Below are 60000 nucleotides of genomic sequence, written 5' to 3' on the forward strand. Positions count from 1 at the left end.
ATACAAAACATTATTGAATTGATAGAGTAATATATATTTATTTATGTCTGTGATGCATATTTACAAACATAATAGTCAAACCATTTTTATTTATTTTTGATTTTATTAATCTGTGTGAATCTTTTTTTCACGCTTACCCTGTTGCTGCTTTGTACATCTGAATTTCCCCTCGGGGATTAATAAAGGTTCATCTTATCTTATCTTAAAATACTATAAGTATGTATGTTTTTGTTCATAAAATGTGGATTATTATTTATTATAACACAGATTTGTATTGATCCTTTGTCTCTTGTGTTTCTCTGCAGGGACGCGTCCTTTGGGAATTGCACCTTCAACCTCACAGTGCTGGACTGTCTGCAGGGCATCAGGAAGGTGAGCTGTGATTGGCTGCTGACAATAGGGCTGCACGATATTGGAAAAAACTGACATTGCGATATTTTCTTCCCCTGCGATATGAAAAAATACAGGAATTGAAGAAAAGATCATCCTTTCTTGAACTTTAATGATACAATTGGTATTTTTCTAACGATATTTAACCGGATGAAGGATTTGTACCCCTGACATGAGAGCCGTGCGAGTTTTCCTTTTGTAGCAAGCGGCAAAATAATTGTAACATGACGTGTTTGAGTTCATTTGCCTCCTTAATATCGCACGTCATAAAAAAAAAAAGTCTCACGTCCTGCGATGTAGGGCTGTACCCGAATATTCGTTCGTTGGAGTACTATTCGGGTTTTAATTTCGTTATTCGTTTTTTTGTTTTTTCCCCCCGTTTATTTTTCAAATTGAATTTATTGAAATCTCCAATATCAACGTAAGAGCTTGTGCCTCTTCGGGGGGTGCTAACACTTAAACATAAACGCTATCCTTTACTTTCTCCGTCTTTATACGTTGATATTACTTTTCTCCGTTAATCTCCGTCACGTTGTTTCCATAGCAACAAAAACTTCCTGTCAACAGCACTACCTCTCCTTCAAAATAAAAGCATGCCCACAAATAGGAAGCCAAGACAAATTACACTTGAGACACAACTGCAAAGTATCAATTGGAAGTTTTGTAAGTTATCTTTTGCCAATGAAATGCTAAATGAATCATGTCTCTGTTGTTTCAGGCTCTGCAACACGGCTTCTTCGACTTCGAGACCTTCGACGTGGACGAGTACGAACACTACGAGGTAAAAACATCACGTTAATGCACTGATACCCCCCTGCACCAGCTGCTCCAGCGGCTCTGTGTGAACCACCTGCAGAGCTGCGTACATAATTTAGTGAGAAGACAAAACGTCAAAAGGTCAGCGCTGCCTTTCAGGAGGTTTTGTTAGGACGAAAGTCACAGCAGACTGACTCGGAACCAGCAGGCCCAAACATTCAGTCAGGCTAAGAAACATATTAGATCATCTATCCTCCTAAATAGTGAACGATCAGAGCTCACATTTTAGTGCAGAAATACTAACTTCTGTCTTTTTTTGGAATGGCACTTCATATCAAAAAGGTTGCCGACCCCTGGTCTAAAAGCTACCGTCTAACTAAATGCTGCCGTGATGAAACTCCATATCATGGATTATCAAGGCTCTGAAACAGTCTGGAGCTCAAAGGCTTTCTCTCTTGCCGTTCCTTTCTACTTCCTGCTTCTTCACACACATGCTCTCCAGCACAGGTTAGCTCTGAGTGTTAGCATGCTAATGTAAACACAGACCATATTACGTCCAAAACAGTCGGGCATTGTTTCTGATAGTAACGTTTCTGATTGGCCCGTGGGTCCACATTTCAGATGTTACGTCATATCGAAGGCTAATCTGGATCAGCTCCGTTGTTCCCCGTTTTTAGAGATTTGGGTACGGAGGGAAAGAGAGAGGGTTTTATTCTCTGACGCTGCGTGAGTTCCCTATCATTTTGCATAAGATGTACTTTGTTAATCCGAATTTGGGAAAACATTGTTGTTGCAGCAGCGTAAAACAAAACAAGGCATTGCACATAATAACTAATTAAAAGATTAGAAATAAACAATACTAAAATATTAACATCTCAAAATAGAAATAAACCAGCATTAGAGGAAAGGATACAAATCTATAAACTGTCTGACCAATAAAAACACTATTGAAGGGGCTATTTTCTGTTAATACTATATACACAATAGAGCGGTGCAGGGATGACGGATGTTTGTAGTTCCACCCTGAAGGAAGCTGCTCGTTCCCTCGACTAACAGCAACTAGATTTCTCCATATCATTTTGGAATATTGTAAAAAATAAGATCTGTGGAAACCTGTTTGATAAATGTTTTGTTCAGCCGGATAATCTCCACACGTCTACTTTTATAACGTTCTAATCATAACTCTAATGTCCAGAAGCTAAATGCTAACGTGATGCTATAAAGGAGCTACAGCGAGTCCAGCCGCACGACTTCAACGTCACGCCGACTTCAGATCCAGATTCAAACACAGACTCTAGATGGAACGAGTTGAAGCGTTTGTCTGAACACTTTGCAGGAGGCAGGGACTGGCTTTCAAGCAGAACAGAAACTAACTCAGAGGAGTGTTCACGTGTTCGGCGTAATGACGTACGACGGCCTCCACGACTTCTGAAGTCCTGTTCAGCCGCTTGGTAACAACCATCGTTTCTCAGACACGTCCACTCCACTGATTTAATGTCCTAGAACAAAACGTGATCCGTCTCTTCGTCTCGACCTCAGACCTTAGTTCAGATAGTTTCTAAAAACATGTTCTAAAGTCCCGTTGGCTCTGAGCAGGGCCGAACTGGGACAAAGTCAGGCCGGGAATGAAACACCCAGCCAGGCCACTACCAGTTTTTTTTGTGCCATTTTGCTGGATTTATTTGTCAATATTTACAGCGTTGCTGCCCGTAGGGATAGCCCTCTGGTTTAAATCTACTACCCAAAAATAAACATATGGACAGGGGTCACTATTTAAAAAAAAAAATTAAAATCTATTTAGGAACCTAACCATGTGAACATTAAGTGGGGGTGGACCTCAAATCCTCTAGGGGGGTCCGGGGGCATGCTCCCCCGGTAAGATTTGTTTGTTAAATGCATCAATCTGGTGCACTTTGAGGGGGAAATAAAGAGACTACACCCATATGAAACAGAACTGTATACATTTAAATAATCATCAGAACATGGCCATAACCAATAACATCCCATATCCAATATGAAAAAACATTGAAACTTGTTTATTTGTTTTTGGTTCATTTATAGTTGTGAGTGTGTCTGTGCCCCCTCTCCCTCGTCTCCCCTGCTCCTCTTTGAGGCAGCAGCAAAGACTAGTTTTAGCTCTCAACAAGTTTATCTTACCTTTTTTTCACCTTTTTTTTTTATTATTCATGCATATTTCACTAATCACTCCCCCCTCAAATGGAAATATGTGTTTACATAAATGGTGACCAAACCGTTTGAGACCCACAGAGAACTTAGACTAAGTTAACTATCTCTGAGTCCTTTACCTCACCTGAGCTGTAGTTGTCTCTCAGTCTGGCTGCAGAGGATTCTCCTCCACATTGTTGTTGAAACAGCTCCTGATATCCATTAGCGCAGCTAGCTAGCACCAGATGCTAACAGCAATAATACACGTAACCGGTGCGCGCGCTTTCTCGCTCGGGCCACACATACACACACACCCTCCCGAGCTTGAATGACACACAGAGACCAATCGAGGGCATTAGAGTGATCTGTATGAAAGTGGCCATGTCGGCAGGCCACATCATGGAGGCAGCCAGTCGCCCTCTGTGAGGCAGAGGCAGACCCACATTTGCGCAGCGTTGCGTTCACAATACATTAAAAAAAAGATTCCTCAGGCCAGCAGGCGCCAGGCCATCTGGAACCTCCCGGTGCTCCCGGTGGCCAGTCCGGGCCTGGCTCTGAGACGAGGGAACAGGAAGTGGTGAAATGCTGACTCACTTCTTTTAGGACTCGTTCCTGCACCTCTCGATGTAGGCAGGATATTATCGACATCAAGTGTGCACGGAATGGATATTCAATTAAATATAAATAATACATGGACAGTGTGAATGCTATAAGTCCAGTTGACTCTGTTGTTCTTGACCCCGTGTCTCTGCAGCGGGTGGAGAACGGAGATCTGAACTGGATCGTCCCGGGGAAGTTCCTGGCCTTCAGCGGCCCGCATCCGAAAAGCAAAATAGAGAACGGTGAGTTCAAGGACCTGAAACGGGATCAGAGGATACTAAGGCGGCCACCTCTTCCTATCGATGTTCCTGAATGTGTTCTTCGTCAGATTCATGGCGTGTTCTTAAACCGCAGCTTCGTTCCTTCCCTTCCTCGTGTAATGATGAGTCCCTTTGTCTTCGGTCATTGAGGGCGGGTTCGTCTTAATTATCAGGTTTAACTCCCGACACATTAAAGTTCATGAGACTGCAGGGCCGTGTGCAGAAGCTGAACGGGTTGAGGAGGAAAGTCTGAAGAGGGTGGAGCATCGGACCGTGCACTCAAAATAAGTTCAGAAGTTGTGAAGCGGAGGACCTTCAGCAGGAAGTGGAGGACCTTCAGCAGGAAGCGGAGGACCTTCAGCAGGTAGTGGAGGACCTTCAGCAGGAAGTGGAGGACCTTCAGCAGGAAGTGGAGGACCTTCAGCAGGTAGTGGAGGACCTTCAGCAGGAAGCGGAGGACCTTCAGCAGGAAGCGGAGGACCTTCAGCAGGTAGTGGAGGACCTTCAGCAGGAAGTGGAGGACCTTCAGCAGGAAGTGGAGGACCTTCAGCAGGTAGTGGAGGACCTTCAGCAGGAAGCGGAGGACCTTCAGCAGGAAGCGGAGGACCTTCAGCAGGTAGTGGAGGACCTTCAGCAGGAAGTGGAGGACCTTCAGCAGGTAGTGGAGGACCTTCAGCAGGTAGTGGAGGACCTTCAGCAGGAAGCGGAGGACCTTCAGCAGGAAGTGGAGGACCTTCAGCAGGAAGTGGAGGACCTTCAGCAGGAAGTGGAGGACCTTCAGCAGGAAGTGGAACAGGCTCATCTTTAGTCGGGAGAGATTATACAGTAACACTCGGGATCTGAATGAAACGGCCATGTCGTTGCTGCTATCGATACTTCCTACCGTTTCTTCTGTTGCTGTTGTTGTTCTTTCTGTTGTTGCTATTCTTGTTGTTGTTACTTCTGTTTTAGCTTTTGTTCCTGTTGTTGTTGTTCCTGTGTAACCCCTGTGATTGTTGTTGTTGTTGTTGTTGTTGCTCGTGTTGAAGCTGCTGTGGTTCCTACTGTAGTTGTACTAGGGCTGCTCCATTATAGCAAAAATCATAATCACGATCATTTTGGTCAATAATTGATATCACTATTAATAATACGATTAGTTGCACAGCCCTAAGTTGTTCCTCTGTAACCCCCTTTATTGTTGGTTTGTTATTATTGTTGTTGTTGCTGTTTTTGTTGATGCTGTTATTGTTCCTGTTGCTATTGTGTTACCCCTTCAGTTGTTGTTACTTTTGACTGTTGTTGTTGTTGTTTCTGTTCCTGTGTAACCCTGTTGTTGCTCCGCCCCCTCAGGTTACCCTCTCCACGCCCCCGAGGCGTACTTCCCGTACTTCAGGAAGAACAACGTGTCCACGGTGGTGCGTCTGAACAAGAAGATCTACGACTCCAAGCGCTTCACGGACGCCGGCTTCGATCACACCGACATGTTCTTCTTGGACGGCAGCACGCCGAGCGACGCCATCACGCGCCGCTTCCTTCACGTCTGCGAGAGCACGGACGGCGCCGTGGCCGTCCACTGCAAGGGTGAGGACCACTAAAGGGTTTTAATGTCATATGCACCTGAGCTACAGGGTAGAAATCATATAACCCGAGCTGCTCCAACGAGGTATAATAAAATACAAATATACAAATAGTGCAAGAAGTCTATATACACGTAAATAGAATATGATATGTCCCATCTGTGAACATATTGGAAACAACACATGAGGGCAGTCTGATCAAGATCCACCGCTCTTAATAAGATATATATTTTAGGGCTGTCAAACGATTAACATTTTTAATCAGATTAATCACCATTCGAACTATGTCCAAAATATGCCATTTCTTTATGTATATTGTTGAATGGAAAGATAAATGAAAGAAGGCAGATATATCCATCTCCCTCCGCAGCCGGTTGGCGTAGTTTTGGCTCAGTTCCGTTGTACAGACCGACGTTAACAGCAGCCTGTCTGTGCTCACGGAGACCGACTCTGACGTCCGGGGATCGAACCGCCTTCTGGAAAAGCTTCACAAGTACGTCGGTACGCAAATGCGCTTTGTGACACAAGTGACGGGACGCATTTCAGATTACGCACATACCCTGCGTACCAGTTATGTGTTACCTGTACTACAGCAAAAGTATTCTCCGTCGGGACTTCCTGCAACAACACCACGCCGTTATCTTGATTCTGATTGGCCAGAAGACATTATCAAAGATGTTCTATTGAGAAGACGATCACTACCTGACAAAAGTTTTCAAAACCGTTTCTGGTCTTCGGTATTTCCAGACAAGCGGCTGAAATCAGTCTGACTAACTGCTGTCTGTGCAATTCTCCGCACGAGTTGGCAGACTTTATTTTGCTTACTTTAACATCATGTCTCATGGTGGGGCTAAGCCATTTCTTGGTATGGGTGCAGCCTACCCCAGCCATACCCTGGCGCTGCCACTGGTGGCACGTATGGGGCGGGCCATTCTGCACATGCGTTAAATGCGTTAAATATTTTAACGCAATTAATAAAAAAAAAAAATTACCGCCGTTAACGCGATAATTTTGACAGCACTAATATATATATATATATATATATATATATATATATAATGTTTGTTACATTACATCTCTCTCTCTCTTCCTGACAGCTGGTCTGGGCAGGACGGGCAGTCTGATTGGCTGTTACCTGATGAAGCATTACCGCTTCACAGCAGCTGAGGCCATCGCCTGGATCCGGGTCTGCAGACCGGGCTCTGTGATTGGACCTCAGCAGAACTTCCTGGAAGAGTGAGTCCATTGTTATTTATCCTCCTCTCACAGTCTTCAGAAAGACACAGAGATTTCACCACTTCCTGTCCCCTGGTCTGGAGGTCAATGGTTTTCCGAACGTGTTTTTTGACTGTTTGCCTGAATGAGACGACTAAACGTCATCACACCCAACATTAGCCTCCTTTACCTTAGCGGTGGTGACGTGAAGTCATGTGACCGTGCTGTAGTTCCTTTATAGCCCAACATTAGCCTCCTTTAGCTTAGCGGTGGTGACGTGAAGTCATGTGACCGTGCTGTAGTTCCTTTATAGCCCAACATTAGCCTCCTTTACCTTAGCGGTGGTGACGTGAAGTCATGTGACCGTGCTGTAGTTCCTTTATAGCCCAACATTAGCCTCCTTTAGCTTAGCGGTGGTGACGTGAAGTCATGTGACCGTGCTGTAGTTCCTTTATAGCCCAACATTAGCCTCCTTTAGCTTAGCGGTGGTGACGTGAAGTCATGTGACCGTGCTGTAGTTCCTTTATAGCCCAACATTAGCCTCCTTTAGCTTAGCGGTGGTGACGTGAAGTCATGTGACCGTGCTGTAGTTCCTTTATAGCCCAACATTAGCCTCCTTTAGCTTAGCGGTGGAGACGTGAAGTCATGTGACCGTAATGTAGTTCCTTTATAGCCCAAAATTAGCCTCCTTTAGCTTAGCGGTGGTGACGTGAAGTCATGTGACCGTGCTGTAGTTCCTTTATAGCCCAACATTAGCCTCCTTTAGCTTAGCGGTGGAGACGTGAAGTCATGTGACCGTGCTGTAGTTCCTTTATAGCCCAACATTAGCCTCCTTTAGCTTAGCGGTGGTGACGTGAAGTCATGTGACCGTGCTGTAGTTCCTTTATAGCCCAACATTAGCCTCCTTTAGCTTAGCGGTGGTGACGTGAAGTCATGTGACCGTGCTGTAGTTCCTTTATAGCCCAACATTAGCCTCCTTTAGCTTAGCGGTGGTGACGTGAAGTCATGTGACCGTGCTGTAGTTCCTTTATAGCCCAACATTAGCCTCCTTTAGCTTAGCGGTGGTGACGTGAAGTCATGTGACCGCGCTGTAGTTCCTTTATAGCCCAACATTAGCCTCCTTTAGCTTAGCGGTGGTGACGTGAAGTCATGTGACCGTGCTGTAGTTCCTTTATAGCCCAACATTAGCCTCCTTTAGCTTAGCGGTGGTGACGTGAAGTCATGTGACCGTGCTGTAGTTCCTTTATAGCCCAACATTAGCCTCCTTTAGCTTAGCGGTGGTGACGTGAAGTCATGTGACCGTGCTGTACTTCCTTTATAGCCCAACGTTAGCCTCCTTTAGCTTAGCGGTGGTGACGTGAAGTCATGTGACCAGGCTGTAGTTCCATTATTTATTCCAATAATCCTAACTCACATGTATAAATCCCAGGGCCAGGGAGATGCTGCCTTCAGGGACCAGCAGAGAAGTACGACATCCCTGCAGCGCTCTCAAGAGTAATAAATGAAGGAAAATGTAGCGTCGTGTAGCTTTTGTAAGATTTGTTTAATGAGCTTAAACAGTTGTTCCTCATTATAAGCCTGGGAAAGGTGAAGATGTGTGTGTGTGTGTGTGTGTGTGTGTGTGTGTGTGTGTGTGTGTGTGTGTGTGTGTGTGTGGTGTGTGTGTGTGTGTGTGTGTGTGTGTGTGTGTGTGTGTGTTGTGTGTGTGTGTGTGTGTGTGTGTGTGTGTGTGTGTGTGTGTGTGTGTGTGTGTGTGTGTGTGTGTGTGTGTGTGTGGTGTGTGTGTGTGTGTGTGTGTGTGTGTGTGTGTGTGTGTGTGTGTGTGTGTGTGTGTGTGTCGGCTGCGTCCGGCAGTCAACATGTGTTTGGACCTGGTTCCTTCAGCTCTACTGGGTCACATTATCTTCACCAGAACATTCCCACTGTAGTGCCAGTCCCCTCCATAAAACAAAAGGTTAACAAACAATCGTGTGCAGAGTTCACCCAGAAACCCTCAGTGTGCTGACACAAGAGTGTGTGTGCTGTGCGTGTGTGCGTGTGTGCTGGGTGTGTCTGCCAATCGGTGTGTTTGTGTTGGCCTCCAGGCCTCAGAGTGGGCAGATTCAATCTCAGATGTAAACACGTTTAACAGAAACCAGGCTGCTGGCTGCGAGTGTGTGAATGTGCTGACACACACACACACACACACACACACACACACACACACAGCTGCTGTGGTAAAAACCTGGGTACGTGTACTTTTATAATTAAGTAGTTTAGTATTTTTTAGGTGTTCAGAAGCAGAAGGATTACATTAGCGGTGTAAAGACTCAATAATACCGTTGTCTTTATATATTTATTTATTTACAGTTACGTTTTGTGTGTGTGTCTGCAGGAAGCAGGCATCAATGTGGTTGCTAGGTGACAGCCAGCGTTCCCAGAAGGCTAAACTGGAGGAGAGGGCGACGTCTCACCTCATCAGCAACATGGACGACCTCTCACTGAACCCCCCCCACAGCAACCTGCACGAGGTCAGACACACACACACACACACACACTACACACCTCTGTAATCTACATCATTTCTATGTCTGCTGTCGGTGGCTCATGGTGTGTTTTGTTTCGTCCTGCAGAGCGAGACGGTGGACGTGGGTCCGGGTCTGACTCAGGGAGACAAACTGAGAGCCTTAAAGAACCGCCGGTCCCCCCGACCCGCCACCGCCGGGGCCCTCAGGTACCAGAAGTGTGTGTGTGTGTGTGTGTGTGTGTGTGTGTGTGTGTGTGTGTGTGTGTGTGTGTTTGTGTGTGTGTGTGTGTGGTGGGGGGGGTAGTAACAGAGTGTTTTCTCTCAGGGTGGAAGAGGTGAAGATCCACAGCAGGCCGGCCTCGCAGCCTCTCAGGTAAATCCTGCGTGTTATTTAGCCCTCAGTCTGGACTGACAGGAGACACTGAACACGTTATGATGAACTGAGTTATACATTTATTATAAAAATGTTAAGATAAAACGTTCAGGCGTTTATAGCAGCAACAGGTCAGAGTTAAAAAAAACAGGATTCACACGAGGTACAAATACAGACAAAATATAAAATTACAATAATAATACAAAATGTTTTTAAAATAAAGTGATAAAGTAACTGAAACAAATATGACTAATTATGTATTGTAATGCTTCACCTTAATGAAAATAGTGGAGGTGAATCGTGTTGATGGTGGTGTGTGTGTGTGTGTGTGTGTAGACTGTCGATGGGCGGTGGTCAGGGACCTGCTTCCCCCCTCAAGTCCTCCAAGTTCCCATCATCCTCTACTTCTGCCGCCGCCAAGAGGATCGGGAGAAGTTCGTCCACTACGGTGTCCAACATCAGGAGGTCAGTGTCGCCCACTTCCTGTCTCACTCAGGATACGATGTAAATATATTTTAATGTATAACCGATCAAAGAGTAGCTGCCTGTCGCGAGTCAACACAGATTGAAATGGTGTGTGCCGGGTTCAGGTTGAAGACGGATACGTTTTTAATACGTGTTGAATCTGACATGAAATAAACGAGTCATGCTCTCAAGCGGGAAACTTCTCTCTTCAATAAAAGATTAGGGTATTTGGATATATAGAAGAACTCAGAGGAGCAGTTCGTCACTGCAGTGAGACTAAGAGCAGGCACACACACACACACACACACACACACAGCAGGCTGCAGCCTTTCCTCACACTGACAGTAACGTTAGCGACACAGACACAAACGCACACACACACATATACAGACACACACACGGACACACACACACACACACACATATATACACACACACACACACACAGACACACACACACAGACACACACATATACACAGACACACACACACACACACACACACACACACACACACACACACACACACACACACACACACACACACACAGACAGACAGCAGGCAACAGTAACGTTAGCAGCACACACACTTCTGACCCCACAGCTATACTAACGGATCCAGTGGAGACACTGTGTCCATGACAACGAGCATGCTGTGTGTGTGTGTAGGGTTACATTGTGTGTTGTGTTACATTGTGTGTGTGTGTGTGTGTTGCAGCTCTCGGTTGGCCTCCTCTCTCAGCGATCTTTACTCCGACCTGGATGACTCCTCCTCCCCTTCCTCCCCCTCTGTGTCTCTCGGCCCCTCCCCCTCCCATATGGCCCCTCCTCCCTCTCTGGGTCGCTTTGGTAACGGGGTTCGCGGTGCACATCTCGAGGTGAACAACAACGGCGGTGAAGGCCGGCCTCAGGACCCCTACAGGGTCTCCCACGGCGCTCTGCAGGGGCCGGCAGGACGCTACCTGAGCCGCTCCATACCTGTGAGTCAGCAGCAGCTCTCACTCTGACATCACGCACACACCTGGAACTCACACGGCAGGATGAGGACAATGTGAGGAGTAAAACTATTAGCAATGTACAACGAAAACAGAAACAAGCGTGTGGTAGGCAGTCCTCTAAATTATGTAAACAGTAGGGGTGTAACGGTTCACAGAAGTCACGGTGCGGTTCGTACCTCGGTTTGGGGGTCACGGTTCGGTACGACAAGAAAAAGCAAAAAAAAGTCCCAAATGCATCATTCCAGGTTTGTTGTTATTTATGTTTGAACAGTAGCGCAAGTTTCAGTCTCAAAATAAGGAACTCTGACATTTTGAATAATTAACTGTATTAAACAGTTAAAAACAAACCACACACACTCAGATGGCCAGAGTATCTATAATGGCTGATGTCAAACTAAAAGGTTTCATCAAGCTGTAAAACTAAAAAGAATGTCTTACATCATAAATAATAAGAAAGTGTTTCAAGAGCGCAAAGTCGTTGAAAAACATATGCCAAAAGCTTCCGTTATTTATTTTGGTCTCTCGGCTCTCACGTCTATTGGCTTCTTAAAAACAGCGGGGATCAGCTGTTATCTTCCGCCGGGCTCCGGTGATTGGCTAATCTGGGTGATGCCTTCTGATGTGATTTAGCATGTTTGGCGTGTGTTCCCATTAGCATAGCGCACCGCTATCGAACAACGCCGACACACCGTCCTCTTCCGATCCACCACTCGCACACTTCATCGTTATTGTAGTCCACAGGAAGTGTTCCCACACAGCTGATTTAAAAGAAGCAGGTGGGTTCTAGCTCCTGTGTGTTATCTGAAATCGCCATACTAACTTTAGTTCTTCTTGTATTTAGTTCGTTTTGTTGTTGTGTTTCTTCTTGTTCTTCATTTGTTGTTTAAGGGCGGCTGGCAAACAGCTTTTAGGCGCAATACCGCCCCCTGGATTATAAATAGTGTAATGGATACTGCCCTGAAGGACAGACCTTTTTCCCACTCGTAAAAATAAGACGTATTCGCCGTGTGACTGCATGTGCCGAACTGTGACGTCCGAACCGTGACGAATACGGATACCGTTACACCCCTAGTAAACAGGAAATAGTAAACACACAATAATAAGAAGGAATACATTTATTTATTTTAGGGACAGTTGAAAATAAGTTTCTGTTGCTTTTAACCCTTAGATGCACAGGTGGGTCTTCTTGGACCCGGTGAGGTGGTTTTCTTGAAGTATCTTTGTAATTAAACATTTTTTCTTATTTCATATTCCAGCGAAAAACATGTTTTGGATATCACGCCATCATTTACATTTTTAATTTTAAGAAATTGTAGTATTTCTACCCCGAGCTTCCAGAAGTGGGTCAAAAATGACCCGCATGCATTTCCTTTGGGATCCTCTGATTCTAATCACCTGTTGCTGTCAGGAATACATTCACTGTGGACCACACAGACGACATCACACGTGACACCTCTCAGGGAGATTATTTTACACAGCGAGATCTGAAACCTGTCAGTATAATAATAATAATAATACATTATATTTGTATAGGGCTTTTCAAGGACTCAAAATCACTTTACAATATAAGGGAAGGTTAGGGTGGGGAGTGTAGGACTATCAGACTTGATCAACCGGCATGGATTGATGGGGGGGGGGGGGGCTTTGAGTAGACCAGAGGAGAGGAGATGAGTTTTGAAAAGGGACTGGAACACCGTGAGGGTCTCAGAAAAGCGGAGATCTTTGCATCGATATCTTCAAAACGTTTTTTTTCAAAATGTAATTTTTTTTCCTAAAATTATAAATACTGAAAAGTTAAATATAAAATATTTCTAATGTGAACCAAAATATAATACTAAATATTATACAAGTGATTTTTCTAAACCAAAATGAATGGCATAAAAACACATATTATTGAAATACGGGTCCTTTTTGACCCACTTATGGAGGAGTGCAGGGTCCAGCCACTCGGGCATCTAAGGGTTAAATAAACCTAATGTTTCCTTAGAAGAAGGGCAACAGCACGTTAGCTTAGCTTAGCATAAAGACTGGAAACGGGGGGAAACTGCTAGCCTGGCTGACTCCACACCTCTTACAGCCTGAAGAGTTTAAATATTCCTTTAAATAAAAGACAGTGAATGAAATGTGTTGATAAAAAAACATTTTGTAATCCTTTATATTCTGTGAAGTTACTCGCCGTCATGTTGCAGAGAATCAGTGTTCTCGGGCTTCTTTTAAATATGAAGAAGAAGCGAAAACATAAATGAGGTATAACACATTGAAGATGGCGGTCATACTGCGTGACCCTCCGGTGTGTGTGTGATCTCCTCTCTGCTGGTTCTCTAACTCTGTCTCCATCGATCTGTTGAAGACCTCACACTGACCCTCTGCCTCGTTCATTCGGCCCGTGTAAACTAATATGATAACTGAGAGTAAGAAACGTCCCCATCGGTTCCAATTATAAGCTCAATTCTGTAAAATGCTGCTTTCTGTTATATCAGATTTATTATTTATTATAATTTGAACAAACCCTCCGAGCATTTAGTTTTTATTTAAAGGGGTCCCTCTCCTGTGGTGTGCTCTGTAGGTGTTAGTGGCTAAAATCCCTGTCCCCCCCCCCCCCACCTGAAACACCTCCATTGGTCTCCTTTGTTTACTTCCAGGACATGGTGACATCACTATGAAACACTCTTGGCTCCTATTGGATAGGGCTCCAACACATTGTACGTGATAGGCTAAGGGGCGGGACATCGCTAAGCTGGTTGACCAATCAGAAGAGAACTGACCAGCTAACCAATCGGGCCTGGGCTCTGGTTTCAGACAGAGGGTGAAAAGAGGTGCTGCAGCACAGACAGTATGAGAACAATAAAGAGCTTTAGAACATTAAAGCATGGAGAGGACTCTTTAAAGTAGAGACTCTACATACTGATATACACCTGAACATCAGCAGGAGAGGACTCTTTAAAGTAGAGACACTACATACTGATATACACCTGAACATCAACAGGAGAGGACTCTTTAAAGTAGAGACACTACATACTGATATACACCTGAACATCAGCAGGAGAGGACTCTTTAAAGTAGAGACACTACATACTGATATACACCTGAACATCAGCAGGAGAGGACTCTTTAAAGTAGAGACACTACATACTGATATACACCTGAACATCAGCAGGAGAGGACTCTTTAAAGTAGAGACACTACATACTGATATACACCTGAACATCAGCAGGAGAGGACTCTTTAAAGTAGAGACACTACATACTGATATACACCTGAACATCAGCAGGAGAGGACTCTTTAAAGTAGAGACACTACATACTGATATACACCTGAACATCAGCAGGAGAGGACTCTTTAAAGTAGAGACACTACATACTGATATACACCTGAACATCAGCAGGAGAGGACTCTTTAAAGTAGAGACACTACATCCTGATATACACCTGGACATCAGCGGGAGAGGACTCTTTAAAGTAGAGACACTACATACTGATATACACCTGAACATCAGCAGGAGAGGACTCTTTAAAGTAGAGACACTACATCCTGATATACACCTGAACATCAGCGGGAGAGGACTCTTTAAAGTAGAGACACTACATACTGATATACACCTGAACATCAGCAGGAGAGGACTCTTTAAAGTAGAGACACTACATACTGATATACACCTGAACATCAGCAGGAGAGGACTCTTTAAAGTAGAGACACTACATCCTGATATACACCTGAACATCAGCGGGAGAGGACTCTTTAAAGTAGAGACACTACATACTGATATACACCTGAACATCAGAGGACTCTTTCAAGCAGAGACACTACATACTGATATACACCTGAACATCAGCGGGAGAGGACTCTTTAAAGTATCTGGGCTGAAATTATGTAACAGATTTTAAAAAGGGAAGCATATTTGTATAAAATGTTTTGTCCTTTTTTGTATTGAGGCACGAGGGTTTAGTGAATCTTTCACATTTAACGGTCTGCTCGTGTATTTCATGTTTCACGTTTGACCCGATGTCTCTGGGGGTTTCATTTCCAACGGTGATTTTTAAGTTTCACATTAACTTCACTAACATGAAGCTGCTGACGCTAATCATGATTACTATAATCCTCCTTCCCCTCCTCTGAAGAAACAGGAAGCTTCGGCCACACTGCGATGCACGCAGACACGATGAACCTCAGGTCTTCTCTGATGTCCTGTTTCTCATATCCCTCATTCCACTTTTAAAGAGATGTCCGAAGTGCACATCAGTCAAAGAGAGCCGATTATTCAAAATACAAAAACGTATGAAATATTTTAAAAGTATTTACTAAACTCTGAGTAGTCGTATTATATATTAGTATTTATCAAATGAAAAGCACAACAAATAATTTCCTTTCCAATCGGTTTGATATTTGTTTACAGTTTTAATCACTTTATTATGCCCCTCCCACTTCGGAACCCCTCGACCAATCAGCAGCGATACTTTCCAACTCTTTGCCCGAGAACTCGTAGCAAAGCGTTGATCGAGACGACGCTGCAAGATAACATCTCGATTCTGACAGGAAGCTGCAAACTGATTTCAGGATGAAGGAGAAGTGTGCAGCGCCCCCTGCTGCTCAACTTTATGTGATGTTTTATTTGTATGTTTTAATGATTTTAAAAACACAGAGGCCGTTTCTCAATCGCAAGTAAAACTGCTGCAGATCAACGATTTAAGTATACTACGTCAGAGTGGCGCCGAAGGACTGTTTGAACGCATGTTAAGCATTCTGCGCCACTCTGACGTCGTATACTTGAAATAGTGGCTCTGCAGCATGTGTACTCGACATTGAGGAACGGCCTGTGTGCTGTCCCAGAGACGACCTCTGACCCTGCCCTTTGTGTTTTCCTACAGTCTCTTCAGTCTGACTACATCCAGTACTAAAACTACACGTCTCACCTGAGGACTCATTACCCACAACCCCCTCTGTGTGGGGCACGCTCAAAGGGAAGCTAATAAAGCAGCTCAGAGACTGAAGAGACTCAACAGCAGCTGTGATCACTGTACGCTAATGAGTAGCATGCTAATAAGGGGCACGCTAAGTAGCGGTATGTAAATGAGCAATATGCTAGCTAGCGACATGCTAACGAGCTGTCTGTAAATATGATGTAATCTACACGCGTGTTTTTGGCTGAAGAAGATATATTTAGATAAGACAGATTTTATATTTCTTATTTGTGACAGAAAAAGATATTTTTGTTTCTTTTGATAAAGCGAAGGATCAGCTGACGGCGACCCTCCGTCGCCATAGTTACAGTGTTTACTTCCTGCCTCTACAGCAATAATAACAATAATAACAATAACAGTAGAAGATAAGGGACCCAAAAGCTGACCGTAAGTAACCTAACTCAGGAAAACAGACTGTGTGGGTGTGTGTGTGTGTGTGTCTGTGTGTGTCTCAGCCTTAAGAAGCTTCTGATTTTTTTATTTTGAAACGAACAGCAGAAACTAAATGAATTCACTTGAGAAAAATGCGTGTTCCTCACTTGGAACTTGGTCAGACGATGCCTCCAGGCTCCGCGATGCCTTCAGGCTCCGCGATGCCTTCAGGCTCCTCCGCGATGCCTCCAGGCTCCGCGATGCCTTCAGGCTCCGCGATGCCTCCAGGCTCCGCGATGCCTCCAGGCTCCGCGATGCCTTCAGGCTCCTCCGCGATGCCTCCAGGCTCCGCGATGCCTCCAGGCTCCGCGATGCCTCCAGGCTCCGCGATGCCTCCAGGCTCCGTGATGCCTTCAGGCTCCTCCGCGATGCCTTCAGGCTCCGCACTGACTCCTTCGCTTCTTTTAGATTTTTAAGGTATCTCCTTAAATCAGTATTACAGAACAAAGTATATATTTTTCTCAAGTGAATGTATTCCCCTTCTGAAGACATCTGAGGGTTTGAAATATTTCTGTTTTTTTATTTTTGGGTCACATGAGAAAAAATACATTTCTATTTCAGCAGATAAAAAAGATTCAAAGATGTATTGTCATGTCGTAAACACAACTACGGTGCAGCGATGCAATGCATGGAAAACGTAGCTCACAGGTTCCTCAACAGTGCAATAACAGGACATACCTTTTTATAAACATCAAATAATGATAAAACATTGCTGTGAGAGTTTGGAACATTGAACAATGTGAATCTATTCGAGCAGACCTCAACAATAGAGCTATGATCAGTAGAACTGGCCGTGACCTGGGACCTTTAATATTATAATTTATATTCACTGCAAACTGAAGACACGTATTTAAAACTTTTAACTTTTTAATTTCCGATGATTTAATAATTATTGAAGAGACATGAATTTTTTTTAATGTTTTTATTTGATCTTAAGAGTTTAGTTCACATTAATGAACTAATAATAATATTTTACACTTTTAAATGTCTTGACAAATAAATAACAAATATCATTAATGTTCGTTTTTTTTACTTAAAAACACTTGAAATGTGCAATAACTGATAAATAATATAAGTATGAATCTGTTTGAGCAGGTTAACGTAAACAAACTGATTTTTATAAACATTATTTTGTTTTGTTTTTGATCATGTGACGCCGGCTCATTCGGAAATATTTGAATCCTTGGTTGTGTTTCTGTCAGCTGATTGGCTGTCCCAACACCAGCTGACTGCTCTGAGGGCTCTGATTGGCTGAGAGGTGGATGTTTGAATGTGTGTTTGTTCAGATGGAGGTCAGGAAATATTTTCATATATCACATGAAGACATTCAGGAGGAATGAGGTGTGTGTGTGTTTAAAGGTGTGTGTGTGTGTGTGTGTGTGTGTGTGTGTGTGTGTGTGTTTCTTTAAAGGGAAGTGTGTGTGTGTTTAAAGGGGTGTGTGTGTGTGTGTGTGTGTGTGTGTGTGTGTGTGTGTGTGTTTCTTTAAAGGGAAGTGTGTGTGTGTTTAAAGGGAAGTGTGTGTGTATCCGTTAGTATAGCTGTGGGGTCAGAAGTGTGTGTGCTGCTAACGTTACTGTTGCCTGCTGTCTGTGTGTGTGTGTGTGTGTGTGTGTGTGTGTGTGTGTGTGTGTGTGTGTGTGTGTGTGTGTGTGTGTGTGTGTGTTTAAAGGGAAGTGTGTGTTCATCAGCTGGTTGATATGTATATCAAAGGTTTCTCTGAAGTGCCTTCAACAGCAGAAGGCTTTTATTTTGAAATGCCCCCCCCCCCCCCGTCCTGATTGGCTGTTTGACTTGATCCTGTTGTATTGTAATGTTTCAGTATTTTACTAAAGGGAAAAGTTAGAAAATAACTTTAAAATAAACTAATTATTCTTCTGATGCCGTTTCCTGTTTTATATTTGAGTCACAATTCATTTACTAAACTTAAAGGGGACCTATCATGCAAAATGCACTTTGTGATGTCTTCTCTCCATCACCACGTGTCCCCGGTGTGTCCCCGGTGTGTCGGGGAACTCACGCAGCATCAGGAAATAAACCCTCTCTCTTTTCCTCCGTACCCAAATCTCTAAAAACGGGGAACAACGGAGCTGATCCAGATTTGCGTCCGATATGACGTAACATATGAAATGTGGACCCACGGGCCAATCAGAAACGTTGCTGTCAGAAACAATTCCCGACTGTTTTGGACGTGATATGGTCGGTGTTTACATTAGCATGCTAACACTCAGAGCTAACCTGTGCTGGAGAGCATGTGTGTGAAGAAGCAGGAAGTAGAAAGGAACTCACCTTGTAACCGGCAAGAGAGAAAGCCTTTGAGCTCCAGACTGTTTCAGATCCTTGATGATCCATGATATGGCGTTTCATCACGGCAGCATTTAGTTTAGACGGTAGCTGCCGGGTCCCGCATAAGCTCCGCCCCTTTTTTTAAATCTATTTTTTAATTTTTTAAAGCTTTATCCCCAAATCAGCACTTTAGAAACAGGAAGTGGAACAGAGGGATATGAGGCGAGGCTAGAACGATCCGTTTGGTGTTTGGAGCAAAATACTTCATAGACATGTTTTTATATATTGTTAATATCTGAGAGCTCTGCTGTTGCCTAGAAACAGCATGATAGGTGACCTTTAAAAGATACAATTAATAAAGTTTAAGATTCTCAAAAGATACAAAACTCTTGAAGTATTGCAATATAAAAAACGTTATATATATATAATAAAGTGTATGTATATATATATATATATATATATAAAGTAAATGCAGATTATTCGCTCGGCGTCTGCAGACGGGGAAGTGAGTCAGAGACACTGAAGATCGATCGGGAACTCAGTTTATTGAAACCACTTCAAAGGGACTTCAGATCCTTTGAAGTGGTTTTAATAACATTTGAAATAATAATAAATTTTTATCACAAGTCAAAAATTATTATAATTGGAATGATGCATCCTGGCAGAATGTGTTTTTGTTTATGAATACATTGTAATAATGTTAAACACTGAAATTAATTTTGTTTTAAAACTTTGAATTATTATTATGGTTCATTTTTTAGCAAAGATACAGGTTAAGTAGTTTGATAATAATAAATAGTGTTTACTCTAAATACACAGCTTTAAAATGTATTTTTTAAAAGAATTATCATTATTATTAAATGCAATATCTTTATTCTCCTATTTCTGTTTTTATTTATATTATTTTAATTTAAAGAAACACCTTTTAAAATGTATTATAAAAACGTTTCCACATTTTATTTTAAATTAATTATTATTATTTAATTATATTTTTAAAATACAATATAGTTATTATGTATTTTTTGTATTATAATAGTAACTTGAATTGAGAAGACTTGGTTCCCTAAACAGCTTCTTTTTCTAATTGACATTATTATTGTCTTTCTGGGTCTCCTGGTGCGTTACAGCTCAGCCTACCAATTTCTGTTCACATGTTTCGTTCTGCATCTCCTCAGAGTTCAGGGGTTTTCCACTCCACTCAAACTGAGCTGTTTCTATTTCACAGACTGAAAGAGAAAGAGACATCCGACTGTTCATAGCTATGAAGAGAAAATAATGTGTAGTTCCAGCGTGTGTCCTGCAGGGGGCGCTGTGGTCTGCACTGTTTTCACAATAACACACACACGGCGGGGGGGGGGTATAAAGAGAGCGTGTGACACTCGGAGAGGAACAGAAAGGCTGGAGACCCTCGGCTTCACTCGTCTGGATTTTACCCCGCGACTGGTTCTGATTTCCAGAGGAACGTCGACACGGAGCTTCACCCACCCTTCAGCCACCCTTCACCCACCCTTCACCCACCCTTCACCCATCCATCCGCCTGTTAATCCTCTGAGGAGTGAGATGTCTCCACTGTGTGTCTGCAGGATCTCTGCTCTCTCCGGTAACACTATTGTTATTATTATTATTATTATTTATTATTATGTTGTACTTTTTATTTCCTCATATATATTTTTTTTTATTTCAATATTTTTTACATTTTATTTTCTTATAATTGTATTTTGTATTTTTACAGATTTTCAAATGATTATTATTTGTTTTTTCCTCTTTGTGTCTTGTGGTTAAATTAAGGTTAAATGTGTATACTGTTTATTCCTGTTTCTTTCAATAAGAAAACGCGTTATAATAATACAGACCGTCTTTAAAATAATAACAAATCAATTGTTTTGTTTACTTTTTAAGACTTGGAGTTTAATTTACTCTCTTTGTGTACATTATTATTTAAATCCTCAAATTGTGATTGCTGTGGATGTTAAACTGTTACATAGTAATATGTGTTATGTTCATGTCTTGTCCTTGTATGTTTCTTTGTAAAGCGACCTTGAGGTTATGAAAGGCGCTATATAAATTCAAGTTGTTATAATAATAATAATGCTAAACAGATGCCGGTTAAGGGGTTCATATTTAATTAATGATTTGTTCATTGATTATAAATCAGGTTATCAGTTAACCTCAGCCCTCCGTGAACTCCTGGGTCTATTTGACTTCACCTGACGGCCAACGTGTTGCAGGCGAAGCTGCAGGTCATCACAGTACATGACTTGTTAGACGCTTTTATCCAAAGAGACTCACACACTCAGCACTGAGGAGAGGAGCACTTTGGGTGAAGCGTCTCAGGGACACGACGACATGCTGACTGCAGCGGGGTTTGAACCTGTGCCCCCTGACCCCAACACCAACGCACTCCCCACTGCGCCACACGCCTCCCTCGGTCACAGCTGTGTGAGTGGTGTGTGGGATTGATTTTACATGATGAGATCAGCTGGTCGTTAATCATCGAGTTCTTCTGAGACGTCCAAACGGGATCTTCAGGTTTCTACGAACAACTCAACAAATACAACACCTTTTAAAGATATTCTTTTTATTTTCTTTTTATTATTTATTTTTTAGTGTTTTAACATTTTTAGTCGTTTTCTTCAAAATGTGAGATTTCTATCTTTTATATTTGGCTTTTTATTTTCAGAGCAGCTGTTTTTATTTTTCTTTCTTCTCTAACTTCTTCAGAATGAATTCATTTGAACCTAAATGACCTCAAACGCTGCTGCTGTTACAGACGATAGTTTATCAGCCATTAATCATACTACACCCCCCCCCCCCCCCCCCATTGACTGCTTTAAATCCAGGGTTCTTACGGTCATTGAAAACCTGGAAAAGTCATGGAAATTTAACTAAAGTTGTGTAAAATATAATTTATATTTTAGCTAATCGTCGAAATAGTGATACTATGACGATAATAAATACTGTATCGTAAAGTAATGGGACGTAAAATGGCTTTTACCTGACGAGGTGTTCTGCTGGGGAGAGATTTGAGTTGCTTCAGCGCGAAGATTAGAAGCTAGTAAGCCAACTATTTGATTTGTTTCAGATGCAGACCTTATTTTCCTGTTCCATCCCACTGAGAAACAGTCATTGTTTTGGTCCTGGAGAGTCCAGGGGCCTGTCCTACGAAGCCGGTTCACCCTAACCTGATATGTTTGAGTTAGCCGGTCGGCCTAATCCAAAACATACGCGCTCTCGCTAAACGGTACTGCGACGCTGGTTATCAAGTGGATCGCTCAGCCAGCCGTGTCCTATCTAGTTAGGTGCGCGTTCACATGAAAGGGGTGGTATCTGGAGCATTCGACCAATCACAGACATGGAGAAGCTACTGACAGCGCAGCGTCATACTTCCTGAATGCATTCAAACACGTGTTCTGTCCCAGCTGTGTTCACCTTGCAGCTGCAGCTCTGAGGCTTTGATCCTGATCAAGTGTTTAAGTCATGGATGTTTAAAGTTTAACTTCTTCATTTTTGACTAGTATTAAAGTTCACTTTTCATTCAGGAAGTATGACGCTGCGCTGTCAGTAGCTTCTCCATGTCTGTGATTGGTCGAATGCTCCAGATACCACCCCTTTCATCTGAACGCGCACCTAGCTAGATAGGACACGGCTGGCTTGAGCGATCCACTTGATAACCAGCGTCGTAGTACAGTTTAGCGAGAGCGCGTATGTTTTGGATTAGGCCAACCGGCTAACTCAAACATATCCAGGTTAGGTTGAACCAGGTTCGTAGCATAGGCCCCTGGTCGGGACCAGGTTAGCTGCTTAGCATAAGTTACCATGGAGATCTAGCTGCTAAAAAGAGAACCAGCTTCGGATGACCGGAAAGCCGGAGTTCTATTTCGTCCCTACTGACCGCCAGAGGCGGTGCTTTAGCACTGGATATGTCCATCGCGCGCATGCGCAGCTCGAGTACCAATAACAACAAAGTCACCCGTGACCCACGTGACACCGGCTATATCAGCCGGTATTGTCAGAGGATCTGTTCCTTTCATCTTCTCGCTGCGCGAGGGTACCGTGGCTACGTTTTCGTAGCCTACAGCGTTCAGGTTTGAACGTTTGATCTGAGGGATTTCTCTGCAAGCAGCTGGCCGCGTGCAGCTTTGCGACTGACAGTCGGAGCTACGGGTCGTTAACGCGTCCTCCAGGAGCTGCGCCGGCTGTGCAGAGCCTCGACAGACAGGTTGGTGTCAGCTTGTTGCTGGTGATGGCCGTGTCCCCGCACCCGCTCCCAGCCAAGTTGTCCTGATTACCGTCTTATTGTTTGTGGCTTAGACTTTCTGGTGACGACAGTGTTCCCGCTTCCTCTCCCATAAAGTTGCCCTTATGCTCTTCTGAAAGTTCTGCTTGTGGCGTTGTGCCCGAGCTACCATTAGCATTTGAGTCCCAGCTTTGGCTGCGTCCCTCATTCGATTTAGTATGGAAGCCCAGAGGGTCATACTTTAAACCCGTTTTTCGTTTAGATGCAGAAAGTAAGGTAAGTACTTTCTATTTCTTAGAAGCTATTATCTGGTCTTAACATTTGTGTTCTGACTTGGTCGCTTGATTGTTAGCAGCAGCCGCTTGGCTAACACCTTGCTGTTGAGCTTAACTATTAACTCAGGGCAGTGCTCCCGCTCCCTGTAGCATAGGGTTTGATTGCAGTAGCGCTAGTTCGTTGTATTACTGCTCCTAGTACTAGACTCCTAGCACTAGGATGATCTGCAGAGAACATCTTCACGGCGGGTGCTGTGTGCTCGGCATGTGCGGTTACTACTGTAACCAGACACGGTTCTATGCGGGCTGTTCTCTTTCTTAGAAGCTATTATCTGGTCTTAACATTGTGTTCTGACTTTGTTGCTTGATTGTTAGCAGCAGCCGCTTGGCTAACACCTTGCATGTACGGTTAAGCTTCATTATTTAACTCAGCCGGTGAGGGCAGTGCTCTCGCTGCTGCTCCCGGTAGACGCATGGTATGGTTGCAGTAGCGCTATATCGTTGTATTTACTGCTCCTAGTACTAGACTCCTAGCACTAGGACGATATGCAGAGAACAATCTTCACTGTGTGCCGTGTGCTCTGCATGTATGGCCATTAAGGAGGATTTCATCCTCCCAATATTATATTGTCTAGTGGGCAGCCGTTGGCTGACACTTTTAGGCACCGGCCACAGTTACTATTGTAACTAAGGTTCTAAGCCGTAAGTACTGGCCATAATTACTACTGTAACTACGGTTCCAAGCTGTGTAAGTACTGGCCATAGTTAATACTGTAACTACGGTTCCAAGCCGTGCACGTACTGGCCAGAGTTACTACTGTAACTACGGCTCTATGCTGTGTAAGTATCCAAGCCGTGCAAGTACTGGCCAGAGTTACGACTGTAACTACGGTTCTAAGCCGTGTAAGTACTGGCCATAGTTACTACTGTAACTACGGCTCTATGCTGTGTAAGTATCCAAGCCGTGTAAGTACTGGCCATAGTTACTACTGTAACTACGGTTAGATGGCGTGTGAGCCCTGGCCATGGTTACTGCTGTAACTACGGCCCTATGCTGTTCTCTTCTTTAGAAGCTAGTTATCTGGTCTTAAACATGTGTGTTATTTGACTTGATCTCGCTTGATCGTTAGCAGCAGCCGCTCGGCTAACGTCTTGCGTATACTGTTAGCTTCTTTATTTTACCCAGCTAGGTGAAGGCAGTGCTCTCGCTCCCGCTCCCTCTACCGGTAATGCGGATGTAGCTACATCCCTTTTTCTATTCGGCGAGTAGTAGCACCGCTCTACTCTTCCCGTTCAGCAGGTAGCCGGTGAAGGCTGTGTTCCCGCTCCCGGTTACACGGCATCTGGCGTTCGACTCTAACTTAACCAGTGGAGGCAGTTCTCGCCCCCGCTCCTGGTAGACGCCAAACGGCCTCGTTTTTCTGTTAAGCAGGTAGCTGGTGAAGGCTGTGTTCCCGCACCCGCTCCCGGTTACACTGCATCTGGCATTCGTCTTTAACTCAACCAGTGAAGGCAGTGTTTTCGCCCCCGCTCTTGGTAAACTGCCTTATTTACTAATCCAGCTAGGTGAAGGCAGTGATCTCGCTCCCGCTCCCTCTGCCGTAACGTGGGTGTAATTACATCCCTCTTCTGTTCGGCGAGTAGCAGCAACGCTCTACTCTTTCCATTAAGCAGGTAGCTGGTGAAGGCTGTGTTCCCGCACCCGCTCCCGGCTACGCTGCATCTGGCTACCTACAGAATGGTTCATTCATGTAGCGCCTGTAGGGTTTCTCTTGAGCCCGAGGACGGCCACGACCGCTGCCCCTCCTGCCTCGGCCGCTTCTGGCGGTCAGTGGGGACGAAATTCGAGCATCTGAGGGAGGTTCTCACGGTAAACGCCTGCATGAGCTGTAGCTGCATGCCTCGGGTGCTCAGAGTGGCTTGAATCACTGAGGTGGAACGTCTGGCAGCAGCCAACAGACACCTCTCCTTGTCACGTACTCCTCCAGATCAATTCGGCCGTTCCCGGCGACTTGAGGGAGCGATGGCTATGTGTGCTCCCCCCAATAGGACTAGAAATAGGCTGTCCTCTAAAGTGGATCGGCTAGCTGCCGATAGGGGCATGATGAAGGAGGCGCCTCTTGGCCCTTCAGCCCAGGCTGAAGGGCCAAGAGGCGCCTCCTTCGGTTGGCGCCCCTCCTTCGGCTGACGCACCTCCTCCGGTTGACGGAGAGTCCTCCGTCGCGTACCAGTCGAGCCAGGGGAGCTGTTTAGATCAGCTGCCCTGGAGGCACTGGAGTGTGCCGCCCAAGCTAGGCAGACCAGGCAGCAGCACTCGGGTCCTCGCAGACCTGTGCCCACTCCCAGCAGGCCCAGGGGCTGCTCTAGCAGCCGCACTCAGCCGCTGGATTACAGGGGTGGTCTGCAGAGGTCTTAGCGGCCCACTCAACCGCCTCCCAATGACTTTCGTGCCCCATGTCGCCCGCCTTCCAGGCGGCCTCGTGCCCCAGAGCCTTACCGGAACCCCCCAAGAGGCTCCAGGGTCCGGGGGGCTGGGCTCTGAAATCCCGGGAGTGGTCGGCGGCTGCTTTCCCAGCAGCAGCTCAGTTTCTGGGCAGTCTGTACTTCCGTCCCTTGGGTGGTTTTCATCTTAACCCAGGGGTACGGACCGCAGCTCCGGCCCCTAGCCTTCGGCTGGGTCTAATTAACAGTCGTCAGCGATCCGGCAGGGGCCCTACCTCTGGGCCAAGAGTTGTCCGTCCTTTTGTCCAAGGACGCAATCAACCCAGTAAGACCCTCTGCTTAGCCAGGGGGTTCTACTCGGCATACTTTCTCGTGAGCAAGAAAGTCGGCGGATTTCGCCCGATCTTGGACCTCAGAGGAATCAACAGATTCCTGAAGGTGCTGCCATTCTATATGCTGACTACTGCATACGCACAGGTGGAGTGGTTCCCAACCGAGGGATGCCTACTTCCACGTGGGCCGGGCAAGAGGGTGCCTTATATTCAGTTCCTCCGGCCCTTGGGCAGACTGGCAGCTGCCTCGGCCGCTGGGCCCTTAGGCCCGCTGTCGTTGTGCCCCATGCAGATGTGGCTGAACAGCCTTCACTTGGACGCCAAGTGGCACAGGCACAGTGAAGTCAGGGTGTCGCAGCATTGCTCCACTCTCCGTCACGCTGGAGGGGCAGGGCCTATCTCTGGTAGGCGTGCCCATGGGCGCCATCCCATCCCGCCAGGAGACCATCACCATAGGTGCATGTCTCTCAGGGTGGGGTGCAGTGCGGCAGGGCAGGACCGTTCAGGGTCAGTGGTCTGCCCAGCAGAGTGCGTGCCGGGTCAACGTGCTAGAGCTTCGGGCCAGGCAGCTTGCACTCACGCACTTTCTACCCCAACTGGGGGCAAGAATGTGCGTGTTCCTTGGGGACAGCATGTACATTGTTGCTTAGACAACAGTCCCTTCTAGATAGTGGACGTTCTCACTCCACTCTGAATTTATGTGGCTGCGATTCTGCCCGACATGTTCGGGTCGACGGCGCCACGGCGGGGTGCCACAGGTCGGTGTCCCTCTTTATGAGAGGGGCTTTACGGCAGCGTCCCCCTTGCACCCCGAGGGCTCCGGCTTGGGACCTGCCCTTGCTGCCGGATGCCCTATCACCTCCTCCCTTCGAGTCCCTGGCCCAGGTGGGGCTTAGGTGGCTGCCCACATAGGCAGCATTTCTGCTTGCCATAGCCTCAGGGAAGTGAGTCGGGGAGTTGCATGTCCTCTCCATAAACAATACATGCCCGAGGTGGGACTCTCAGGCGTTGCCCTTTGGGCAAATGTGGCATTCCCGCCCGGGGTCCTTCCACAAACTCACTTCAATCAGCCTGCCCAGCTGGCACGCTTTGACATTCAGGAGTACGGCACATCGAAGTTGCTGTGCCCTGGGGGTGCCCAAAGGGCGTATATCAAGGTTACTGCCTGTATACGGCAGGAAGAGCAACTCTTGAGTTTGCCCTGGCGGCACTAAAGGAGGTTAGGCCCTCTAACCAGTGGCTGCCCCACTGGGTTGTCGATACCATCTCACAGGCTTACGGGGCCAGTGGCCGCCCCCTGCCACCAGGCTGAGATGCCACTCTACAAGGAGCATCTCAACATATTGGGCTGCCCTGAGAGGGGTGCCCCTGGAGACCATCTGCGCCGCGGCGTCGTGGGCGTCTTCTGGCACATTCTCCAGTTGTCATCAGGTCAATGTCGCCACTCCCCATTCTTTGGGCGTGGTCCTTTTGCCGAGCTCCGCTGCTTCCAGTGGTGAGCAAGGGCTTGGATTCCTCATGACATTGTTGGTATAGGTCATCCAGTGCTAAAGCACCGCCTCTGGCGGTCAGTAGGGACGAAATAGAACGATAGTTACGGCTGTAACTACGGTTCTATGAGTCCCGGATGACCGCCAGAGTTCCCTGTCACTCAGAATTCTTGTGTGCTCGCGAGAAGATTCGGGGAACAGATCCTCTGACAATACCGGCTGATATAGCCGGTGTCACGTGGGTCACAGGTGACTTTGTTGTTATTGGTACTCGAGCTGCGCATGCGCGCGATGGACATATCCAGTGCTAAAGCACCGCCTCTGGCGGTCAGTAGGGACTCATAGAACCGTAGTTACAGCCGTAACTATCGTTTTCCCTGAATTTAGCCGCTAAGCGAAAATCCTGCTTCGCAGTATACCCCCCTGGAGAGTCGTTGGTGAACAAGTGAATGAACCCCGTGAATCCAGGCTAAAGCCATACTTTGATTCTCTCGCGCTGGTCTCCTTGCCGGGCTGATGGTGCCGATGCATTTGTTTATCTGCATATGAGCTGAGTGTTAATGTTTACGTCGGTGTTGCTTTTATTGATCTATCTATGAAAGGTTGTGTCGGCTACCTGTTCTGCTCTGGACAGCACTTTGGGTTGTTTTGAAATGTGCTTTATAAAAAATGTGATTGATTGATGATAGAATTGTTTTTGTTGTTATTGTTTCCGAGGTGTTTTATTGACGTTATGCTATTGTTTCTGATATTTCTGATTTTACATGTATTATATTTGTACATGGATTATTTTAAATATTGTTCTAGTTCTCTATCTGTGTTTTACTTTTATGTCTGCACCACGACACCAAGTCAGATTCCTCGTACGTGTCGACCTACCTGGAAATAAACCCGTTTCTGATATTTCATGTTGTTGTTTTCCTCCCAGCTGTGCTGCTGCTGCTGCTGACGTCGTGGTACGTTCAGGGACTCCTCCAGGTGGACGTGTTACCCAGAAGGCCTCTCATCAGGCTCGGGCAGTGGCAGCAGCTGTTCTGCCGGGTGCAGGGATGTCCCACAATGCCGACCGTGTCGTGGTCGTGGCTGGACGACCGGCCCCTCGCAGCCTCAGTGCAATCCAATCAGAGCGGCTCCTCAGTGACCTTTGACCCCGTCAGGATGCACCACGAAGGAGCCCTGCTGTGCCGGGTCCGCTGCGGGGAGGAAAGCGGGAAGAGCCTCAGCACCCTGCACCTCTACTGTAAATACACACAAATATATATATATATACTGCAGAACTTAGTATATTATATTTCTAAGTTGGATTTTATTTACAGAATCAGAACCAGGTTTATCACCAGGTAGGTCGACACGTACGAGGAAACTTGGTGTCGTGGTGCAGACGTAAAAGTAAAAACACAATGTTATGACCTGGCTCAAAAGGCCACAACAAAGAGGAGACGCACCATATCAACGATTTAACAAAATAGGTTTAAAAACACAGGTGGAGAACTATTTTAAGAAAACTATAATAACATAAAAAAATACAATATATAGTCAAATAAAAAATAAAATAAAGCAGTATTTACATTGAAATAGGATGGAATACAATATAAAATATGTGCAGTAAAAAACAGATATTGTCAACATTATGTAAATAAATAGTAAACTGTATATAATGAGTAAACCTCTGTGTTTGCAGCCTTCCCATCGGCCCCTCTGATTGGTGGTCAGGAGTGGCTCAGGTTGGGGGCGGAGTCTGTGCTCACCTGTCAGGTGTCTGGTGTGTACCCCCCCGAGCAGCTGACGCTCAGCTGGCTGCAGGGAGGCTCCGTGCTGCAGAGCACCAGGGCCACGGAGCGCTCAGAGTACCGGTTCAAGCCCCAGGAGCAGGACCGGGGGCAGAGCCTGATCTGCAGGGCGACGCTGGACCTGAAGGACCTGCCGACGGAGGACCAGACCCGAGAGACTGAGGTTCTGCTGGACCCGCTCTGTGAGTGAAGCTCTGGAGAGCAGATGCTCAGAGATAGAATAATAATAATAATATTAATAATAATAATATCTCTGATCCTCTCCAGAAGGGAGTCATCACATACAGAGACTAGTTCTGAGCAGTGTCCTTCACATGCTGATATCTAGAGAGGGAGTCACACAGTCACAAGATGGAGGAACAGAAAGCAGTATTCAATGTTTACTTCAGATTAGCTCCACGTCAGAAATGAGCATGCTTGATGTCTCTCTCCATAGAGGCTGAGTCATCATGTTCATCACATAGCTATCACCTGCCTCAAACAGTCCTGATGCTCTTCTGGGTCATCACACATCCTGTCATGTTCACAGCTACAGTTGATACCTTGTTAGCATGCTACTCTCATGTTGGAGGAGGATATTCAGTGTTCTCCCAACAATGAAATAAGTCCTCCTCCTCAGTCGCTCCTGTGGTGACGGAGATCTCCTCCTCTGCTCTGCTGATGGTCGGCGCTCCGTTCGTCCTCTCCTGCTCCGCGAGGGGAAACCCGGAGCCGCAGATCAGCTGGAGCTTCAGGTCTGCAGGCGGACAGGTGGAGGCGGGCAGAGCCTCTGATAGGCTGGAGATCGCTCAGGTGAGGCTGAGCGACGCCGGACGCTACGACTGCGAGGCGAGGAACAGCGAGGGGAATCACAGCGCCAGCGTGGAGGTCAGAGTGCATGGTGAGAGAGAAGTTTGTTTTAACGTCCCTGACTTTAATCTGACTTTTCCCCAAAATATCTGAATTCTGACTTTTTCTCAAAATTCTGACTTTTTCTCTAAAATATCTGAATTCTGACTTTTTCTCAAAATTCTGACTTTTTCTCAAAACTGACTTTTTCTCAAAATTCTGACTTTTTCTCTAAAATATCTGAATTCTGACTTTTTCTCTAAAATATCTGAATTCTGACTCTTTCTCTAAAATATCTGACTTTTTCTCAAAATTCTGACTTTTTCTCAAAATATCTGACTTTTTCTCTAAAATATCTGAATTCTGACTTTTTCTCTAAAATATCTGAATTCTGACTTTTTCTCAAAATTCTGACTTTTTCTCTAAAATATCTGAATTCTGACTTTTTCTCTAAAATATCTGAATTCTGACTTTTTCTCTAAAATATCTGAATTCTGACTCTTTCTCTAAAATATCTGACTTTTTCTCAAAATTCTGACTTTTTCTCAAAATATCTGACTTTTTCTCTAAAATATCTGAATTCTGACTTTTTCTCTAAAATATCTGAATTCTGACTTTTTCTCTAAAATATCTGAATTCTGACTTTTTCTCAAAATTCTGACTTTTTCTCTAAAATATCTGAATTCTGACTTTTTCTCTAAAATATCTGACTTTTTCTCAAAACTCTGACTTTTTCTCAAAATATCTGAATTCTGACTTTTTCTCAAAACTCTGACTTTTTCTCAAAATTCTGACTTTTTCTCTAAAATATCTGAATTCTGACTTTTTCTCTAAAATATCTGAATTCTGACTATTCCTCTAAAATATCTGAATTCTGACTTTTTCTCTAAAATATCTGAATTCTGACTTTTTCTCTAAAATATCTGACTTTTTCTCAAAACTGACTTTTTCTCAAAATATCTGAATTCTGACTTTTTCTCAAAACTCTGACTTTTTCTCAAAATTCTGACTTTCTCAAATTATCTGACTTTTTCTCTAAAATATCTGAATTCTGACTTTTTCTCTAAAATATCTGAATTCTGACTTTTTCTCAAAATTCTGACTTTTTCTCTAAAATATCTGAATTCTGACTTTTTCTCTAAAATATCTGAATTCTGACTTTTTCTCAAAATTCTGACTTTTTCTCTAAAATATCTGAATTCTGACTTTTTCTCTAAAATATCTGAATTCTGAAAAATATCTGAATTCTGACTTTTTCTCTAAACTCTGACTTTTTCTCTAAACTCTGACTTTTTCCCTAAATATGTGACTTCACTTTGGAGGTCAGAAATGACGTACCCACAAGTCTAAAAAACCCACAGGAAAGTTGTTTACGGCTTTCGCAGTTCACCATCACCCAATATGTTTAGGACTATGTTTACAATGTTCACATTTTACTGAATGATTTTTCCAATTTCTGAAATGTATTTTTTAGAAACGTTTCACGTGTTTTCCGGAAGCTTTTCTCACACTCTGAACCGGAAGAGGAATACAGCTACTATTCGAGGAGCAAAGCTGTTACAAATGTAAATGTTAAATTATCAAAGTGTTCCAGTTTAACCGAACGCACCATAACTCACCTGCCCCCCCCACAGCCCCCCCCACCAACACCTCCCTGTCAGTGAGTCCAGGTGAGCAGGTGCTGGAGGGGCAGCAGGTGACCTTTACCTGCCAATCAGACGGAGCCCCGCCCCCCACGCTGGTGCTGAGGAGGGAGGGGGAGGAGCTTCAGAGGACAGACTCCGCCTCCTCCTCCTCTCTCTCCTTCAGCCTCTCCTCCGCCTCGCTGCAGGACTCCGCCTCCTACCTGTGTGAAGCATCCAATCAGTACGGAGCTCACCTGGTGAACCGAGCCATCACCGTCACAGGTACGGCTTTACCGTCTTAACTAACGTTAACTATCTCTGTAGCGGCAGTCGTTGTTGTTGTTGTTTACATGTAGTCGTGTTTATACGGTGTTGTTGTTCTGTCAGCTCACCCCCTGCAGGTGGATCTGAGTCCCCTGGTCCCTGCAGCAGATCGGGGTTCAGATCTGCTGCTCACCTGCCGGGCCTCTGGGTGTCTCCTCCCACCCACCTTCACCTGGAGGAGGACTGACCAGAACCACACCCTGCTCCAGGGGTCCCACCAGAACCAGAACCACACCCTGCTCCAGGGGTCCCACCAGAACCAGAACCACACCCTGCTCCAGGGGTCCCACCAGAACCAGTCCCTGCTCCTCCTGCAGGATGTGGACCTCCAGGATCAGGGAGGGTACAGCTGTGAGGCCGAGTGCGACTCTGTGATCCGGACCGCTGAGATCCAGCTCCACGTCTTCTGTGAGTCCCTCAAACAAACACGGCATCAACTGAACAGCTGTTCCCTCAACACGCTGACCCAATAGGCGCGTTCACACTGCGGTACTGAACCTTTACCACAGTACCGCAGTGTGAACGCGCCCAATGACAAAAATATCTGAATTCTGTTTTTATTTTTTATGACTTTTTTTTCAAAATGATGACTTTTTCTCTCATAATCCCGAGAATCTGACTTTTACCGCAAAAAAAAGAATTGAGACTTTTTGCTTAAATGTCAGACTTTTTCTGAACATCTCAAAATGATGCTGCCTTACTTACACCCGAGTTTACTGCATTTCAGTCGCACCCGTCTGCACGAGAGAGAACACCACAACAAGCAGAATAGAGCCTCTTCAATGCTCGGTAGTTTTAGCTCCGCCCTCTTACGTCACTTCTGGTTTCCCAAAATCAACATCGAGTCTGCAAAATAACAACGAGGTGACGGCCAATAGAACAACATGCCAAACGTGTGATGGGTGATCATAGCGTTCAACAGATTGACTTCAAAGTGGCAGATGCTTTTCTCAGCTTCCAAAGAAGATTCAAGTGTGAAGTATGTTGGAAGTGCGGTTATCCAGGAATCTGCTTTGAAGAATGCTGGAGATCAGGCACTCGACAGGATTACATTAGTACTGAGACATTCCTGCAGGTCTCTCTGAGGGTCTCTTGAGGGTCTTTGAAGGTCTCGAGGGCCTCAGAGGGGGGTCAGGGTCTCTGAGGGTGTCTGAGGGGGGTCAGTCTACACTTCAGTTTGCCTGATGGTCAGACCGGAGCGGGCGAAGGTCACAGAGCCCCTCCCTTCTGTTAGATTATATATAGAAATGTATTTCTCAGGATAAAGCCCTTGAGACGCACCATCTGGTTTTCAAGGGGGTCCCGACAAAAGCCATGTCTCACAGACAGACATGAAGAAAGCAAAGCACGACAAACCACGTGCCGTCTGTTCAGCGACATTCATGGAGTCAGACCTGCACTCCTCACCACGTGATGGACAGTGTCTCAGATCAGTCTGATCGATACCGAGAGCAGCTGGAGGTGAGAGGGGGTGCTGAAACGAACCCACTGATGAGCAGCAGGTCAAGAGTCCGGCCTGTTGGGGCTTCGCACGTCAACGCTCTCTGACGATGGACAGAGGAAGACATCTGGACGGAGAGTCTGACTCGATCAGTCGAAGGATCAAATACTGTTTAAATCAGGGGACAGTTCAAGGAATGCATTTAATATAAGTCGAAGCCGATGCGGAGGGAGGTTCCTCTCGCTGATCTGTGTGGAATCTGATCCGAGCAGGACCCACTGACAGGAAGTGACACAACAGGGGAGCAGGGCCAACACACACACACACACACACACACACACACACACACACACACACACACACACACACACACACACACACACACACACACACGCACACACACAGTACACCCCCTCACATAGTTCCAGTAAGACACAGCTCCCCCGCAGAGACATTGGACCCTCGGTTCGTTCTGTCAGGAGTTCACGAACCTCTCACAGGAACATGAAATCCTTCAGACGCACTTCATCAGATAACGACGGAGACGATGGACAGAAGTAAACTGTTTTTTTAAACGGGACACGTCTTTATTTGCAGGAAGTAGTTAAACAGAGATTATCAATAATGTGCAACAACCTTCAAGGGCCTAAAATAAATGTCCTCTACTCGGTGAGTGGCTTTAAAAAGATAACTTCCTGTTGTCTCTTTAGTGACTATCTGCTACGCATCAGCGTGAGTGATTATATAAAGCCGGTCTCACTTTCGAAGAGCCGAGGAGGGTTAATGGAGCTGGAAAGTCATGTTTATTGCCAAGTTGGTTTATATATCGATTTTACAGCCACTATACGAGTGACAAAGAGAGTCTACAGGGAGTACAAGCAACACTAGTAAACTGTGAAACAAGGACGACACCAGGTAGCTGCCTGTCAATCACAGGTAGCCCCGCCCACAAGCATACGCCGCTTTATCGTCTATTTGACTTTTAATGGGACTATAGTTTACTAAAGGACATCATGCCGTGTTGAAGAAGACTTGAGGTAATACATAAGGAGAGAAGTAGGAACATCTCCTCATAGACTTCAGGATGTGTTGTCGATGAAGTATCTCTAACTCTCCGGATGTTTCTTCTCGCAGCGTTTCCGTCCGATCCGGTTCTGGAAGCTCCCGGTCCGGTCCTTCTGGGTCAAGAGGCGGTCCTTCGTTGTAACGTCACCAACGTGTTCTCAGCCAATCAGATGAGGATCCTGTGGTTGTCTGGCAACAGGACGCTGTTGTCCGAGTCGCTCAGGTTCTCCGGTTCCTTACAGAACGTCTCGTCCGTTCTTCAGTACCAGGTCCAGGAGGATCAGCCGGTTCTGGTCTGCAGGGCGGAGCTGCTGAGGGAGGACGGAGATGTGTGGAGGTCCAGGAGGACGAGTGTAGCTCTAAAGGTTCACTGTGAGTGTCTGAGCAAAGCAAATACTTCCTGTTAGAGGCTTTTATTGTGAAGGAGCTACTTCTTTAATCTCAGATTGAGGTTTTGTTGAATTAAAATTCAGGCTTTGTTGATTTTAGATTAACGGTTTCGAAAAGCACAAATTCAAGTTTTGTTGAACTCGGATTAAAATGTTGTTCCTCTCAGAATATTTATTTTTTTAATCTCAGATTCAGGTTTAGTAAATCTCAGATTGAATCATTTGGGATTAACAAATTCACGCTTTGTTCATCTCAAATTCTGGTTTAGTCGAACTCCGATTCAGATTTTGTCAAACTGAGTTTCAGGTTTTAGAAATCTGAACCAATGAGTCCCGTTTGTGTTGCAGATCCTCCGAGGGGAACCTCCCTGTCAGTGAGTCCAGGTGAGCAGGTGCTGGAGGGGCAGCAGGTGACCTTTACCTGCCAATCAGACGGAGACCCGCCCCCCACGCTGGTGTTGATGAGGGAGGGGGAGGAAGTTCAGAGGACAGACTCCGCCTCCTCCTCTCTCTCCTTCAGCCTCTCCTCTGCCCGGCTGCAGGACTCCGCCTCCTACCTGTGTGAAGCATCCAATCAGTACGAAGCACAAGTGATGACCCGATCCATCACCGTCACAGGTACGTTACTGTCGTCAGTGGTGTAGTACTATAACTCATTGAGAGTAAAAGTGAAGCTAAAACTCAGAGCCATGAGGCGCTCCATGTGAGAGTGTTAGGCCCTTATTTAGTTTAATTATTAGTTTAACATTTAATTGGCACATTCAAAATTATATAAAATATAATCGAAAACCTAGAGGACCGAGTGCAGAGCCTTGAGGAACTCCACACGAAACATCCTAACTCTTGTTTTTGGTGATTTCACACTAAAAACATTCACTTAAAGTAAATGCACTTAAGTCGCACACACAGAGACTTCGGACTCGACTTGGACTCGTGTTTTGGGACTCGTGAACAATCATTGTGTTTTCTATTTTTGGCGTATTAAAGGTGGGGTAGGTAAGTTTGAGAAACCGGCTCGAGATCGCTAGAATTTGAAAATACACAACCGGAGAAAATCTGCCACTTCCTTACAGAGCCCCTCCTCCAACACACAGGAACGCGCACAGAAGCTCAGCATCAGCTATGTAATGTTAGCTTAGCTTGCTGCTAGCTTTGTAACTGAATATTTGAAAAGATGAGTGAATGTTTGCTTGTCACACTTGTTTGCGTTGAGTGGCGTTGACATCCAACTCTTGACATGACATAAAAAAGGTCGGTAACGTTAATCATTACGTTCCGCTGCCACCATCTACTGGCTAACGTTAAACGTAGAAAAATACATAGTTGCATACATAAATACATCTGTGGGTTTATAGGCAGGTTACAGGTTTATTGTTGACCACGTAACGTTAATGTTACAGGTTTATCAGGTTACCATGACACTGGCTTTGAGTGAGAGGATAGAGGAATATGTTTATTTATAGTAGACTTAAAAGATGTCATTAGAGACCCAGTGTAATTAAACAATACGGTTGCAGAGGTCAAATTTTAACATTTTTGTCCCCTGGCCAAATGGCTAGCCGAGTGAATGTTGAAATGTTACCAGCCACTCAACAGATTGCCGTTGTTATCTTTGGCTGGTGCGTGCAACATACAGAAGCAGCCACGTGCACGATTCACCAGCATGTGGCTGGTGAATGGTGTTAATGGCAGATATCTCTTTTGGAACAGGTCATGTTTTAATATCACCAGTTCAGTTCAGATAATATTGAAGCAATAGTTTTTTAGTTTCAAATGGCACAGAACACATGTTTACTTTTAAGTACTTTTAACAGTTTCCCTGCGGGGGATTAATAAAGTATTTGTGATACTGATTTCTGATTCTGAATTGTTTTGCTTATAAGTTGTTTGCATTTAGCTAAAGTGTGATGTTTTCCTCATATTGCAATAGCCTGTTTAAAGTGATCATATAACAAACAGCTAATCAGTACTGATACTGTATGCTAATAGATATAGGAGTGATAATAACACAGTAAGTGCTTTGAATTTCTTAGATATAGCTGTGCAGTATTCTTAACAGACTGGATAGCAGCAGACGATAGAAGGCTTATTACAACCAGAAGAGACATGAGACTTTTATTTCTTAGAGACTTGAGACTTGACTTGGACTCGTGACCAAAGACTTGAGACTTGATCAAGTCTCACCCCACAAAGACTTGAGACTTGACTTGGACTCGCAAAAAAAGACTTGTGAACATCTCTGCTTTCTGGTGCTGATCGTTTCACCACGGAGGAAAGCACTTCACTAATTGCAGTAGCCATAAGGCGCTGAACCATGGGCGTAGGAAGCATCCTGAATGTGGGGGGGACATTTTGAACTGGGGGTGTGGGGATCCCCCCCCCCCCCACGGGGGGGGGGGGACTCGATGTTCAGTTCACCTGGAAGGTATCACTGACTTGAATGTTCAGATAAATGTTGCTCTTCTAACTGTTAGGGAAATAATTTGCTTAGGTATTCAACCTTCAACACAGTTCATCCTTTCCTCCTCTCACTGTCTCCTCTCCCGTGGCATATGTCTACGGCCTTGGGTTCTGCTGCTATCTCTCTTAAGGCGGAGGAGCTTGGGTATTGCTGCTTTCTCTCTTAAGGGGGAGGAGCTTGGGTATTGCTGCTTTCTCTCTTAAGGGGGAGGAGCTTGGGTTCTGCTGCTTTCTCTCTTAAGGGGGAGGAGCTTGGGTTCTGCTGCTATCTCTCTTAAGGCGGAGGAGCTTGGGTATTGCTGCTTTCTCTCTTAAGGGGGAGGAGCTTGGGTTCTGCTGCTTTCTCTCTTAAGGGGGAGGAGCTTGGGTTCTGCTGCTATCTCTCTTAAGGCGGAGGAGCTTGGGTATTGCTGCTTTCTCTCTTAAGGGGGAGGAGCTTGGGTATTGCTGCTATCTCTCTTAAGGGGGAGGAGCTTGGGTTCTGCTGCTTTCTCTCTTAAGGCGGAGGAGCTTGGGTTCTGCTGCTATCTCTCTTAAGGGGGAGGAGCTTGGGTTCTGCTGCTATCTCTCTTAAGGGGGAGGAGCTTGGGTTCTGCTGCTATCTCTCTTAAGGGGGAGGAGCTTGGGTTCTGCTGCTATCTCTCTTAAGGGGGAGGAGCTTGGGTTCTGCTGCTATCTCTCTGAAGGGGGAGGAGCTTGGGTATTGCTGCTATCTCTCTGAAGGGGGAGGAGCTTGGGTTCTGCTGCTATCTCTCTGAAGGGGGAGGAGCTTGGGTATTGCTGCTATCTCTCTTAAGGGGGAGGAGCTTGGGTATTGCTGCTATCTCTCTTAAGGGGGAGGAGCTTGGGTATTGCTGCTATCTCTCGTAAGGGGGAGGAGCTTGGGCGCATTGTTGTTGCCAGTCTATGACGGAGCACACGCCGCCATGAGGTAGGTCACTGCTCAGGGACGAAGGCTCCCTGGCGCACGTTCTTTTCTATGGACGAGAGCTCTAGTGAGATTCAGGGTCCATAATGTTTAGTCTCGCTGATGAAGAATGTTGATTATTACACTCTGAACTAGATAAAACCTCGAGCTGCAGAAGAGTTCTTGAGAATTGGTTTCGCAACCGCTGTGTCAACTCTCCGGCCGAAACTCCAAATAAACCGTCAGTGTTTGACATCAAAGCTGCTGCTCACCCCGTGTCTCCTTCGTGAGTCGGTGACTCCCTCTGCATCGCTGCACAGAAGTATCCTCCACACTGTCTGTATTGGTCACATGACGCCCCGTGACTGAAATGCTTCCTGTTCGATACCCCACTGATCCCTCAACACTCTGGATGAGGGTCCACATCACAACTGACTCTGAGCTTCCCCTTTCACCGCTCACCTCAGCACGACCTCTCTCCACGGTCCCTGCTCTGCCTCTGACTCGCTCTCCAGCGCCTAGAAGTCAGAGAGGAGGTGAAGTGTTCGCTGTGTACTGAGCAGTGTCCTCTCTCACATTGAACCATAACAAGTCTACTGAATGAAACACAACTGACTCTGAAGTACGTCCCAGTCTGTGACCTTGGTAAGTCCCAGTCTGTGACCTTGGTAAGTCCCCGTCTGTGACCTTGGTAAGTCCCAGTCTGTGACCTTGGTAAGTCCCCGTCTGTGACCTTGGTAAGTCCCAGTCTGTGACCTTGGTAAGTCCCAGTCTGTGACCTTGGTAAGTCCCCGTCTGTGACCTTGGTAAGTCCCCGTCTGTGACCTTGGTAAGTCCCAGTCTGTGACCTTGGTAAGTCCCAGTCTGTGACCTTGGTAAGTCCCAGTCTGTGACCTTGGACATGCTGAAGACTCAAAGCCCCAAGCAACAGTAGAATATTAGCTAGTCTGTAAAGTGAGCAGAAAGTAAAGAGTGAACTGAACCCTGGGATGGAGATGGCCTATCAGCACTCAGTAAAACATAAACACACAAACAGCTTCTGATGAGAAGTATAATGAAAACATAACGCACATTACCGTTTTGAGAGAGAGACCGAAGTTAAAGAACTCGTATCTCTCGTGGAACTGAGGCTCAGTGAAACACGCTGACTGCGTCTCTATGGGACATCAAGGTGTTCATGAGCCCAGAGAGACGGTACTCATGGTCCCTGGTCACATGACACAGACCAGTGACCTGGCGTTTCTCATCTCCACTATTCAGTATGTGTGTCTCTCTATCGTGACATACGAAACTCCTCCGCCGCCATCACTGCTAGCTGATGAACTGCTGCAGCTGAAGACTACTGTCCTCTCCTTTGAAGTGTTCTCATGTTCGTGTTGTCTGGGGAGAGAACACATCAAACCAAGAGATCGCCAGCTTTGATTTTCGCTGTATTAACAACGTCCTGAACACTCGGTGTGTGCCTCACCTCCGCTACCGGCATCGCTTCATACAGGTCTGAGCGGTCCACCGATACAACCCTCCTTGAACATGCGCTACGGGAGAATCTGCCTTGGTGCAAAGCAGCAGTGAAAACACGGAACGGAGTTTCTCTCAATCAGCAAGAGGAATGGATTTGATGGTGAAGCTCTGACTCAGCGCTCTACAGAGTGCGGCGAGTGGAGAGACCGATGCACGGACTTTCCACATGGTAGAAGAGGGGGGGACTTGTCCCACCCTCTTATCATGGCTGTGACGCCCATGAGCCGAACACATGCCGCCGTTTTTGCGTGGCTGTGTCTTTAGTTGAAAGCCCGGGGGCGATCTGCTCGTCTCTCATCGAAATAACCTGCTACAAAGGACTGGCCATCTGTGTGTTGAGCCTTCCTGTCGGCTCCTAGACCGTAGTGGAGGAGGGATGACTCTCTGTCGGCTCCCAGACCGTAGTCGAGGAGGGGATGACTCTCTGTCGGCTCCCAGACCGTAGTCGAGGAGGGGATGACTCTCTGTCGGCTCCCAGACCGTAGTGGAGGAGGGATGACTCTCTGTCGGCTCCCAGAGCGTAGTGGAGGAGGGATGACTCTCTGTCGGCTCCCAGACCGTAGTCGAGGAGGGGATGACCCTCTGTCGGCTCCCAGACCGGAGTCGAGGAGGGATGACTCTCTGTCGGCTCCCAGACCGTAGTGGAGGAGGGGATGACTCTCTGTCGGCTCCCAGACCGTAGTCGAGGAGGGGATGACTCTCAGTCGGCTCCCAGACCGTAGTGGAGGAGGGGATGACTCTCTGTCGGCTCCCAGACCGTAGTCGAGGAGGGGATGACTCTCAGTCGGCTCCCAGACCGTAGTCGAGGAGGGATGACTCTCTGTCGGCTCCCAGAGCGTAGTCGAGGAGGGGATGACTCTCTGTCGGCTCCCAGACCGTAGTCGAGGAGGGATGACTCTCTGTCGGCTCCCAGACCGGAGTCGAGGAGGGATGACTCTCTGTCGGCTCCCAGGGCGTAGTCGAGGAGGGGATGACTCTCTGTCGGCTCCCAGGGCGTAGTCGAGGAGGGGATGACTCTCTGTCGGCTCCCAGGGCGTAGTCGAGGAGGGGATGACTCTCTGTCGGCTCCCAGGGCAGAAGCAACAAGCTTCAGGTTCAATGACTGGAGAGAGGCGAGCTCTTCTTGGGAGGCCGGTGCTTTATTTAGCCGTTCTTCTGTTTCACAAAATACAGACCTCTGTTTTTCTGCTTCCTCGTTTCACTTCCAGAAACACAGGCCCAATCCCAAACCGCCCCCTACACACTACCCCTACACCCTACACACTACCCCTACACCCTACCCCTACACACTACCCCTACACACTACCCCCCCGTTCGCGGGTTCGCGCGGAGGGTCCGCTATATTAAGTGCTGTTCCAAACCAACGAGTGTGGAGGGGAGTGGGCTATCAAGCCCTCTGACTGGAGACCGGTCTCTCCCTGACCGGAGTCACGCTGTGTGTGTCCTCAGGAAAAAAGCTGTTAAAAAGTAGTTCCAGAAAACATCCACTGATAAGCTGCGATGTTAACGACCTCTTGATGACCTCATATGTTCTAACTTAGGATCAAACCTGTGTTTAGTCTAGAAAAAGGTAAATGTGTGCATTTTAATATAAAGTTGTGTATATTTACAGACCGTTGCAAAAACTAAGAAGCTTATAAACATCAGGTTTAAAACTAAAAGAGCTTTGAAACACAATGAAAGATGTTTGGACTTTTATTTGAGTTATTCATTTAAACTTGTCTGAGAGAAGCTGATTTGAAACCGTTGTTACATTCAGTTACGGCACTTCCTGTTTGTGCCGGAGAGAGGGGGGGGGGCGTCCCAAAGCTTGCTGCTGTGTTCACTCCCTTAACCCTTAATGGAGGGAACTTCATTCAGCTGAGAGTGTGGCTGCAGACGGAGTCCACTCCGTCACGGAGGGGTAGGGTCAAGGGGGTGGTTTGGGATTGGGCCATACGGCCATACACACGCTACACACCTCTCTCTCCCTCTTAAAGGGGTAGCGATCTCATCCCCCCCCCCCCCCCCCCCGTTGATAATTCACAATTGTCGGCACGCTGATAACAATTTTTTTTTTTTTAATGGCACTTCATATCAAAAAGGTTGCCGACCCCTGGTCTAAACTAAATGCTGCCGTGATGAAACTCCATATCATGGATCATCAAGGATCTGAAACAGTCTGGAGCTCAAAGGCTTTCTCTCTTGCCGGTTACACCACAAGGTGAGTTCCTTTCTACTTCCTGCTTCTTCACACACATGCTCTCCAGCACAGGTTAGCTCTGAGTGTTAGCATGCTAATGTAAACACCGACCATATTACGTCCAAAACAGTCGGGCATTGTTTCTGATAGCAACGTTTCTGATTGGCCCGTGGGTCCACATTTCAGATGTTACGTCATAGCGGACGCAAATCTGGATCAGCTCCGTAGTTCCCCGTTTTTAGAGATTTGGGTACGGAGGAGAAGAGAGAGGGTTTTATTTTCTGACGCTGCGTGAGTTCCCCGACGCACCGGGGACACGTGGTGATGGAGAGAAGACATCACAAAGTGACTTTTGCATGATAGGTCCCCTTTCAGTAAAACATAAGTAGACATATTTTACGTACAAGTATGATACATTAATTTGCAATACATTCCTTTGGTTGAAGTACAGTTGAAATATAGACAATCTGTTTTTGATTAAATGAACACCTTGCAGTGAAATCAGTGCATATACAAATCTAAAACTAGTTTACAATTTTATTAACCTCAGATTTGGGTTCTGTTGATTTTAATCTCGTTAAACTCAGATTTAAATTGTGTACATTTCAGATTCAGGTTTTGTTCATCTCGGATTAAAATGCTGTGATACTTATTTACAACAATAAGATGGATGCTAACTGGATGCTCACTAAATGGAATATGTTTTCATGTAATCCATGCTACTTTGTGGGCAGGTTAAGCACAGTTATTAAAAAGGTCAATACACAGTTTGTTTTAACTTCCTCTGAATGATAATAAGATTGTTGGTGGATGACGGACTTTATGAATGTTCCTCTTCTGCTTCTTGTTTCCTGAGTTTCTGAGGTTGTTGTGACGGATGTTATCTGAAGAGTCTCCCTCCTTCACGAGATGCTGCTGTGGACAGAAATAAACTGTGACTCTGTGCTCAGTAATGTGTCGGCCTCCTGAGCGAGCAGCTGATCGCATCCACAGATATTCACATACATATATATACATATACATATATATATATATATATATATATATATTATGTATGTATGAATAACTTCAGTGAACATTAATGGCGTATTTCCACTGCCGCTCGGTTTAAGCGTGCCGTGCCAAACCCGGCCCGTTTTTTGTTGCGTTTCCACTCGGGGTAGTTCCGGCTAGCGGGTGCTTTTTCACAGTTTTTCTGGCTCTCCAAAATCGAGGTTCTTTCCGGGCCAACAACCGGGCTGAGTCGGGCTGAGTATGCTAAACTAGAGAGAGAATCGCTGGCAAGGGAGCTACAACTACAACAAGATGAACATATGTGACCGTGATTTAATTGTAATACACGTTTCTAAATGACGAAGTAACAACACACTGATACCGGTTAGTAGGAACCATGAATTAATGCTTTGACAAGTCTGCAGACAGACGGCAGGCGAACAACCTTTTTAAAATGCGTGTTTTCTGAATGGAGATCGGCTAAGCTAACGCAGTGTATGCTCGGACCGTCCACACTCACAACAACGACCTACAGACAGAAATAAAGCAGCGACTGTATTCACCATGACACAGGCAGTCTGTGGTTTGGACTGGTTTAACTTCTGTCTAGTTTCTGAACAGATCTGAGGAGCTGTGAGCTCTGAGGGCTCACAGCTAGCGGCTGATGTTGGTTTTCTGTGGTTCGCATTGAAGATGACGTCACGGCTCCGCCTACACTGCGTTACTATAGTTACCGCCCCTTCTAAACTGTAATAGAAACGCAGCATAAAGTGAGCCGGGCCTACCGAGGCCTAACCATACCGTACTAAGCCGAGCGAGGCCCTGCAGTGGAAATGCGCCATTAGAGGCCACTGCTAGGATCTCCCTCTCTGTGGTCTTGCTATTTAAAGGTACATGCATTGAGTAAAAGGACGTGTTAGATTTGTTATAGAAACTATTGATGATGTTTTCCTCAAAGTTCCAATAAGATAAGTTGAGAGGTTCTTCATTGATCCCAAATTGGTAAATGTTTGCATTACAGCAGCATAAAAAACAAGGCATTGCACATGAGTAGAAATTAAAGAGTAGAAATAAACCATTCTAGAATTAAAACAGCATTAAAAAGTAGATAATATACAGTAGAGTAGACCGTGAAGATAAAACAATCTGTAAACTCTGACAATAAAACTGAATTCTAATGTTAGAATTTAGAGAATTGAATCCTAGAAAATGGCGTCTGTGGTTTAAGACCTCACGTAATGCAAAGAATACAAGTTCATATTCATTTTTAAATACCACGATACTGATGTTTTAACTTCGGCAGAGTTCATAAATCACTATTTGTTGGAATGCATTTTATTTTCTTTTTGATATTAAAAGTTAAGGCTTAGTAAAAAGCATTTTTAAAAAGGTGTTTTTAGAAGTTAAAAGGCAGCCCTTCAGTGTTTTAAAAGTTAATTTGATCTTACAGCACAGGTCACGTGTTAGACGCTTTTATCCAAAGCGACTTACTTACTCAACACTGTGGAGAATCCCCACGGGAGCACTTTGGGGCGAAGCGTCTCAGGGACACAACGACATGCTGACTGCAGTGGGGTTTGAACCTGTGACCCCCTGATCCCAACACCAACGCACAACCCACTGCGCCACAGCCTTATTATCAGCTCTGCTTCACCAAACAGTTCAGTTTCATTCTTTCACTTTTTAATTACAGACGTTCTGTCGGGAGGTTTTCCCCCAGAGTTCTAATGGAAGGGTAAAAGTTGTGATGCCCTTATCTCAGTGTTGACTTGTTTTGACTTTCCATTGAAACTCCCTTCCTGTGTTTGACACTAAATGATCCTCCTTCACACTTTCTGAGAAATCTCCCTCCTCATTGTTGAAACCTCTGTTTCGTAACCCTGCCGAGCATCTACGATAACAGACAGCTATTTCTCATGGATCCATCGACAGGTCTTCTGCAGATTAAACCGTTTAAAAAAGTCACTTTGATATAACACAGAGAAAGTTCATCCATTATCGAAGCAGTTGGAGATTCAGCTTCTGTCCATCTCTATTCTGATGTTGTGGTGTTCCCCTTCCTGTGTTGTGGTGTAGGTTTTAGTGCATGTAAATGGTCTGCATTATATTCCAACTTGTTTTTTGTCATACTCTATTTCGTCGTTTTTTGGGTATAACCATGCTGCTGTGCCGTGGAAACAAATCCCAATATTTGACAATAGAGGATATGTAATCCATAAAGAACACACTGGGCCAGGTTAAGTAAAAAAAGAGAGGCTAAAATAGAGACTTTTTCATATCTAAGAAACCGTCAATAGGCGCTTTCACACCAGAGTACTTTTCCCCGAACTAGGCCGATAGGGGGAGATTTGGAACTAGCCCCTGGTTCCAGATCCTTTTCACCTCCAGATAGTCCCTGCTCGAGAGGTGGTACTTTCCTGTGGAGGAAATGGTTCGTGGGTGGGTGTTTCTCAATGTTGAGTACGCTTGCTTGGTAGCACATGTCTTCCGAGTCACTTGCTTCAGAAGCGAGGCAAGAATGCTTCCTGGCATTCGGAAAACGAAGAGTGGAACAGGCGAGCAAGTGTGCATCACATGAGAGACCCCGCCTTACATCTTCCATCACAGATTTGGGGAAATTGGTCCGTGCGCAAAGCATTGTGGGGATTTTAAGACCGCGGAGTCTACACATGTGCAGCCTCGAAATGTCTCCAAACGAAGTACGCCAATCTCCAAGTATGCTGGAGATTGGAACAGTCCCTCGGCGGGACTTGATGACGTAGTATGCTTGAAATAGTGGCTCTGGAGCAGCTTTCCTCGACATTGAGAAACACCCGGTGTGTCGGCCACACTAACAATTTCTGATTGGCCGGGCGATTTGCAAACCACGCCCCGTAAAACTCAAAGCAGAAGAAGAAGAAGAAGAAGTGACGTCAGCGGCTTCATTTGCCTAATCCTCCCTCTGGGACTTATTCCGGTGAGAACGCGATCTACTATCCCTGTTCCGTTACATTTCATTTAGCTGACGCTTTTATCCAAAGCGACTTACAATGACATTCTCCTTTAGTAACTAAGGACTCAAGGGCACTAGTGCTGGTGTTCCTGGCGGGATTTGAACTCACAGCCTTCCGATCTTCAGCCCACCTCACTATCCATGAGACCACCACTATCTAACTAACCCTAACCCTAACCCGGGGACAAGTCCCGGCGAAGTACTTGGTGTGAAAGCGGCTATTGTTTCCAAAAAAGGGATATTTCACTGCTAGTTGGGCGAAAAGCAGCATTTTATTGTCATGACTAGAATAAAAGTTTGACGTGTTTCACTAACCCTAACCCTCTGCATGAATGAGGCGTGAATGGATGAATGACTCGTATGTAAAGCACTCGGGTCGAAAAGACCTGATAAAGCGCTATATAAGTAAAGTCCTGTTACCATTTACCATTTCAGAAAGACTTTAAATCAAATGTCTGACGAGCTTTCACATTATAAAGAGTATTAGTTGTTCAGCCAATCATTATAATCTTAATCTGGTCTCCACAGCGCCCCCCAGGAACACCTCGGTGCTGGTCCTGCCCTCTACGGTGGTCCAGGAGGGACAAACCATCACCGTCTCCTGCCACACCGTCTGCTTCCCGCCCGCCGCCGTCAGTCTGAAGAACCTGGCCAATGGGACGGAGCTATACTCGTCCAACGGCACCTTCCTATTGGTCAACGTGACGGCCAGAGACTCGGGGATGTACCAGGTCAACGTGACCAACGAGCTGGGGTTCCAGGTCCGAGTGTTCAGCATCCGGGTCAGAGGTCAGTGCGGTCTCACTTTGACTTATGCATTATCACAGACAAACTGAACCGGAGATTCTATGTCCTTGTATGAGACTTTTTACATAGATTTAAAAAAAATTGTTTTAATAATAGTTTGAATCTTTTGGTTGTTTTTCTTACAATTGATCTTTAACTGTTTATGTCTGCACCATATATACACCAAGGGAAACTCCACGTGTGAACCTAGTTGGCAATAAACCTGTTCTGATTCTGATTCGGTAGTAAGGGTTCTTGTAAATCACAAAGCTATTTGTTACTCTGATTATTACCTGGGGAGAGGGAGATAGTATTGTTTTTATTAGTAAATGTTCTATGTTTTTGGTGTGAAGCACTTTCAGAATCAGAATCCCTGTATTAGTCCCGCAGAGGGACATTTACATTGTTCCAGCAGAAAAGAGCCAAAGACGGCTTCATGTTACCTGCTATATATGGCAGTTATTAACGGCATATATATATATTGCACATATTGCACATAGTTACCTTTTGTGTATGAAAAGTGCTAAATAAATAAAGTTTGATTTGCTACTGACATGTTTAACAACCTCCTGGTTTATTTGATCCTGAATGTGTCCTCCTCCACACAGAAAGGAGCTCCAGTCCTCCCAGTCTCGGCAGCATTCTCATCCCAGTCCTCTGCTCCGCCGTTGGGCTCGCCGCCGCCGCTCTGCTCCTCGACTTGCTGAGGAGATCCAGGAAGAAAGGTTTCTATCAGCTGCCGCAAACTGCCCCGCCGTCAGCCTGAGGGACGCTAACCGCGGGCTACTGACTTTCAGCATGTGGCTACCAGCTTACATCAAGTAGCTACCCCTCAAACATGTGGCTAACACGTCCAAACATGTGGCTAGCATCTCCAAACATGTGGCTAGCATCTCCAAACATGTGGCTAGCATCTCCAAACATGTGGCTAGCATCTCCAAACATGTGGCTAGCATATCCAAACATGTGGCTAGCATCTCCAAACATGTGGCTATCATCTCCAAACATGTGGCTAGCATCTCCAAACATGTGGCTAGCATCTCCAAACATGTGGCTAGCATCTCCAAACATTTAGCTAGCATCTCCAAACATGTGGCTAGCATCTCCAACATGTGGCTAGCATCTCCAACATGTGGCTAGCATCTCCAAACGTGTTGCTAGCATGTCTAAACATCTGGCTAGCATCTCCAAACATGTGGCTAGCGTCTTCCAACATGGTGGCTAGCATCTCCAACATGGTGGCTAGCATCTCCAACATGTGGCTAGCATCTCCAAACGTGTTGCTAGCATGTCTAAACATCTGGCTAGCATCCCCAAACATGTGGCTAGCATCTCCAAACATGTGACTAGCATCTACAAACATGTAACTAGCATCTCCAAACATGTGGCTAGCATCTCCAAACTTTTGGCTAGCATCTCCTAGCATGTGACTACCATCACCAACATGTGGAGTATCTCCAAACGTGTTGCTAGCATGTCTAAACATCTGGCTAGCATCCCCAAACATGTGGACTATCTCCAAACATGTGGCTAGCATCACCAAACATTCTGTGGCTACCTTGTAATTGCACCTTTTGTTTTGATATGCTAACATGTGGCTACTGTGTCCAAACATGTGGGTACCACCCTCCTAATTTGTAACTGCTAACATGCTAACCTGTGGCTTTGATAGCTCAACATGTGGCAACCACTTTTCAAAACATTACTGCATCATTCCTGGACACTCCGACAACATGGGACTACTTTTTGAGCGGGATTTTACCACTTGACAATTTATTTATAAGGTTTGTTTATATAACTATCATGTGCTTGGATACTACTTCCCAACGAGATACTCCAAGTTTCAAAATGTCGCTAAGTGTGCCTTCCTTGTTCTAACTTGTGTCTTTTATATGGTAGCGCATTGTTACTTTGTCCAAACATGTTGATGCCACCTTCAAAATGATGACTGCTAAATGTGGCTACCAGATTCCACATCATTCCAGGACACGAAACCACATGATACAAAACAACTTGTTTTCTAACTATCCTGTGCTTGGCTACCACCTCGTAGCATGCAGCTTTGATAATCAGACATCAGACTAGCTGTATTAGTTGTTTAGATAAACACTGGTGTATTTCTCCATGTGATTCTGGATTATGTCAGAAAATAATCTCAGTGTCAAACAAACATTTATGATAATTACATGTTTACTTCAGCAGGATAATCTCCACATGTTAACACCACTCGATGATTTCTGAAGTAAAATGCTAACGTTAGGCTACAGCACGGTCACATGACTTCACGTCACCACCGCTAAGCTAAAGGCAGCTAATGTTGGGCTATAAAGGAACTACAGCACGGTCACATGACTTCACGTCACCACCGCTAAGCTAAAGGAGGCTAATGTTGGGCTATAAAGGAACTACAGCACGGTCACATGACTTCACGTCACCACCGCTAAGCTAAAGGAGGCTAATGTTGGGCTATAAAGGAACTACAGCACGGTCACATGACTTCACGTCACCACCGCTAAGCTAAAGGCGGCTAATGTTGGGCTATAAAGGAACTACAGCACGGTCACATGACTTCACGTCACCACCGCTAAGCTAAAGGAGGCTAATGTTGGGCTATAAAGGAACTACAACACGGTCACATGACTTCACGTCACCACCGCTAAGCTAAAGGAGGCTAATGTTGGGCTATAAAGGAACTACAGCACGGTCACATGACTTCACGTCACCACCGCTAAGCTAAAGGCGGCTAATGTTGGGCGTGATGACGTTAAGTCGTTTTATTAAGTCCACTTGTTGGCAACCTCCGTCTTTCAATTCACCAGTGGGGTATTTACTGACACAGTCCAATGCTATCCCAACATGTGACTACACAACCCAGTCTCACGGCATTTCGTGTTATAGTCACAACATTAATTTAATCTATTGATTCGTGCCTGCACCACGTCTTTTTGTCCGGTCGGGTCTTGGAAGACCAGAAGCTGTGTGGTTCATAAAAACATTTTCTTACTTAATATCTTACCCTAAGCCTAACCCTTTTATTTTAAATTGTATAATGTCGGAGATTTTTTTGCCGTCCGCGAGGAAAAGAAATGGCTCAGAGTTATTATTTGGTGCAGGCACGAAACAGACTACCAATAGAAATACATTGCTTCTAAAATCGTTCTGTGTCAGAATACTGAAGTCTGTATTGGTGAACACGAATCAATAGATTAATTTCGTGACTATAACACGAAATGCCGTGAGACTGTGTTGGACTACCTGATGCTCTGAATATATGAACAGCAGCTAACGTCGTGTTATAGATATGCACCACATCGTGGATCAGTGAGTTTTAATCACAATCTTTGTAAATGAGTGTGCGAATGTGTTTTACTTCACGTGTGCCATGCAACAACGGTCCGAGTTGCTCCAGGTGTAGAATCTGTTTTCAGTGAACTGTCCCTTTAAAAGTTTCCTCTGGAGTGTTTTTATAAATGAGAGGAGGGGAGGCTGGTTTGGTACTTCGTTTTTTCTTCAAATGTTCTGCTGCCGATCTAACGTGTTTCTCTTTCTGTGCTTTTATTAAACATATTTATTTCCTCATCGAGCTTTTGGAATGTGATTACACCTTCTGGGACTTTCCTGTGATTCAGCGGCCGAACTTTCTCTTTCTCTTCAGGCCCAGCGTTTCCTGGCAGTGTGCAGATTAACTTTGTGTTTCACTGATAGTGTTTGTACACCCTGCAGACACACCTCGACTTCACGAGAGAAAAGAAAGAGGTTTTCTTGTTGTTCGGCTGGAGGTCCGTGAGAAGGAAACTCCCCTCAGAGAGACACGTCCTGAGGCTGAAGGTCAGGAGGGTCAACGGACTCTTCAAAGTCTATAGTGTTTAAATAAGCGGCAAAAATGTAAATAACTTTACAGTGGCTCAGTCCGTAGGGACTTGGACTGTGAGCCGCAGGGTCGCCGGTTCAAGTCCCCGAACAGACCTAAATATGGAGTGTGGACTGCTACTTGGAGAGGTCCCAGTTCACCTCCTGCCCTGCCGTGGTGCCCTTGAGCAAGGCACCGGACAACTAGGCTCCTGGTGCTAGACTCCTGGTGCTAGACTCCTGGTGCTAGACTCCTGGTGCTGGGCTCCTGGTGCTGGACTCCTGGTGCTAGACTCCTAGTACTAGACTCCTGGTGCTAGACTCCTAGTACTAGACTCCTGGTGCTAGACTCCTGGTGCTAGACTCCTGGTGCTAGTCTCCTGGTGCTAGACTCCTGGTGCTAGTCTCCTGGTGCTAGACTCCTGGTGCTAGACTCCTGGTGCTAGACTCCTAGTACTAGACTCCTGGTGCTAGACTCCTGGTGCTAGTCTCCTGGTGCTAGACTCCTGGTTCTAGACTCCTAGTACTAGACTCCTGGTGCTAGACTCCTGGTGCTAGACTCCTAGTACTAGACTCCTGGTGCTAGACTCCTGGTTCTAGACTCCTAGTACTAGACTCCTGGTGCTAGACTCCTGGTGCTAGACTCCTGGTGCTAGACTCCTGGTGCTAGACTCCTAGTACTAGACTCCTGGTGCTAGACTCCTAGTACTAGACTCCTGGTTCTAGACTCCTGGTTCTAGACTCCTGGTTCTAGACTCCTGGTGCTAGACTCCTGGTTCTAGACTCCTGGTGCTAGACTCCTAGTACTAGACTCCTGGTGCTAGACTCCTGGTACTAGACTCCTGGTGCTAGACTCCTGGTGCTAGACTCCTGGTGCTAGACTCCTGGTGCTAGACTCCTGGTGCTAGACTCCTGGTGCTAGACTCCTGGTGCTAGACTCCTGGTGCTAGCCTCCTGGTGCTAGACTCCTGGTGCTAGACTCCTGGTGCTAGACTCCTGGTGCTAGGCTCCTGGTGCTAGACTCCTAGTGCTAGACTCCTGGTGCTGGACTCCTAGTACTAGACTCCTGGTACTAGACTCCTGGTGCTAGACTCCTGGTGCTAGACTCCTGGTGCTAGACTCCTAGTACTAGACTCCTAGTACTAGACTCCTGGTTCTAGACTCCTGGTTCTAGACTCCTGGTGCTAGACTCCTAGTACTAGACTCCTGGTCCTAGACTCCTGGTACTAGGCTCCTGGTGCTAGACTCCTGGTTCTAGACTCCTGGTCCTAGACTCCTGGTGCTAGACCCCTGGTGCTAGACTCCTGGTGCTAGACTCCTAGTATTAGACTCCTGGTGGTAGACTCCTGGTGCTAGACTCCTAGTACTAGACTCCTGGTGCTAGACTCCTGGTGCTAGACTCCTAGTACTAGACTCCTGGTTCTAGACTCCTGGTGCTAGACTCCTGGTGCTAGACTCCTAGTACTAGACTCCTGGTTCTAGACTCCTGGTGCTAGACTCCTGGTGCTAGACTCCTGGTGCTGGACTCCTAGTGCTGGACTCCTGGTGCTAGACTCCTAGTACTAGACTCCTGGTGCTGGACTCCTGGTTCTAGACTCCTAGTACTAGCCTCCTGGTGCTAGACTCCTGGTGCTGGACTCCTGGTGCTAGACTCCTAGTACTAGCCTCCTGGTGCTAGACTCCTGGTGCTGGACTCCTAGTACTAGACTCCTAGTACTAGACTCCTGGTACTAGACTCCTGGTGCTAGACTCCTGGTGCTAGACTCCTGGTGCTAGACTCCTAGTACTAGACTCCTAGTACTAGACTCCTGGTTCTAGACTCCTGGTGCTAGACTCCTAGTACTAGACTCCTGGTTCTAGACTCCTGGTACTAGACTCCTGGTGCTAGACTCCTAGTACTAGACTCCTGGTTCTAGCCTCCTGGTTCTAGACTCCTGGTGCTAGACTCCTGGTGCTAGACTCCTAGTATTAGACTCCTGGTGGTAGACTCCTGGTGCTAGACTCCTAGTACTAGACTCCTGGTGCTAGACTCCTGGTGCTAGACTCCTAGTACTAGACTCCTGGTTCTAGACTCCTGGTGCTAGACTCCTGGTGCTAGACTCCTGGTGCTAGACTCCTAGTACTAGACTCCTGGTGCTGGACTCCTGGTGCTGGACTCCTGGTGCTAGACTCCTAGTACTAGACTCCTGGTGCTGGACTCCTGGTGCTGGACTTCTAGTTCTAGACTCCTGGTGCTAGACTCCTGGTTCTAGACTCCTAGTACTAGACTCCTGGTGCTAGACTCCTAGTACTAGACTCCTGGTGCTAGACTCCTAGTACTAGACTCCTGGTGCTGGACTCCTGGTTCTAGACTCTTGGTTCTAGGTGCTTCACTGTGTGTGCTGTGTGCTCTGCATGTGAGAACATTAAATAGGGTTTCATCCCTCCCATTCCAATTCAAATATTTATTTTACAGGGAAAAACGTACTTTATGGTAAAATAAATGAAAAGATAGATGTGTTTGCCCTTAATGAAGTTTCAGGTTTGCCCCCCAAGATTTACATATTTAAGATAAAAAATGTCTTCTGTCTCAAAGTGAACTCCCTCTGAGGCTGGGGCAGTGACATGAGGCCCTGGCAGAGGGACCTGTCTAATTCCTGGCTCTCTGTCTCTGTTTTATTTAACTAGACGAACGAATTAATTAAACTTCTTCTTCCTCTTTGTATTTGTTTTTTATTCAACACGGAGCTCTTGGGCTGCTCTGCCCGTCGTTATGGAAACAGGAAATGTGTGAACGAGTTTCTCTCAGGTTTGTTTTTCAGAATAAAAAAACTTGAGGGGGAATCCGTATACTGGTTTAAAAAGATCTCTATCACACACATACACACACACACACACACACGCACGCACGCACGCACGCACGCACACACACACACACACTTTCTGTGCCACTTTCTACTTCTACTCCACTACAATTCAAAGGGAAATCATGTAGTTTCATTTCACTACATTATTTTAAAAAGGATGTTTTCATGTAGAAAACATTGTACATGATTGGCTTAGGGGCGGGACATCTCTAAGCTGTTTGACCAATCACAACAGAGTCGCCCAGCGAACCAACAGGCAGTTCGAGACATTAAAGCAAGGAGACATGAACCTGAGAATGAGATTTCAGATTCTTATATGCAAATATTATTATCTTTAGTGTGTGTTTTAAATGTTCTACTCATTAGTGTTTGTTTCGTAAATAATTAAAGAACACGGTACCATCTGTACTCTTTGCACCACCTTGTCATTTCAAAATAAATGTTGTAGCTTTATGGAGGTGCGTAACAATACATGTGATTGAAAGCTTGTAAGATGTATTATTATTATTGTTTTGTGCATCAGGATTGAGTGTCTGAGCAGCAGGAGGTCGGAGGTCAGATTCTTCTCCGGTGAATAATATGTTTCTGCAGTTTTCACTTTCGTGGTGCGTTCAGTGTCCTGCCGGGCCTCCGTGACTCCTGACCTCAGCTGAGTGCAAGAGGACGGAGCGTTCTGCTGCGTCTCTCATTTTAATCTGCTGGTATTTCCTGTTGCTTTGTTTTTGCTTCGTCAGCGGCTCCTGTTCAGACACCAGCTCCTCTTCTTTATTCAACGCTCACTTCAAAATCTCTGACCGTCGTTAATGTTTTGAGTTTTTACATCTGGAAACATCAAATACAGGCGGTGCGGAGAGAGAAACAAGATACTCGCCTTCACGTGTCAGGCTTCGAGGGAACCTGATAGATATTAACAGGGAAGTGAACCTCGACTTTGACACCTTCTATTTTATTTTATATTTAACGTTTTGTGTAGAAGTTTTTATTACAGCGGCCCAGAAACTCTTCAGGAGAAACACGCTGCCGCTTCAGAGAGGATGCAGATGACACCAAAGAGTGACGCACACAGCTGGGAGACCAGGGGACACTAAAGAGTGACGCACACAGCTGGGAGACCAGGGGACACTAAAGAGTGACGCACACAGCTGGGAGACCAGGGGACACTAAAGAGTGACGCACACAGCTGGAGACCAGGGGACACTAAAGAGTGACGCACACAGCTGGGAGACCAGGGGACACTAAAGAGTGACGCACACAGCTGGGAGACCAGGGGACACTAAAGAGTGACGCACACAGCTGGGAGACCAGGGGACACTAAAGAGTGACGCACACAGCTGGAGACCAGGGGACACTAAAGAGTGACGCACACAGCTGGAGACCAGGGGACACTAAAGAGTGACGCACACAGCTGGAGACCAGGGGACACTAAAGAGTGACGCACACAGCTGGAGACCAGGGGACACCAAAGAGTGACGCACACAGCTGGAGACCAGGGGACACTAAAGAGTGACGCACACAGCTGGAGACCAGGGGACACTAAAGAGTGACGCACACAGCTGGAGACCAGGGGACACTAAAGAGTGACGCACACAGCTGGGAGACCAGGGGACACTAAAGAGTGACGCACACAGCTGGAGACCAGGGGACACTAAAGAGTGACGCACACACTTGGGAGACCAGGGGACACTAAAGAGTGACGCACACAGCTGGGAGACCAGGGGACACTAAAGAGTGACGCACACAGCTGGCAGACCACACAGCTGGCAGACCAGGGGACACTAAAGAGTGACGCACACAGCTGGAGACCAGGGGACACTAAAGAGTGACGCACACAACTGGGAGACCAGGGGACCCTAAAGAGTAACGCACACAGCTGGGAGACCAGGGGACACTAAAGAGTGACGCACACAGCTGGGAGACCAGGTGACACTAAAGAGTGAGGCACACAGCTGGGAGACCAGGGGACACCAAAGAGTGACGCACACAGCTGGGAGACCAGGGGACACTAATGAGTGACGCACACAGCTGGAGACCAGGGGAAACTAAAGAGTGACGCACACAGCTGGAGACCAGGGGACACCAAAGAGTGACGCACACAACTGGGAGACCAGGGGACACTAAAGAGTGACGCACACATCTGGCAGACCAGGGGACACTAAAGAGTGATGCACAGTGCTGGGAGACCAGGGGACACTAAAGAGTGACGCACATAGCTGGACACCAGGGGACACTAAAGAGTGACGCACACAGCTGGAGAACAGGGGACACCAAAGAGTGACGCACACAGCTGGAGGCCAGGGGACACGAAAGAGTGATGCACACAGCTGGGAGACCAGGGGACACTAAAGAGTGACGCACACAGCTGGAGACCAGGGGACACTAAAGAGTGACGCACACACTTGGGAGACCAGGGGACACTAAAGAGTGACGCACACAGCTGGGAGACCAGGGGACACTAGAGAGTGACGCACACAGCTGGCAGAACACACAGCTGGCAGACCAGGGGACACTAAAGAGTGACGCACACAGCTGGAGACCAGGGGACACTAAAGAGTGACGCACACAGCTGGGAGACCAGGGGACACTAAAGAGTAACGCACACAGCTGGGAGACCAGGGGACACTAAAGAGTGACGCACACAGCTGGGAGACCAGGTGACACTAAAGAGTGAGGCACACAGCTGGGAGACCAGGGGACACTAAAGAGTGAGGCACACAGCTGGAGAGCAGGGGACACTAAAGAGTGACGCACACAGCTGGGAGACCGGAGGACACTAAAGAGTGACGCACACAGCTGGTAGACCAGGAGGACACTAAAGAGTGACACACACAGCTGGGAGACCAGGGGACACTAAAGAGTGAGACACACAGCTGGGAGACCAGGAGGACACTAAAGAGTGACGCACACAGCTGGGAGACCAGGGGACACCAAAGAGTGACGCACACAGCTGGAGGCCAGGGGACACTAAAGAGTGACGCACACAGCTGGGAGACCAGGGGACACTAAAGAGTGACGCACACAGCTGGAGACCAGGGGACACTAAAGAGTGACGCACACACTTGGGAGACCAGGGGACACTAAATAGTGACGCACAAAGCTGGGAGACCAGGGGACACTAAAGAGTGACGAACACAGCTGGAGACCAGGGGACACCAAAGAGTGACGCACACAACTGGGAGACCAGGGGACACTAAAGAGTGACGAACACAGCTGGAGACCAGGGGACACTAAAGAGTGACGCACACAGCTGGCAGACCAGGGGACACTAAAGAGTGACGAACACAGCTGGAGACCAGGGGACACTAAAGAGTCACGCACACAGCTGGGAGACCAGGGGACACTAAAGAGTGACGCACTGTTCTGGGAGACCAGGGGACACTAAAGAGTGACGCACAGTTCTGGGAGACCAGGGGACACTAAAGAGTGACGCACACAGCTGGGCACCAGGGGACACCAAAGAGTGACGCACACAGCTGGAGGCCAGGGGACAGTAAAGAGTGACGCACACAGCGGGAAGACCAGGGGACACTAAAGAGTGACGCACACAGCTGGGAGACCAGGGGACACTAAAGAGTGACGCACACAGCTGGGACACCAGGGGACACTAAAGAGTAACGCACACAGCTCGAGACCAGGGGAAACTAAAGAGTGACGCACACAGCTGGGAGACCAGGGGACACTAAAGAGTGACCCACACAGCTGGAGACCAGGGGACACTAAAGAGTAACGCACACAGCTGGGAGACCAGGGGACACTAAAGAGTGAGGCACACAGCTGGAGAGCAGGGGACACTAAAGAGTGACGCACACAGCTGGGAGACCGGAGGACACTAAAGAGTGACGCACACAGCTGGGAGACCAGGGGACACTAAAGAGTGAGGCACACAGCTGGAGACCAGGGGACACTAAAGAGTGACGCACACAGCTGGAGACCAGGGGACACTAAAGAGTGACGCACACAGCTGGGAGACCAGGGGACACTAAAGAGTGAGGCACACAGCTGGGAGACCAGGGGACACTAAAGAGTGACGCACACAGCTGGAGACCAGGGGACACTAAAGAGTGACGCACACAACTGGGAGACCAGGGGACACTAAAGAGTGACGCACACAGCTAGGAGACCAGGGGACACTAAAGAGTGAGGCACACAGCTGGGAGACCAGGGGACACTAGAGAGTGACGCACACAGCTGGCAGAACACACAGCTGGCAGACCAGGGGACACTAAAGAGTGACGCACACAGCTGGAGACCAGGGGACACTAAAGAGTGAGGCACACAGCTGGAGACCAGGGGACACTAAAGAGTGACGCACACAGCTGGAGACCAGGGGACACTAAAGAGTGACGCACACAGCTGGGAGACCAGGGGACACTAAAGAGTGAGGCACACAGCTGGGAGACCAGGGGACACTAAAGAGTGACGCACAAAGCTGGCAGACCAGGGGACACTAAAGAGTGACGCACACAGCTGGGAGACCAGGGGACACTAAAGAGTGACGCACACAGCTAGGAGACCAGGGGACACTAAAGAGTGAGGCACACAGCTGGGAGACCAGGGGACACTAAAGAGTGACGCACAAAGCTGGCAGACCAGGGGACACTAAAGAGTCACGCACACAGCTGGGAGACCAGGGGACACTAAAGAGTGAAGCACACAGCTGGGAGACCAGGGGACACTAAAGAGTGACGCACAGTTCTGGGAGACCAGGGGACACTAAAGAGTGACGCACACAGCTGGGAGACCAAGGGACACTAAAGAGTGACGCACACAGCTGGGCACCAGGGGACACCAAAGAGTGACACACACAGCTGGAGGCCAGGGGACACTAAAGAGTGACGCACACAGCTGGAGACCACGGGACAGTAAAGAGTGACGCACACAGCTGGGAGACCAGGGGACACTAAAGAGTGACGCACACAGCGGGAAGACCAGGGGACACTAAAGAGTGACGCACACAGCTGGGAGACCAGGGGACACTAAAGAGTGACGCACACAGCTGGGACACCAGGGGACACTAAAGAGTGACGCACACAGCTGGAGACCTGGGGACACTAAAGAGTAACGCACACAGCTGGGAGACCAGGGGACACTAAAGAGTGACGCACACAGCTGGGAGACCGGAGGACACTAAAGAGTGACGCACACAGCTGGTAGACCAGGAGGACACTAAAGAGTGACGCACACAGCTAGGAGACCAGGGGACACTAAAGAGTGACGCACACAGCTGGGAGACAAGGGGACACTAAAGAGTGACGCACACAGCTGGGAGACCAGGGGACACTAAAGAGTGACCCACACAGCTGGAGACCAGGGGACACTAAAGAGTAACGCACACAGCTGGGAGACCAGGGGACACTAAAGAGTGACCCACACAGCTGGAGACCAGGGGACACTAAAGAGTAACGCACACAGCTGGGAGACCAGGGGACACTAAAGAGTGACGCACACAGCTGGGAGACCGGAGGACACTAAAGAGTGACGCACACAGCTGGTAGACCAGGAGGACACTAAAGAGTGACGCACACAGCTGGGAGACCAGGGGACACTAAAGAGTGACGCACACAGCTGGGAGACAAGGGGACACTAAAGAGTGATGCACACAGCTGGGAGACCAGGGGACACTAAAGAGTGACGCACACAGCTGGAGACCAGGGGACACTAAAGAGTGACGCACACACCTGGAGACCAGGGGACACTAAAGAGTGAGGCACACAGCTGGAGACCAGGGGACACTAAAGAGTGACGAACACAGCTGGAGACCAGGGGACACTAAAGAGTGACGCACACAGCTGGGAGACCACGGGACACTAAAGAGTGAATCACACAGCTGGGAGACCAGGGGACACTACAGAGTGACGCACACAGCTGGGAGACCAGGGGACACTAAAGAGTGACGCACACAGCTGGGAGACCAGGGGACACTAAAGAGTGACGCACACAGCTGGGAGACCAGGTGACACTAAAGAGTGACGCACACAGCTGGGAGACCAGGGGACACTAAAGAGTGACGCACACAGCTGGAGACCAGGGGACACTAAAGAGTGACGCACACACCTGGAGACCAGGGGACACTAAAGAGTGAGGCACACAGCTGGAGACCAGGGGACACTAAAGAGTGACACACACAGCTGGAGACCAGGGGACACTAAAGAGTGACGCACACAGCTGGGAGACCAGGGGACACTAAAGAGTGAGGCACACAGCTGGGAGACCAGGGGACACTAAAGAGTGACGCACAAAGCTGGCAGACCAGGGGACACTAAAGAGTGAC

At 46.7% G+C, this 60000-nt stretch overlaps 2 protein-coding genes across 4 annotated transcripts in view; both read left to right on the forward strand.

Annotated features, from left to right (window-relative positions):
- The window catches only part of LOC117444244 (dual specificity protein phosphatase CDC14AB-like), a 29301-nt gene extending 10748 nt beyond the window's left edge, over positions 1 to 18553 (forward strand). The window contains exons 6-16 of one of the 3 annotated variants that reach the window (XM_034079900.2): positions 306 to 372; positions 1109 to 1171; positions 4067 to 4154; positions 5502 to 5732; positions 6826 to 6964; positions 9318 to 9453; positions 9556 to 9656; positions 9775 to 9822; positions 10159 to 10287; positions 11005 to 11266; positions 16150 to 18553. In XM_034079900.2, the coding sequence (XP_033935791.1) occupies positions 306 to 372; positions 1109 to 1171; positions 4067 to 4154; positions 5502 to 5732; positions 6826 to 6964; positions 9318 to 9453; positions 9556 to 9656; positions 9775 to 9822; positions 10159 to 10287; positions 11005 to 11266; positions 16150 to 16179 (1294 nt within the window). In that variant the 3' untranslated portion in view covers positions 16180 to 18553. The remainder of the gene's footprint in view (positions 1 to 305; positions 373 to 1108; positions 1172 to 4066; positions 4155 to 5501; positions 5733 to 6825; positions 6965 to 9317; positions 9454 to 9555; positions 9657 to 9774; positions 9823 to 10158; positions 10288 to 11004; positions 11267 to 16149) is intronic. The other 2 variants (XM_034079902.2, XM_034079901.2) reach the window with 2 other exon arrangements.
- A 1797-nt stretch (positions 18554 to 20350) lies between these two features.
- LOC117444243 (vascular cell adhesion protein 1-like) lies at positions 20351 to 50616 on the forward strand. Its single transcript, XM_034079897.2, has 10 exons — positions 20351 to 20558; positions 28663 to 28974; positions 29416 to 29706; positions 30144 to 30404; positions 31987 to 32259; positions 32365 to 32709; positions 34877 to 35179; positions 35545 to 35814; positions 46780 to 47040; positions 47646 to 50616. Exons 1-10 carry the CDS (start codon positions 20519 to 20521, stop codon positions 47801 to 47803), a joined length of 2514 nt encoding a protein of 837 aa, XP_033935788.1. The 5' UTR covers positions 20351 to 20518; the 3' UTR covers positions 47804 to 50616.
- Positions 50617 to 60000: the final 9384 nt, after the last annotated feature.

Source organism: Pseudochaenichthys georgianus, unplaced genomic scaffold (assembly GCF_902827115.2).
Source record: "Pseudochaenichthys georgianus unplaced genomic scaffold, fPseGeo1.2 scaffold_763_arrow_ctg1, whole genome shotgun sequence".
NCBI lineage: Eukaryota > Metazoa > Chordata > Actinopteri > Perciformes > Channichthyidae > Pseudochaenichthys > Pseudochaenichthys georgianus.

Excerpts from the sequence above, each read along its gene's own strand:
- LOC117444243 (XM_034079897.2), top strand. The coding sequence starts at position 20,519 with ATGTCTCCACTGTGTGTCTGCAGGATCTCTGCTCTCTCCG. Across the intron at positions 29,707-30,143 it reads GGTTCTGCTGGACCCGCTCT|TCGCTCCTGTGGTGACGGAG; the intron begins GTGAGTGAAGCT and ends CCTCCTCCTCAG. Across the intron at positions 32,710-34,876 it reads GATCCAGCTCCACGTCTTCT|CGTTTCCGTCCGATCCGGTT; the intron begins GTGAGTCCCTCA and ends TTCTTCTCGCAG.